Source organism: Motacilla alba, chromosome 2 (assembly GCF_015832195.1).
Source record: "Motacilla alba alba isolate MOTALB_02 chromosome 2, Motacilla_alba_V1.0_pri, whole genome shotgun sequence".
Lineage (NCBI taxonomy): Eukaryota > Metazoa > Chordata > Aves > Passeriformes > Motacillidae > Motacilla > Motacilla alba.
The window spans coordinates 100,410,400-100,482,488 of NC_052017.1; the positions used below are offsets into that span (position 1 = coordinate 100,410,400).

Sequence of the window (72,089 nt, forward strand, 5' to 3'; positions counted from 1 at the left end):
CGGCCTGTGCCATCAGAGGATGGAAGGTGGCAGAGGCAGCCAAAGTGCGTCAGCTCTGCAAACCCACTGCTTCCTGCTCCAGCAGCAAACCGAGCTGGATCCACACGTCACTGCTGGGGAGCCGGCTGCTTCCCAGAAGGAAAAATAGAAAACGTACTGTCTCATTGTGGGGCAGCTCCAGCACACTAAATAGAGCCATATACTATCACTCCATAAGCAAAACCTGCTGCTGAGGGGAAGGAAAGGTTATGTTTGTTTTTGAGGTTTTCAAGTTCTTTTTTTCCTTTTCTTTTTTTTCTCTTAACCCAAAGGGATCCAAACCAGAAGTTCCTTCCTGTCTGAAAGAGTGAGGCAGATGACATTTGTGGCCTGATTCTCTTCTCAAATCGAGTTAAGTCAGATATATCTCCAGTGAGCTGACAGAGCTACTTCAGAGTAAAGCCAGGGTGAGGGAGACAAGAATCTGTGCCACACTAATGAAGTCATAACAGCAGCAGCCATCCAGAGCAGACTCAGCATTTTAAAACCAAAATTATGTTGATCTTTCAGCTGGAACACACAAGATTTTGAAGCTCATACAAGTACTCTGCACCAAAATATTCAATTCCTTTCCAGCATTGTTTTGTTGCAGTTGATAATATGGGTCTGTAGCTTATTGAAAGAAAAAAGAAAAATGGTAATGACTTTACTCTCTTCTCTCAGCTTGCCAGTTTCTGACTCAGAGGAAAGAGAATACTAAGTAGAATAATCAACAGCAACAGGTAATGAGACCTTGTAGGTGCCACAAGGTGTGACAACCTCTAAAGCATCATGACACTTATTCACAAGAGGGACTGTGGTGATCATAGCCTATGGCACACAGACCACAGAAACCATTCAGAAATTCCTGCAGTCAGACTTGGGTGACTTGAAAGGTCTAGATTAGAAAGGTTTGGACCCTGGAAATTATTTTGGATATTTGCCTCAAACAAGAAGAAAGAACTACCATCACATGGTAGCTCTTTTTCTTTCAAAAGATAGTTATCTTCATAGAGTCTAGAAAAGGGAGAATCTCAGAGGATTCTGCCTGTGATAAATAAAACTCCTGTCTTTGAAGAAGGACCCCTCCAAGCTGGGTCCCTGTAAGTATCTGAGACACAGCACAAAATAAGAATTTCTGGTCCTAGTTAATCCAGTACAGGTAGACTCTGCTATGGGGTATATGTATGTTTTCAGCATGCAGTGTTCCTTGTCTGCTCAATCTTTGCTTTGGCCTTTGAACCTCACTTGTAATTCCCTACTTAGCTCTTGACCCCTCTTCTCAGAATTCTGCTTTGACCTTTGTTAATTTTCTTTCTCCTAATCCTGACCTGCTTGTCTGACATTGTTTAAACCTTATCTCATGTGCTATCCCAGAATCTGCTCTGCAGTTATAGTCCCTAATTTCGTGGTTAAGCCTCTACGGACCCTCTTGACCAGACTTTATGGTGAAATGCAGCATATTTCCCAGATTCTGAGTGCAGTACCTTCATCCCACCTCCAAACCTCATTCCAGTTTGACTCTCCCTGGGGAGTCTAATTATCCATACCCTTCTGTATGTGCCTTATCTGCCAGGGCAGAGCAACTTGGTAGATAACCTCTGGAGTCATCCATGAGGACTACCAATACCCAGCCAACATTCACTGCTAAGCCACCCCATCTCTTCTACATCAGAAATTCTCTCCCTTTTGAGCAGTTTTGTTTGGAGTTTCTTTTGCATTTTTTGCATTTCTTTTTACATTCCTGTACTTAAGCATGTGAATGCAGTGAAGGCCCTGACCTATCAGTAGATGTCCTGGGTCCACCTTGCATACTCCAAGAAAAAGATGTCTTTTCCTGTTTTATTACAGAAGGCAACAGAGAACATCCTCTGGCAGCAGACAGCATCAGCCCAAGGCAGTACTAACCATTCAAGCCTCACATTACCCTTCCAGTGTTGTCATATCTTCTGTGGTACTTTCCTGTGCTACCTCACCTCTCCTTCCCAATTCCATCCTGATCTTCATAGTCCAACGAGAGGATTCCTACAGGTCCCATCCTCTTATTGATCCCATCTTGCACAGCATATTGTCACTTGTCACACATCTGAATATACAGCAATATCACAGAGTGACTTCCAAGAAGTCATGACACCAAGAAGTCATGACACCAAGAAGTCATGAGGGCATTGCCCTTCCTTTTGTCTGCATCTCCTGAACTGAAAGTCCTTTTTCTCAGGTTGAACCACTTCCCTTTGAGCAAGAGAAGCCCAGCCCCACAAACAAATGTAGCTTCCCAGTCCACACCCTGGCTGGGTCTGCTGGCTCTTTCCAGTGGCATGGGGTGAAGAAGGCAAGACGCTTCCTGCCTGCATGCCCAAGCTCTTTGGAAGCATGCAAGATGTGGGTGCTACAACACTCCCAAAGAGCTGAAATTAGAGCTCATAATCTGGGTACAGGACTGCTAGAAAAGTATTGTCCTCTTCCTTACCACCACAATCTGAATCAGCTCAAAGCTACTAAAGCAAAATTGGCTATAGTTGCTGTTAGTTAAGTCATGACTTTTCTGAGTAATTTTCCCATAACAGGGTACTCAAAAACAGGTGGAAAATCAATCTGACTAATAATACTAAACCAAATAAGAACAAGGCAGATATTATTCATAGATTCTACTCCAGGCAGCACAAAGGCAGGTTTTCTCAAAGTCACAGGCAATTTTAATAAATTCTAGATTGTGTATTAGCTCCTTTCTTTAATCATCTCCTAAGATTTGTGAAGCAGTGTGATCCAGAAAGTTGTTGGCTTCTCTAGTAAAGGAAGGTGGGCTGGGTGGATGTTTATAAATCCAACAGCTAGAAATTATGATTTTACTCCTTACCTGCAAAACATACTCACAGACTGACTTTTTCTTTCCTTTCTGGAGAAATAATCCAATATGTATGCACAAGCATACTGATGATTTTTTACTTTTTCCCTCACTTTTCTTCTGATGGAGTGTCCAAGGAACTAAATAGGTGGAGATTTACTATTTTATTACCTCTATAGCTTTATTCTAATATGTTTATAAAGAAGGAAATCGACCTCTTCCTGGATACCAACAAACTGTCAGCTTCATCCAGCCAGCTTCTTTGTAACACATGAAAAGTCTTTCTCATAGGCAGGCTTACTGGCCTTGCTCCACTATAAAAGGAAAAGAAAGCAAATCAATTCCTCAAATCCTTCTCTTGAACTCCTCCTCATATTCACCAGAAACAGGTAGGAGCTCAGTATGTGGGGCACATCTCAGGCTATGTTCACTCTTCTCTGTTTTGGGAAGGATCTGAGCAAGGACAAGGCAAGCAGTGTGTCAGGGCTTCCACTGAAAGGAGGGGGCTTAAGCAGAACCCCTCCTGCACATTGAAGTACCCAGAATAAACTGTTCATTGTTCCCAAATATATAAACAAGAGATTCTTCAGCTTTCACCCAAGCCCTTACAATTTCAATTCTTTCCTTCACACGTGTATCTGGAAATGCTCTTTGCTAATATCTAAATGCCCCATTTCTCTGTCCCAGCAGGAAACCTGGGACGTCCATTAAGAGCATCACAGCTTGCCAATACCCTGAAACCCATAACACTGAGTAAAACACCTGGCCTGATGGCTCCTAGGTTAAGTTTTATGCTTTTTCTCTCTCTCACACACACACACCATAAACCTGCAGGCAACAACGTATTTTCCTCTGCAAGCGTCTGGAGGAGAGTTCTGTCCCCTCTACCTTAAGGGAGGGTTAGATTTCAATGGTTTTCCAAGCTGGGCTGGAATCACAAATCAGACTTAAACTACGAGCCCACCTCTCTCAAATTCTGGGAGGTAAATTAGTGAAATTCATGCACAATATCAAATGTCTGAGCCAGGTGGGGATTCGTGATGGCTGGGCCATTACCTTTAGCAGGATTAGGACAGCAAGCCCCTCATGACTTGGGCAAAGAAATAGGTATTGACAAAGAACAGTAAATACATATCTCCCATTATGTGATTTTGAGTCCTCATATATGGGAAACTGTCTGGGGAAAGCCCCTCCTGTACAGTCTGTGGGCTCAGTGACCAAAGTAGTGCATCGCAGGGGGGTAGTTAAAAGCCAGGATCAGTGCAGAAGGTAGGAGGTCAAAATGGATCACATCCCTGGGAGGCCTGAGCTCTTTCAGGACAAAAGTAGCTAAAGCTTCATAAAATAAAATAAAATTAAAAGATAATAGGAGATCAAAATAAGAACAGAAAACCAGCCCAAGGGCACAGTGAAAGGACCCAGGGAAAGAACCTGCTAAAGTTATATACAGTCCTGGTGGGTGGCAGTGGAGGGATTTTTGAGTTTTGATACTGAGAACAGAGGGGAGGCACTGCAGTAGGAAAGAAGCTGGGCCTCACCACACTGGGGGGAAGAAAGGGCTAATAGGGAAGCTCAGGGGGAAAGGGAGCTGTTGATCTGAGCTTAGGGCACCCGTCACAGCTCCAGAAAGCTGCCCTGCTGCAAGGGTGGTGAGTGCCAAAGGACTGAGAAGACAACATTTACTGAAGGGTCGAGGGCTGATGGTCTGAGATTGATTTGATGGCAGGATCCCATGTTAAGAAGCAGGAGAATTTAACAGTCTCTCACAGGTACAAGAGTATTTCAGTTCTCTGGTTTACAACATGCTTTTCCCAGGCATGAGCAGCCCAATGGCTCATCAGTTCATGCTATGAACAGAGAGAACATTTTGTTTGTAGTGCACCCTTGCCCTCCCAGCATCAATCCATAATTTTATTTCATTTTCAGCTTACAGAACTTACTGGTAAAAAGTCAGAGCTGCTGCAGCTCCCCTTACTTGGCAAGGGGAGGAGAGAAGGAAAGACAAAAAAGCCAGGGAACTGTACAACTGTCAGAAGCAGCCTTTCTGTAGCCAGAGGGAGACAACCATCAGTGAGAGGCATTTTGCCACTCCCTGTAGGGAAGCACAGCACATTTAAAATGCACATTTTTCCCTGGATTGCTCATCTACTTTGAGTTGTCCTTCTCTCATAATTTTGTTGTTCTATTCCAAAGCTTTAAGGGGATTAGTGTCTGCTCTGTGCTGAGTCTGGAATAATGCCAGGAAGGCTGAAGGAAGTTGAGAACAGCTGTGTCAGATACCCAAATTTCAGGACATTGCTGTGCCCCGAAGACTCTTTTCCAGTCCTAAAAAAGCAGGGTCAAAAAAAAAGGTGAACAGATCTGGACCCATCCACATAACCTCTCTGGCTTATCAACACAACAATCGGTTGCTACTTAAATTCTTTTAGTGCAAGGCACTAAACTCTAGGTAAACAAAATGCTGTTTACCCAGGAAAAAATCAGTACAAAGGTAGTATATATCATCTGGAGGGGCTTTCCCCAGCTGTGACATTTTGATGCAGTTCTGCAGTCTGTGGCTTTTCCTCCAGCCTCACCATTTCAAAATGCTTCTGTGCCCTCCCTTTCCAAGCACCTCGTGCAGAGTTGCTCCAAATATGTGACAGTCGCAGCATTGCTCATGAAACTAGAGCAAAAAACTGTTCTGCCAATCCATTGGCAAACAATCTTACTTAGAAAAAAAGAAAGACAAAAAAAAAAAAAAAAAAAGGAAAGCAAACTAAAATACTAGTGAATAGGTATTTCAGTTCAAGAAAGCTACTCCTCCAAGAGCATCAAGCATGGGTAGCTGAGAAAGCACAAGTCAGGCCCAAAACAGCTCCAGTGCCAGCCCAGTTCTCCCCAGCTTCCTCCATCCAGCCCATTCCTCTGCCTGCCCTCACTGAGGGTCTGACGCAGGAGTGCTCCAGGCACGGGCACAATGACAGGAGTGATGTGTGATTTTGTTCTGTGACAATTGCTGCCTGTTGGCATCAATACACATCGAGCTGCCTGTCAGCCAGAGGCAGGACCTAAGGAGGCAGGAGCTCTTCCCTGGCAGGCACACTGGCCTCGCACACGGGTGGCTTGGCTCCCCAGCATGGAGTCATGCCTGCCTGAAAGGCTCATCTCTGCCTTTGCCCTCACTCTCCCGTTGCCAGTGTTTCAGTCTTGCACTTGCATTTCCTGCAGTGAGCTCGCCCTGACCTTTGACAGGCTCATTTTTAGAGGGGTTTTCATTTTGACTATTCCCTTTCCCGCCACACTGCAGGATACAGCTCCTCAAAGAAAACAAATTCTGTCTTCAGCTGAAAGTCCAGAGGAGTTTTTTCATTGACCTAAATTAAATTCCAGATTTGCATTGACATCAGAATTTACTCCCAGGACTTTTAAGTCCTGCCAAATTCATAGAAATTGAGAGCAGCATAGTTAAATATCTGCTTCCACTCTTTAATTAAACAGTATTTATAGTACAATTGGACATACGTATGTGCATTTTGAGTGAATATTAACGTTTTAAATTATGCAATTAAATTAATCATGAAAATAAATTATATGCCTCCATTCAGGGAGTCAGCAAAAGCAGGGACAGAAAGGATTTCTCCTCTTTTACCTGCTTAAGAAAAGAGTTGAAATTCTATATGTTAATGTTAGAAGGTGGTTCATGAATTAAAATATCACAGGGCCCTCAAAAGATAATAAAAAGCTAGGTAAGAATGATTAATGTGCTTTTACACAAAGAATGATACATTTCATATATCTTTGACCTTCTAAGGTCAAAGGGATTATAGGACTGTTTGAAGTTCAGGAGGAGCTGAGCAAAGAAACAAGAGGGCTTTTCATGGGGTGATGAGAAGCTGCAGCTGACATTTCAAGAGCAAAAAGCCTATTTTTATTAACTCCTTCTTTCTCAGGTCAAAAATGTTTTTGACAGAAGAAACGAAAACAAGCATGCAAATGTGCAGAAAGTAATCCAATTTCCTCTGCAAGCACACAGACCTCATCTTGAAGCTGAGCAGATGCAGCAGCACCAGTGTGGCTGACCATGAGGAGGCAGAAAAGAAAGACCCATGGGAGGCAGGTCACTGAAGGCAGGACAGCATGGCATTACTGGAGCTTCAGTTAAGGCTGCTTACTGCACTTCTGGAAATTTATTAGGGCAGCTGTTCAAATTCTGCAGCAATCATAGCATATTTTTATCACAGATCTTACTGTTTAAACTTCTGAGGAGTGTGTTTTGTACGTTTCTGTGCACAGCTCAATGGGTAAGTGAACATCAGGACAGTTATTTGAGCATGCAAATAATGGCAAATAAAACATGCAAACTAGAGAAAGGTGCAGCATGAGGTCTCTAGGGTAGATTAGGTTATTTATCCTCAGTGAGTATTTTACATGCTGAAAAACACTTTTTCCAAGGGGGCAGAGGAAGGATAGATGAAATTTAATTAACAATTTTGACAGTGAAATCTTAGAAACATGAATGACAGGCCAAAGTGTTTCATTTTTATATTTCCAGTATTCTTTCCCTTTTTTGTTTTAAAATGGCATTTTTACTTTTAAATTATCCAATTACTTCAAAGTGGTTTAAAAAAAAGAGTTTAAAACCTTACAAAGGAAACTGAATATTTGACTTTCCATGAAATGAAAGTTTTTGATCAATCCTAAATTATTTTCAGTTTTATAGTATAATTGGAAATTACTTTTTGTGTGACTTTTAGCATAAATTTTCATATTTTGTACACCTAGGTACTACATAGAATATGAAGTAAATTATGTGTATCTATTTACTCAGCCACAGTGGTAAAATGTGGAGAAGACAATTTTCTCCTTTATCTGTTCTGAAATAAACTGAAATTTTGTATTTTAATGCCACAAGAAAGTCCTCATGTTGAGTCCTGGCAAAACAGGACAAGTACAAATACAAACAAGTATTGGTCACTGAGGTGTCACCAGTATAGAAAGAATCTGTTTCAGCATCCTCAATTCAGCTACCCAAGTGAAAATCCAGTGGAGACCTTGTATGGAACACTTGGGCCAGAGTTTGCTTCTCTGTTTTCATTTTTGTCTGTTTTTCCTGACATTTTATAGACAAAATGAAACTTTCTTACTTTTTCAAAATTACTTTTCATTTTTTAATTCTAGTAAAGAATTGGGAAGAAATAAAAATTCATTTTTCACTGTCTCCCTTTGCTTACCCTCAAGCTCTGAACACTAATGATTGACTGCTATTAATGCAGCTTGCTCAATTTAAATAGACTTTGTGAGAATAAGCTGAGGTTGCCAACAAAAGCTCTTCATCTGCATAAACAAAGTCACATACACTGGTACCATTTTCTACAAAAAATGCAGTAAATTGGAAAATTAATGCTGAATTGGAAGTAGACTGCGAGCTTCCACAATCTAAGGGATGAGTAACTTGATTCCATGCAGAGCAATTGGCTTGGTCTCAGACTTTTTCCTTGTCTGTATCAGGAAAACACAAGAAGGTTCCTTGTTCATGAATATGCTACCACAAAAATGTACAATTCTGGAAAACCTATTCAAGGCTAAACCTGGCCTCTCTCAGATCATCTTCACAGGTAAAGTATTTTGTTTCCTCTTATTCTTTAATATTCTCTCTACAGACACCCAAATGCTGCAGGCAACTTCAGCAAAAATTATTCAGTCAATGGCTTAGTCCAAGCATAAAACCATACCTAGAAGATACGGTATCTATCCCATAAAATCTACAATTCAAATTTCTTTGCTGCCTATAGACTACTCTGCTATAGCTCTATTTGTGTTGAGAGAAATGCCATGTATAATCTTGATTTCTAGAACTTTCTGAAAGGAAAGGTGAATTTCACCTTAAAGGCTTAATTCAGCCCACTGTTTATTCTGGACTTGTACTGTAAATTCACACATGTTTGAGGACATTTTTTATTTGGTGGGATACCTGCCATGTAATATATGTAGCAAAGGGCAGGCTGGTCCAATTCACCAAACCATTTTGGCTTGAAGAAAAGTTTAAAAAGGCAGACTTGGGAGAGTATTAGTTGTGGTATACTTTTAGCAAGTATTATACCAGTGGGAAAACACAGCTGGATGTGTGAAAACACTGGTTTTCCTCCTCTGCCAGAGGAGATGTAACCAATGGCCCTCACCTTCCAGAAGCTCACCCATGATACCAACTCTTCTCATGTTCGGGGCAGGGCATCTACCTCAGTCTGCCAGGCTCTCTTGTTTCACTAGCAATCAGTAACTTTAAAAAAGCCCCGAACTGCAGGTTTCTCACCTTCCAGCTGAGCATCCTACCCCTTGGAGTTAGGAGCCACATTCACTTCCTCTAGTTGTCTTAGCTCCTAAAAATCTGAAAAACAGAGTCGAAGAGCTTCAGCAGAAGTGACTGAGGGAGCACCACTAAAACCTGATGGTTTGGATGCTTGCTACAGAGATCTGAGTTAAAATTCACTGCTTTGTGCTCCAGGGGCTTGGTAGCACAGGAAAAGTGAGCTGTACATGTCAGGTGTGGTTAAATGTTATGCCATGCAAAGAAGGTGTGTGTGAACCCACCCTTTATCTTTATCACCGCTGTGCTTCAGGAATGGATGGGAGTGAAGATTCTGCCTTCTAGTCTACTTTTTGTTGAATATTTTTTTTAAATCTTCAAGGGAAATAGACACAGGTGGAGGTGTAGGTAGCCTACAAGTTGAAACAGTCCTCTGGGCTCATTTCTCTTTTCTAATAAATATTTATACAAAGTTGAAAAGTGACAGAACAGTTCTCTGCAACTAAGCTAAAACTGTCCAACTGTCCATTTCATATTCCAGTTTTGTGACTCTATCCCTTCATTTCCTTTGCTTTTCTTGCAATTCCTTGGGAAAACAAATGTTTCTTTTGGGATTGAACATGTTTCATTTGACATAAAATGTAATTTGGGGAGTTTTCATTCTTCTTTGGGGAGAAAAAAATGTTTAAAAGTTTAGATTTATTTTAATACAAACCAAAATCTTGATCATTTTTGTTTAGTTTTGGTTGGTTGGTTGGTTGGTTTGGCTTTTTCCCCCCATCACCAGAGGGAAACAAAATCCATTTTTCACATAGCCTTAATGATACGTTCAATCAATTCCAACTGTTAGGACTCATTTCCTTGGCCTCTGTAAGAAGTCCAGACTACAAAAGAAATTGCTGCAACTGGAAAAGGTGTACTAAGCATGTTTAAGGAGAAGACAATGTGATTATTGTAAGATAGGTGAAAAAGGAAAAAGAAAAAAGAGAGAAGAGAAGAGAAGAGAAGAGAAGAGAAGAGAAGAGAAGAGAAGAGAAGAGAAGAGAAGAGAAGAGAAGAGAAGAGAAGAGAAGAGAAGAGAAGAGAAGAGAAGAGAAGAGAAGAGAAGAGAAGAGAAGAGAAGAGAAGAGAAGAATTATCGGATACTGTTTGCAACAAGAGAAGTCCCAGTGACAGCTAGTTATTCTGACTTTGAGAAATGTGAAAAGCAAGCAGGCAATGGGAAATTTGCATCTGTTGTTTTGTAGCATTAATGAAAAGAATTAAAAAGTAAAACCAGTCCAAACTCCTACACTTCATGACTCCTCTGCATGCAAAACCAGGTGAGCCTACGCCAATTCTTTCCAGCGTGTGTGTTGAGACTTGGCTGATGATGCATTCCACAAATAATTCCTCTTCTCTGTGCCTGCAAGACATTTTGGTGTAGGAATTGGAACACAATCCAACATTTCAATTAAAATAATTATTCAAAACTAGCAAACCCTGAGATACTTCTATTGTTTCTTGCTTAAGAGGTGACATTTAAACTTTCAGAAATATGGAGAGAAATTTTGTTTACGGATCAATGAAGTTCTAAGGAAATCCTGCATCATGCTTGCTTCTCCTTAAAATTAGAAAACCTCCCTCTAAGGCCTCCTTGTAAGAGGACATTGTTAATATGTACACGTAAGGATCTTATTGCACATTCAGGAAAATGTTCCTAATAAAACATAAATTACAGTGCCACAAATATTGGGCAGCATAGCACATAAAATTATTCTATTGCTTGCACAGAACAATTTGTCATTTCCCTTTCTAATGCTTTAATATTTATTAAGCATGTCACTAGCCTTTTTACATGCTTAATTTTAGTTTTTCTATTATTATATAGGAAAACAAAGGAAAATATGAGATATTATTTTACTTTCTCTTTAATCACGGATAAAAAAGCAGGGTTCATGAGAACAGCACATATAAACAAATAGCCCTTTTTTAATTACAAATAGCTATTAAGTCTCATTTCTTTTGCAAGATCATTCTCAGAGAGAATCTGGCCTGGTGCTACGAGACTGTGATTTCTAAGCCCTGCTAGATGTTGTGTGTATATGCATCATATCTTTGCTGAGGCAAGTTCTATTCTTTGACTATAAATGTCTCCCCTGTGGCTCAACCCTTTCCTGTTGCTTTCATGAAAATGAGAAATAGTCCTTGATCACAGAGTTCCCAGGTTTTTCCTCACACTGACAAAGGAGATTGTTGTCAGCCTGCTGGCAAGTGTTTTGAACGATACCAAAGAAATGGGATCCAAGCGAATGTCCTCTTGCATCAGGAAGAGGGTTGTTAATCCTCACTAGAAGCATTATGGACACAGAGATGGGAACAAGAGGCCAAGGGCGGCAGTGCACTTAAACACAGATCTTTCTCAACTTCTCCCTCTCGTGACCTCACTTCCCAGTGCACTTCCAGGCTCATGACCCCACTTCTGATTGCCAGCCCTACTCCTGCAATCAACTTCCCATCAAGCCACCTCTTAAGTACCACGACCTCTTGTTTGTAACCCAGTGTTCTAAGAGGCTGGTAAAGAGGCAACTCCCTTGTGGCTCCCTCAGCACAGATGCTGCCAGCAAACCACAGAGATCTCAGGCTGCCTGCTCTGTATTTCCTCACACCGGGACTGGAGGCATTTACACCCAAGATTTTGTCTGGGAGAATAGTTGTCTTGCCATTATGCATGCCTGTCCTTTATACTATAGAAATAAGAAGTTTAAAGCCTCAAAATACAAGAAGGCCAAGATGTGTCACCCTGGCCAACCTGGGTGCCCAGCCTGTGATCTCTCAGGATCAAAGGCGCATTTCCATTGACCACCCAGACTTCCATGAATGAGTACAGCCACAAAGATCATGTGAAACCACACCTTGCCATGACTCTTTCACAGTCACTTCACCCACAATTTGCAGTTTTCTTTGTGTTACTAACAGAGGGAAGGGGAAACTAAGCCATTCTGGTAAACCTCCCTTCATTTTAATCCTTCCTCATCAAACAATGCCTCAGCTCCTGACTCTGTGTCCCTTCATCTCTGGCTTTCTCCCATTTTACCATTGAAGTCTGAGAGTTTTTAATAACATGAACTTTCTCTGAGATGGTCTTTAAAGGAGAATATGCATCACATCAGAAAAGAACTACAGACCCAGGTCATCATTTAGGACTGAAACTGATGCCTAAACAGCCTCACACATGCTTTCCTCTTCTTGGTATCTCCTCTTCTGAACTGCCCAGAATCCCACTATCTTTCATTTGTCAGACTGCAGATGTCACTGTAGATTGGTAGAATCCCACATTCAGTTCTCCATGGAAGATCTACACAGGCCAGCTTAAGGTACACGCATGCAGGTCCACTAAAGCAACAGAGGGGAAAATGTCTCCTACAAAATGTTTTTCTTTGATTAACGAATGTTTTCTTACAGTGCATTGGTACATATGCCCCACATTAAAAATGCCATCTCTGACTGCAGTAACCATACAGGGAATTTTGGATGCAACTGAAACTTTCTGATGCCTGCTAGTAGTAATGCCACATGACTCCCTCTCCCTGACCCTGTTTTTTCTGAACACGGGGAGATCCTCACGCCTATGCACAAAAGCACTGAAGTGTGGATTGATTTTCTTCTCCCCCCTTAATGAACATGCCTGCCAGAATGCGAGCCATGAAATCCCAGCTTCCATAGGCACTGCCGATGTGGGTGGTTCGAGGCCGGTGCACCCATCCCTCTGGGGGAACAGATGTTGCCACTGATTCACTTTGCAAGCATGTGAGTCAAAGTTTGCATCTGTGACAACTTACAGTAAAGAATTGTGAGCAGCTGCAGAGCAAAAAGTACAGAGTGAAAAGTCAATCAAGATGCAAGGCAAGATACTGCATCAACCCTGAAAGCTGACAAATGGAATCCATTTGATTCAAGCTGCAGCAAATCTACCTGAGCAGAAGAAAGAAACAAAAAGAAGAGACAGGCAGCAATTCACTGAGTGCCCCGTGTAGGAGCCACAGTGACTGCTCTCTGATGCCTTACATACCTCCTTTGGCATTAGCAAAAGCTTGAAGGAGTCTGTAAGATACCACAGGACTTCTGATCTGAGTGCTGCAATCCCTCCCTGACCAGTGAATCACTCAAAGGGTCTGGCTGAAGCACCTGGCCATTTGCAGCCACAGAAAGATCTAGGACATTCTTCATTGCAATGAAAATGTTGATTCAAGTCTGCTGGTCAAATCCCACTTTTGCAGTTTATTTCCTCTTTGATTCAATATTGGCACAGTATCAAAATTAGGGGAGGTGGCTTCTAATTGGTCTGCTCTGCCTACCTCACACCACAGGCCAGTGCAGTTCAGCTCACACCAATGTAATTGAAGTTTATGTGTTGCTTGCTGTCTGCAAAACAGGTTGAATTGTCTACATGAAAAGCACTGCCTACATAAAGAAAACTACTTCTGTGCCTGCACAGGAAAGTGAATACTGGGTAGAAGGAAAAAAAGTGTGCAAATATTTGATCAACCTCCTAAACAAATGTTTCCCAGCTGTTTTTTCCTCCTTTATGTTTGCTTTTTCTGGATATTTATGATACTGGGTTTTACTAGCTTAAATGCTTGTACAAGGCAGAAATGCACAAAGATGCATATTGAGGAAAAATAAATTTTAAATGGGCTTTATCCCCTAACTTGGCAATCAGCAGGATTATGTAACTACACAGGTCAGTCACAAAAGAGAAACAATTCCACGAGTCTTAAGTAAATTAAGGCTGTGATGTGAGAACTTTCTCAAACTTACAGGTAGCATTGGTAGACCAAAAGATAGTTATCTTTATAATCTTCAAACAACTTATAATGATAATTAACCTAATTTAGTCAAAGTCAGGGGTTCCACCAGTCAGAACACTTTTCTAGCTAGTTACCAGTACCATAATTATGCAAAGGGAAGCAACATCTTCAAAATTATGTTCTTTATGAATGTTTTGTCTTCCAAACCCATGTGGTTCATGGACTTCTTAAATTTAAAAGGAACGATTTGACTGCATGTATAGTTTTTATTTCTTCTTTGGGTAGGATTTTCCCTACTGCATATGCTACTTGTAGCAGCTTAGCAGCTACGTGCTGAGCAGATATTTTTCAATGTTTTCTTGAGTTGCTGTAACATAGGACTGCCTACAGCATACAGAGCACTTCCATACATTTGCACTGTATTTTTCCATTGTTTTTATAACTAATACTGCAGTTATAAATTGCATTTAGCCATACTGAACTTCATTTGCTATGAGTAGTTCATTTATCTAGATTTCTTAAGCTTCACCAATTTTTTTCCAGTTTTTGTCTTCCTATCTACATCTTTCATCTTGACTCGTCTAAATTATTTGGGGGCCATCTGCTGACTTTCTGCCTCTGGGCTCACCCTCCTTTCCAAGTTATTATTGTATACACGAAACATTGGCTGTAATACAGAAACTTGTCAGACCCTGCTCTTAGGATTTTGTAATAATGAAAACTGATCACCGATAGAAATTTATTCCTTCCTGCTTTCTCAGCAATAACAACAGCAGTGACTACTTAATTTTTTAATAGCTGCTATTAAAGGTCTTTCAAAGTCTAAATAAATTTTATTACCTCCTTTTAATTTATCCACTGACCACTTCATTGACATAGTCAAAGAAGTCCAAGGATCTGCTCAGCACAATCTCCACTGCAAACACTCATTGTAATCTTCTAGATTAATTTTATTTCAATAGTTCAAAGCCTTTTGCAAGGCTTGAATGAAAGGTTCCTGGCCTGAAACTTTCTGAATCATCTCTAAACCACTATAATATTTCTTTACAAAGTAAAGAAGACAAATAAAGAAAACTTTCAAATTAAACCTTTGAAAAAAAAGTGAAAGGAAAATTTTGGTGAATTTCCCTAGAAGAGTTTCTTTTCATTCTGGATTTAAAAAAAAATCATTCCATCTATCTTGAAAGAAACCTTTTTTTATTATTTTTAAATTGCTGTGCTTCAGCCAGGCTGATTTAGTCTAGCTCTCCAGACTGATTTAAATTATGATCTCTGAGACAATTATTCCTCTAGAGTACAGTCCTTTATGTGGATATTGTCACATAAATACAGGTTTTGTAGCAAGAAGCCATCAGTAAGGAAAATAAAACAGTGGGGTTTTTAAAGACTGAAAGTTGTTATTATGGGACTGCGTTATTTCTCATGTGACTGCACCTTGAATACCCTGCGCAGTTTTGTTCCTCTGAAGCCAAAAAGGATATATTTGAACTGGCAAAGGTTCAGGAAAAGGTCACAAGGATGATCAAAGGTGTGGATCAGCTTCCCCAGCAGGAATCACTAAAGAGAATAGACTGGAAATGAAATGACGAGTGGGGGTAGGACAGAGGTCCATAAATCACACACGTGAGTCAAGGGGAGCAGACTGGGCACAATGGGAGAACTGTACCCCCGGGGCAGGAACCGGGCACGGCCTGCAGAGAGGAGGCACCAGGTGGGAAACAAAGGAAAGGCAGAGGCTCTTCACACAACGTGTTATTAAACTCTGCAGCACTTTGCCTCAGGATGCTGCGGATACCAGTAGTTTCAGCAAACAGCCAGACAAATTCGCAGAACAAAGGTTCGCAGGGGACTGCTGTATTTTACAGATGCAACTTCCAGCTCTGGGGAGATTGAGCCCCAAATTGCTGGCTGGCAGGAGAACACACCAGTACCTACTGCATTTTACAGATGCAACTTCCAGCTCTGGGGAGATTGAGCCCCAGATTGCTGGCTGGCAGGAGAACACACCAGTACCTACTGCTCACTAAGCCCTGTTCTTATTTTTCCTGGCCATCCATGGTTCACCAACACTAGAGAGAGGACTCTAGGTTAGATGGGTGTCCGGTCTGACCAGCACTGCCATTCCTACACTGGTGTTTTCTATCTCTGATGCTGAAAACCACTTCTAGTGACAATTTTTTGTTAACTTCTAAACCATCTCATATCCAAATTACCTGCCAACCCTGTTTTCATGAGAACAACAGCTTGCTTTCAGCACCCTGCTCGCAACATTTCAGTCCTTCCTTTTTGCCACAGAAGAGGACCTTCCTGGGGATAAATCTTCTCTGGAGTCATCTGAGGAACATCCCAGCAACTGATAAGGAAACACAACTGTACCAATGTCAAGAAGAACTGCACAAGTTGCATGACAAACAGATTTTGGTGTTTACATTGCAAAGTATAGAAGGTGTAAAGAAAATGGATAAATTAATCCACAGAGTACCTGATGCCCCATGCTTTGGGCACTTAATCAGCACAACTTGTCAGACAAGAGAGACCAAGGGATAGGTTGGTCTGAACCCAACCTGTAAATTTAAAGCCAAAGAAAAACATTTCCATTTTAAAAACAAAAATAAAAACAAAAACCAAACGAATACCCAGATAAACACAGAAAACTGAAACAAGCAAACAAACAAACAAAACAACCCATAAAATAATCCTGCTTTACTGATAAATATTATAAATGCTTATATGATATTTCAATAGCTACATTGGATTATCTTGTCCCCAAGGTAAAGAAAAGCCATTAAAAATTCATTTCAGAGAAAGCTTGAGATATTATGGAGGAAACAGGTAAATATACTTGCTTGTCAAGATGAAGTATGGTATTTTCAAGCTTGTACAACTGTGATTAAAAATTCAGGGCTTGTGAACATTTTGTCTTGCCTAGTTACTGGCAAACATTCCACCATTTGTTCAAAAAAGATACCTTAAAATTTATTTATACACACTGAAAGCAAAAATACCAACACAGCAACAACAGAACATCCAACAAAAATCTTGTTGCTAAATTTGACAGGATCAAGCTAAAAATCCTCTGGGCTTACTTAATAAATATTCAGCCTTAAAAGGGTCAGTAACACTTATCCTGGACTCATTCCAAATGTCAGCTTTTCAGAAGGCTCTCAAAATAGGCCTTTCATGCTAGTGAGACATCCTGCACTAAAAATTAGCTCTGCTTGGAAAAGTATGGGACAACGTGACCTGCTTGACATGAAGAACTAAATTTTATGTGTTTCATTTCTGCAACTGTCACCAAAGCATTGTATAATTCAGTCAACATGATGGCAGGCATTTTTTCAATTAAATAGTGTTTTCTTCTATCAAAAAAATGTGATTTTTGTAAACACAGAGTTTTGATGTTTGTGTCTTTTAAACAATCCCAACTGATTCCTTTTTTTATTGCTTTTTAAAAGCTTTGACATTTGCTACTTCAAAAGCACAAGAAAAGTCCTGATCTTCTCTGTGTTATCTTTATTTATGTTTTTCTTCAAATTGAAAATAAAAAGGTGATAAAAAAAGATTAAAAATACCATCAATATTTTTACCTTTTGGTACTCAACTCTGGACAACTGACAAGACAACAAAGGTGTCAAACAAAAATCATTTAAAATGTAACTGACATGATGCACTGTAAGTCCATTTCAGCTAGAACTCCCTGCACCTCAGGACTCACGGTGCTTGGCATCCCTCCTCTTTCTTCCCAAGGAGTGTGTCCCTTGGGATCCCACCTAGTCCTTGGCCAGTCCTTCATACCACTACTCTGGTGTGGGCATTATCTCCTCATGCTAAAAAGTGGCTGGGCTGAGGAGTGCTTATTTTTTGGGCAAATCATTCCCTGGTCAGGATCACCAGGTAACCAGGGAGAAGCTTGCGCTGGCCAGAAGAGGTGACTGCTCTCCCAGATGGAAATAGGCATCCAAAACCAGAAAATCCACCTCAGTTGTCTCAGGGCCTGTTTGTTAAATAACAGACCCCATCTCCAGGAAGGCTGGACCGACCTTCCCAGCTCCCACCAGGAGGGCAGGGTACCCCTGGTCCCAGAGGCGCCAGCAGCCACAGAGGAGAAACAGGCAGCCCCAGGAGGGTGTCCTGAGGGGACAGCCTGTGTCCTACCAAGAGGCACAGGTCTGCCCCTTCCACATATGCTGGCCACTCCATAACCCAAAATCCCTATTAGCAAAAGCAAATCCATCTTTTCGTGAGAGCACGGCTGCTGCTGGCCTCGCGAAACACTACGTGTGCATGTGCGGCATGCCCAAGTACGTGCTGTGTCAGAAATGGTTATGAGAGAAATTGATGAAATTATGCACAATGTTAGGAGCTTCCAGGAGAGAAATAGCAATGTTTACAAATGCATAAGATGAGATTTCATCAGAAACAAACTATGTGGATATGGGATCTTGCTTCATTCCACATTAAAAGCACATGTGCCCCACTGTTGGATCCAATACACTTACAGGCAACAGACCTCACTCAAAATTAATTTAGCTGCCTGGCCTACAGAGTACGTGCATGAAAATTTATGGTGTGCCTCATCTTTTCCTGAACGTACATGATAAGGCTTACTTACTCCTTAAGGTTATTATGAGAACATTTTAATCTGATTGAATTTAATTCAGTGCTTTAGTGCCACTTACATACAGCTCTAACAGTGAAATGAATACATCATTTTATTCCAAGTAGCAGAGTTGTTCACACAGAACCACATCCTCCAGACACAGGTATAGACAATTCCCATAAATATTAGATTATTCAGGAACATAAGAACATGCAAGAATGGAGCCTAAACTTTGTCTGTGGTGCCTAGTCTGTAGATTAGTGTTTGTCGGACACTGATACTTATTATTCATGGGTTTTATTTTTTAGTTCTTATTCTTTAATAGCCTGATTTATTTTGCACAGTGGTCCACCATTTCATAGAATAATTTGTCTTTTCTGAAAGGGATCACGCGTTAAATTCTTTTTCTTTGTTTCTTTTCAGTATTGTACCACTATATTTTAAAATTTCAAATAAAAGCATGACTGGAATAAAAGACAGTTAAATTACATCTACATGGATACTAATAAGCAGCCTCTAAAGTCTTAGCCAGTTGCCTAACCAAAACACAAAGCATATGGGAAAGAAGGGGGCCTAAAACTGAAAAACAGCAATTCTGTGCTTTGATTGTTTAGTCTGTGTGGTTGAGGGAACACGAGAATAGGGATAGGAGGGCAAGCATTGGAAGCCTAGTGCAACTATTTGGATGCATAATGATGTTAAAGGACCCCCACCTGCATGTGTATACCAATGTGGTATGCATTTAGACCTCTGCTCTTCTAAAAGTTTCTGGTTTTGTTTTTTTCCTCTATATCTGTACATCTAAGAGGTCCAGGACCTGGTGCAACATAATTGCATCCACAGCCTTGTGTAGAAGACTGAACAGCCTTACTCCTAGAATCACAGGAGACCACTAAGAGCTCGGAGGTGCTTATAAATTATGATCTTCCCAAGGCCCCAAGGTAGGGTGCAACAAGCCATGCAAAAGGAGTCATACAAAGGAAGGAATGGCTGCAAGAGCCCCTCCACCCCACTGAGCCTGTTTGCAAAAGGGAAATGCACACAGCATTGATACCCAGCCTGCTCCATGCTGAAACACTCACACAACTGGATCACTCACGCTTCCCAGTTTGTGCATTTTACTGAGGGACAATTATAGCTGGAAAACTGTGACATTTTTCACAACTGCAATTTGCTATTTTTCTGCTTTCATTTCTACTCAAGCAGATAAAGTAAAAAAACTTTCCAGAGCCCGCATTTCTTTGCTCTGACACAGATTGTGGTATGTTGATGAAAAGACAACAGTTTTCTTTGTCCTTGCCCTGCTCCCAGAGCAAGCATTCAAAACTGAGTTATCTTATCTGAGGGGAATACAGAAAGGACTGAGAAATTATGGTGCAACATGAAGTGATCTGGTTTCCAGAAGAGAAGCAGGCATCCACCCGCTGTGCTGCTCCATTGCTGTTGAGCAGTACATCAGGCAGCCAATCTGTATCAACAGCAGTGAGAAAGCACGGCAATTACAATGTGTTTTTCCCTGGTAGATCATAAAGGGATTGTCCCAGACGGGTAAATATATCCTGTGCTCACCAGGAAACAGAACTGAACAGAAACTGGAATCATTTCAGTCTGAGAAGTAAGGATGTCTTGTAGACAAAACACTGCTGATCATCACCAGAAAGCTGGGTACCAAGACCTGATTGTAAGACCTGAGATAAAGAATGTAGATTATTTTTTAAATGCTCATTAATTTTAATTCCTCAAGATGGAGTAACATTTTTCTGTGTGCTAAATAAATATTTCTTAAAGATGCTTGGTTGTATAAGGGCTATGATCACCAGGTCCCCTGTTTTATCCCCAGGCCTCTTCACTAGGTTCACAGGCAGGATTTTGTGGTAAGGCAAAATTTTTCTCTTGCATTTCACAGATGTGGTGAAAAACTAATAATTTCTTGCTTAAATCATTGAAAAACATATTTCACCTTAAAGTAGGGAGCTGGCTAAAGCAGCTCAGAAAATTAGAAGCCAGTGAAAACAACTACCATAGAGAAAGCTACACAAACTTAACAACTGCAATTCAGGAGAAGCCTTTGCTTAAGTTCAACAGTACCTTTAGCTTCAGTTTCTGAATGTATATGATAAGATTATTTGAGTAGAAATAATTATAAAAACTTATGTGGGTTAATGTTTATTGACTGCAGATCCAGCCTGCAAAAAATTTCATACAATGCCAGGGCCTTTCCAAACAGATGTTTTATTTTAGTTTTACGAAACCAAGCTGTTTAATCTTGTGACACAATCTACAGTTCAGACATAAAAGGATTTGGCATAGATGCATATATATGTATGTGTGTGTTTGTATATATATATATATATATATATATATATATATATATATATATATATATATATATATATATGAGTAGACCTTAAGATACACCTTAAGTATTTTAACACTAATATTCACATGCAGCAGAGAAATAGTAACAGAATACAGTGCAGTTTGAATGATAAACTGTACCCCATTCTACCTAGCATTTCTTCAGCTGCAGCAATTTATGAAGTGTCCTTCACCAGCAGATAAATATTTCTTTACAAGCAGCTTATAAAACTCTCTTGTTAACAGATCTCTCTAAGTGTTAAATGCCACCATATCTCTGAGGTGCCACTCCCTCTATCATTATAACAAAATATTCTTTTGCCTGTGGATGTTCTGAATTGTCTTCCTGTGTCCAAGTGTCTGAGACTGTTTAGGCAAGTAATGGTTTTTTTAACTTCAGCAGCAAGTGATTGCACTATTAAATGAAGCCCTTCTGTAAAGCAAGAGGTCAGGTTAGACCACGGATCCCTTGGTGTTAACATCACAGAGAGAAAAAGGAGCCTGAGTACCTACAACATAAATTCAAGGTATGAAAAGAGAGGAGGTAGAGAAGCAAAGGACTCCACTCTTGAAGTCCATGTTGCACTGCTGCAATGCAGGCATATTTGCTTGACACTTAGACTATGGAAGTGTGCCCATTCCCACTCTCATTCATACCTTCTTGGAGGCAAGATGCAAAGCCTCCAAAATATTAAAACTTCAGACTTTGAAAGTGAACACTTAAAGCCACTTCAGACCCAAAACAGATCTGAGGCAGCATCAAGGAGGCATAAATGTGGGTTAAAGAAACCTAGTTGTTCATTTAACATAAAGGATTACAATGTTGGCATTGTTTTCTAAAACTAACATTTGCATAGAGAACTTTTCATTCCATGTCAAATGTGGCAAATTTTAAATGCAGCCCATAGCAACTCATGCTCAAGCCTGGACTGTTGCCACTACAGAAGTAATGCTTTTAACTTTCATATACACAGACAAGCACCAGTACAACAACAGAGAAAGCTGAGGACAGAGCCTCCTTTCTGTTGCAAACAAACACACCAAGAATATTTCTTTGCTATTCTACCATATTAGACACAACCAAAAATTTATACAACAGCCTCAGGGAACATCTCCTCCTTTCCTTTTTGTGGGAATGAATCTCCTTCTCTGCTTGCAAATTATTTTAGAAACATTTAATTTGTGGATATTTAAATTTTTCATGAGTACGCCTTTCAAAGCGAGATTCTGATAAGTTTTGCAAGAAATAAGTATGCCTATGAGATTTATGATTAAGGCAAGGCCCACAGAAATCAAATGAGATAACCAGCATAATGCTAGTTCATGGCTGAGCTAGTACTGGAACTTGAGAGTCCTGCTCCTGAGTTCTCTGATGTTAGGTTGTGTGGATTTGAAAAGATAGACATCTTGGACTCCCAGAGGAAAGTGCTCCAGACCAAATCAATCACTGTCAGAAGTGGGTGAGATTCCACTGAAGTCATGCCAAGGGTGAGTTGAGCAATTCGTCTTCAAAGAAGTTCATTGCATCTTATCTCCAGGAAGATATTAATGATATTAATGGCACATTTATGCAATGTAAGTTTCAACATGCAAATTATTAAGAGATTTCTTCTAGTTGTTTGCACTTGCTTTCAGGCTGAACTACAAAGAGTTTGTCACTGGCCCTACAACCTACCCCACTTCTGTTGAAATCAGAGGCGAAACTCCCACTGACTGCAGTAGAAAATTTCTGAACTGTATGAACTTGGACAAAACCTGGAACAACCTGGTACTTGGTGATAGTGTTTTGCTGAGAAATTGAAAAAAATAAGTAAAAGGATAAATATTGTCATCATCAAGAATCACAGAACCACAGAACTGGTATGGTTGGAAGGGAGCACAGTGGGTCATCTGTGTTGGCAAAATGTAGGCTAATTGCCATCCTTTGTTTAAGGACTGCCATGTATCTCTTTGTTCCCGGGATATCACACTAGGAACCATTCCCAGTGCTTACATCTATGGCATTTTGCCAGTGAATAAGGAATGCACAGCTCTTCAGAGCAAGCTTCTATACTGTTAACATGCCCAAAACCCAAGCACAAGCATGTCAAATAAGGCTTGAGATACTGATAAATAGCTACAGACTCATGTCAGACTGTAATGAAATGAGTAATAACAGTTTAGTAATGGCTGACCATGAAAGCAACCAAATCATGTAAGCAATCAAATTCACTTCTCCCAATTTCTTGGTTTCCCAATCTTAATGTTCAAGCCTGAGAGCAGTGGAGCACATTGCAGAGGGCCCTTTACATCCAACCATCTGTACTCCTCTTCCCCTCCTCCCATATTCCTTGAAGGTGTTAGCCCATAGGAATGTGGACCCTGTGGCATTGCCAAAAACCATTAGCCATGTTACTGTCTATATTCATAATATACAATTATAAAAATTGGCAGTAGCTAAAGAAAGACATTTTACATTTTTTAAGTGAAATGTCAGCTCCCATTCACTGCATGTGTCTCTCTGTGCCCCCTACGGAAGAATGAAAATCCACAAGACATGTATGGATATGAACTTCACCCCTTCCTCTTCCTTCCAAACAGTTTCATTCACCACAGGCAGCTTGCTCCCATGTCACACACAACAATGCTCAGAAGAAAATTCTACTCCCAGGACATGCATCAATGCAGACTGCTGCACACTTTGACCACATCAGGTTCCTCCAGATTTGGGAGAGACCAAAATGAAAGCAGCAGCAGCAACAGTCTGCCCTTTGATTCACAATGGAGGCAACCTCTGTAAAAGTCTCCTTTAAAAACATCTCAGGGAGTCTACCACACTTGCATGATGACCAGAAAACTCCTTGTGTAAATGCCTTCATGTCAGACAATTACTACCAAATGTACTTTTTCTTCCTGTAATGTGATGGGAAACAGTTTAACTAATTAAAGAGCAGGCTGAAGGGGATATTTTTAGTAACTTGATAGCTTTACAATCACTGAATTATCTGCCAGGAGTAAGTTGCACACACGCGTGGTTATAACTGGAGTACCTGTGATTATTCCAATGGGAAAAACAGTTCCACAGGTCACCTGCACATGGGGTGTTTATTTGTGCACACATGTGTCTGACAAGAGAAACAGCAGTGCAAGGGTCAGCACACCTTGGCTACCTACTCCATGGTCCACATCTCTGCTCTCTGTTTCCCTCCTGGAGCATCCCACACGAGCAGCCCCATACCACACGAGGCAATGCAGGTGTGAGTATGTCCCTTTTGCCAGGTGTGTTTTATAACTCTCCACAGGTCCATGATCCCTGTTGGTGCAAGGCCAAGAAGCAGTGCAAAGAGAAGGGGCTGAAAGGAGGGCTGGGAAAGGGGTGCTGGAGCTCCCAGGATCATAAACAGTGGATGGGATAGAGATAAAGGGCTTCTGTCCTGCTGTTATTCCTTCCATTGTGGGAAGAAAAAGTACCTCTGTGTGCTTTTTGCCACAAGATAATTGCAACTTTGTCCAAACATAAAAGGCAGGAGAGGAGGCAGGAGGTATGACCAGGGCAGTGATTGTCCCCCTGTACTCGGCACTGGTGAGGCCACACCTCAAGTCCTGTGTCTGGTTCCAGGCCCTTCAATACAAGAAAGACATTGAGGTGCTGGTGTACATCCAGAGAAGATGGTGAAGGGTCTGGAGAGCAAGTCCCACAACAAGCTGCAAGAGAGAGCTGGGGTTCTTGAGCCAGGAGAAGACAAGGCTCAGGGAAGACCACATCTTTCTCTACAGTTATCTGAAAGGAGGATGTAGCCAGGTGGGGATCAGCCTCCTCTCCCAGGCCACCAGCAATAGGATGAGAGGACATACACAACCTCATCCTGCACCAAGCTTCAGGTTGGACATCAGGAAGACCTTCCTCATGGAGAAGGTTGTTAAGCATTGGAATGGGGGGGTGGCAGAGTCATCGTCCCTGGAAGTACTTAAGGGACAACTGGACGTGGCATTCAGTGACATGGTCTAGTTGACAAGGCAGTGATGGGTCAAAAGTCAGACTCGATGATCTCAGAGGTCTTTTTCAACCTAATTGATCCTGTGATTCTCTGGACACAGAGACCATGCAAGTGCTTGGCACAGTTGCCTGTGAGAGGCAAAGACACAAAAGGGGACAGAGCAGGTCTCTGCTACTCTGAGCAGTTACTCATTCACTATTTTCTGGACCCTAAATAGCATCAGCCACAGAAAACACAGACCTGTCTTACAAAACCCTGCCTGTTATATTCCTACTTCTTTTACTAAGCACAGACATAGGAGAGGAAAGAAATCAGCTAGAATTCATCTGGTTGGTGCCTTTCCTTTCCTTCTTCTCCACTCCTTTTATTACCTAAAACTGTAATTCAGCCACTGCTCTGAGAAACTTGGAGATTCTCTCCAAGAAGATGCTGGTAACACTTTTTTAGTAGATAAAGCGTTTTTCTACAGCACCTGGCAGCTTTTTGGTAACCTATAGAACACCTTACAGCTGCAGACAGAATTGTCTGGGAAAGCTGCAGTTTAATTCAGGCAGTCAGCAAGCTGGCTGGCTGCATATGGACCTGAAGCATATATGCATGAATAATGCACTATCCAGATGTTTCAAAGACTTTATGCATATAGAAAATGGACATATTTTATACATATATACATACTGTATATGTACATACATCACCCATGTACATACATCACCCATACAAATATATTCATATAATGCAATTTTACATTAGTAAGTAGATGGAAATGATGGAAGGAATTCAGAACTTGCTGCAGTTGATTGCGAATACCCTGAGACAATGTATATACAGGCTGTCCTGTATAAGTTATGGAGTGTCCCACCTTGGAGATATTCAAAAGCCATCTGACCACGGTCTTGGGCAACTGGCTCTGGGTGTCCCTGCTTGAGCAGAGAAGCTGGACCAGATGAAGAGTAGAGGTCCTTTCCAACCTCAACCATTCTGTGATATTTCTTATTGAAAGCCATATTAATGTCATTCTATCTGCGTGTGAGCTCTCACCCTAAGTTACAGTTCTAACTGTACAATTATTCCTTTTAGTTCGTGACATTATTCACAGATTCCTTACTTTTTCCCACTATTAGGGAAATTGAGGCCCTGAGAAACCAAGTGGCTTGCACCGGCTTTGCACATCAAACCAGAGCAGAAGCTTGCCCCAGGCTTCTGTTCCACATCAGCTGCCAAGACTAGAAATCATCTCTCCAAGACTTCTTGTTGCTTACTTTTTTTCCTCCTCCTTACTTGCAAACTACTTGGGAAAACAAATGCTTTAACATTTCTTTGGAGTCAACTGTGCCCGTGGTGGCCATGCTGACGCCTTCAGTATGTCATTGCTAAAAGAGTTGGTTAGCCCCCTTTGGGAAGGAGCTTTGATAAAATGCACTGGTGCTTGAACACATGAGTGGTTTTGAGAGCCTGAATCTAAAATTCAGTGAATGCTTTGAACAAAAGTCAACTTTGTAATGAACAAAGAAAAATTGCCTGAAGCATGGGTATGTTTGAGATATCTGCAGAACACCAGGACTGTCAGACGTGTGATGCAAGATCAAAATAGAAAGTGGCTGCCACAACATAACACTGAGAAATAACCAACCTTAGCACAAGAATGAGACTGCATACAAGTCGACCAAAGGTCTGCTACAAAAACCCAGGGGCACTGTAAAACAGGGTCATACTTTCAATTTCTGTTTGGGCATTTGTGTATCTAAGGCACATTGCAAGCGACCCATCACCAAACACAAACACTGAACAAAACCATGAAAGAAAATTTTCCACCTGCTCCCTCAAGGCAACACTCAAGTCCTACCTAGTCCAGCTGGCCACTTGGCTCAGATGTGGTCAGAAGAGCAGGAGGGCTTCCTCCTCCCCTCGCTAGGAAACAGCTCTCTTTTTAAAAGTGCTGCCTGGAACAGGTTCAGTTTCCTACTCTTTGTCCATCCCCTGCTGCAAAAGTTTGCCAAGTGAAATGAAGACCATGGGCAGTGCTCTGTAAGGGATGAAAATCCCATTTCCCAAAGGATGTTATTAACCCGGAGAAGCATTGGACCCAAAAGAGCTACAAGAAGTATAAAAACTAGGAAAGTAGCTCTCAGGTGCATTAGATGCTACTTGAGACTTTTAAACACAAGTTTGTCAGATCACATTACTCAATTTTTCAGTTTGGAAATGAAATCTGCTTCTCTAGATTGTTTATACTTAATTGCCAAAATTTCCATTTTCTCAAAGAAATTAATCAAAATCAAAGTTCAATTTCAGTCTGACAAAATATAAGCAGTAATGAACATTCTACAGGCATTTAAATTTTTCCAGGAGTTTTCCTTTGCCTTCAACAATCAGAATCATTATTTCTCTGACCCGTTGCACAGCTCTTCAGAGCAACAAGATATAAGAAGGGCATTTTTTGTCCAGATTGCAACAGATTTTCAATCTGCTGGTTTAGCTGTTTGAGGTGGTTTTCTTTTCCTTAAGTCACAATATCACTAAGCCACTGTGCAAACAACAGGAGGTTTAAACAACATTTATGAAGACATTTTTACCACACCCATTTTCATGGTATTTGAGTGCCATGAATGGATGGCAGTGCTGGAGAGGGTTAGGATGGCTGCCTGTATGCTGGGTGAAGAAATACCTTTGGCCCCTGTTTGCTGTGCTTCCAGATGAATGTCACCAACATACAAGCACTGGTTGTTCAGGTTGGTGTTTCCAACAGCCTCACCCAAAGGCCTGATCCACCCCTTGCTCTGGTCAATGGCAAGACCCGAGCCAAGCTCACTGGGAGCTGGGCCTGGCTCTCAAGCTCTGCTTACATCAACAGCATCATGAAATTTGTGGTTGTAGTAAAGTAATTCTACACAGAGAAGTTCCTCTTTGCCTCTGAATCGTCAAATCAAAATCACATTTAAAAGCCATTGGCTGTATTTGAGCTTTTCATATCTTTCTTTGAATTTTTTCTGTCTGGGATGGCCCAAGCTCTGCAGGGTCTACTCTTACATCATTTTATACCTTTATTTCCATCTACTTCTTAAACCATTCTAGAAAAACTAAAAAAAAAACTTATTCAGATAACCAACCTCATTTTTGTGAAACCATCAGGTCTATTCTAGCAGATGGGCTCAGTGTTTCTATGTGCATACACATGTCTTTGTGTATCTGAAAAAAAAAACAGAAAAGAGCCTATTGACAATGGCCACAATAACTTCATTTTACTATGCTTGGTCTATACTTTCTATGTTTGTTTCCAGGTAACGGGACTTTAACATGGGCATTGTGTCTTGGATGACTAAAATAAATTCATTTCCAAAACACACTTATCAGACTAGTTATCTACCTAAACAAGGAAAAGCAATAAAGGATAGACCTCTGTGGTAATCTGCTCCACCTCAGAGCCTTAGTTTCCAGGACAGCCTTACCACAGGTACATGTTTGACAAAACTAAACCCAGATTCAGCATCCCTAAAAACAAACATAAAATCCCTAAAAACAAACATAAAATTCCACTGTCTTCAGTAGCTGCACCGAAAGAAAAAATCTCTGGTAGGCGAATGTCAAGCATTCTGCACAATCTGGGAGCCAAACATTTAGGAAATATTGCCAGAGGTTTTTTCAATATACTTCTTTAACAAAGAATAAAAAAAAAATCAGCAGCTTAAACACCTTATTCTAAATATTTAAAATCAAGAGAGGAACTAATGGATAAACCCTATTTCCGCTATACCCCATAAAGTATGGCATTTTCAGTTCAGATTGAAAGAAGAAACAAATCAATTACCATTTCTTTTAAATCATTAAACAGATTAACTTCTTCCTCAAGCAGCTGAAGCCAAAATAAGAAGCCAATAGTGAATATTTCTCTGTATCAAACAGTCTCCAGGCTCATCTTGTGGCTTCTAACTCAAGCTGGATGTGTAAAAAAACTTCTCTCTACTTATTTTGATTAATTTGCCATGGGCAACTCACAGAAATCTGACAGACGCTTGATTCTTTGTGAATTAGTCACTCCACTCCTTTTCAATAAATCTTCACGTCCCTTCTTTTTAAAAACATAATATAGCCATTAGTAAATCCTAGCTGTGCTACCCCATCCTATTCTTCTCAATAGCATAAAGTGTCCCACACACTCGCTGCCTCCATTCTTTCCCATCCTCTCCCTCTTTTAAGTATCTTTCACCACCAGATTGGCATTGGCCGCCAGCCAACCAGTCGGCACTTTACCTAGACAAGTGCTATGCTGATATGCCTAGATCTTTGAAGTGTCACACAACAAGTCCAACAAGTTAGTTTTCCTCCTATTTTAATACTTTTTGCAGAGGGCCTCAGCCACAAAGTACATTTCCCATCAGGTTTGGGGTTTGGCTTTTTTGTTTCAAAACAGCTCCTTTCTGTGCAAACTTCTGCTGACAACTTCCTTTTTGAAATGCCTTGACCTCTAAGGTATTTTTGAGAATATGCGTGAGAAATGGCTTTGTGAATGATATTACATTATACCTAAATTAGGTATACACCCCAGGAACTCCACTTCAGAAAGTCATGGTTGGATTGGTTAATGCCATTTTTAATGAGTACTGATGTGACATGCTGCCTAGATCAAAGTGCAGAGAGCTGTTATTTGTCACTGCTTCCCATTACAGCACATTTTGAAGAAGGACATGGCAATGAAACAAGTAGGACTGGATATATTTAAAGAAAAATAACATGCATCGGGCTGATAAAACACATAGCCTTAAAATGACAAAAAGTTAAGGGAAAAAAGAAGACAAGAAAAAAGGAAGTATAGTTTGTGCTGTCTTTTGTAAGTTCTCCCATATCTGAACTCACTGGGTATTGATTTCATTTGATTTCATTACCACATCTGAAGCTGCACTGATAGTAAATCACAAGCAGAGCCAAATTTACAAAGTTGTCCAGTGGAGCAGTGAAGGCATTGCCCTTTCCTCTTATGAAAAGCTGTTTGCTGCCATGGGGGGCTGTCACTTCCCAGGGGAGAAACCATGACCTTCTGGGATAGCTGCCTTTTGTAAGAAATAATTTTTTGCAGGCGATTCTCAGCCTCAACTTTTTGCAAATTATTATGTTGCTCGATCTGGGGATGGTAAAACAGATTGTGCCTATAAGAAGCCACACCTTTTAGATGTTGCTGCTTTTATGCAATTACATTCAAAACTCCTAATCCTTCATTATTGCTCACAGTGACACTGGCCTGCCTTTCATATTCAGGTAAATAGCAGAAGTTACAGTAGGAGACTTCCTACACGTCATATTACCCATGTGTGTGCCAAACACATGAGACTCTTCATATTGGCTTCTTCTACCAGGCAGGATCCCTTAGTTAATTACCTGTTCAACCAACAATCCACTTTCCCACACACATCACCTTTCCCTTCTCCTTCCAACACCCATTTGCACACCCAGCATTATGTTACTGATAACCCTGACAGTGACTTCTCTTAGGGGAAGCAACCAGCAGACATAGATGTGAATTACATCACAGGTCCTCAAGATTCAGAAATGCAGATGTTTGTGCTGTATTTTGAGTGGATATTGTTGTTTTCCTTGCTCATTGTATCTGACTCACTTACTGAACCTGCAGATAAAGAAAAATTACTTGGGTGTCTCTGCTATTGTAGGATTGTTACAAGTGGCAAAATCAGAATTTTTACCTGGATACACAACATTTTTCCCAATGCGCTGTGTCTACAGCATGAATCATCTCCCTTCACACGCTCGCCTGGCAAACACCTCTGTCGCAACTACAGGAGAAGACGATGAGCAACCATCATGGAGTAAAGGCATTTTTACAGCCTTACCCAGTGTTACTTGATCATGTTTATGGACACCTGTTTCTTGCAGGATGTTGCCTTTCTCTGTCCACATCTATCCAGGTCATTGAGAGGATATCTGATCACTACAGGCGTGCACAGACCACCACCAACTGCTCCGGAAACCACCCTTGCTGGCTGGAAAGACATTTGTGAAAAGGTGCAAGCGTAACCCTGGTAATCCAAGGCACCAGAGCACTGACTCTGACTCACCACTTACTTGCTCCTGTCCCAGTTTCTTCCCTATATAAGTGAGGAAGATTAAGTTTATTCTTTCCTCTCAAGGGACTTGGAAGGAATCAACATTGTTTGTGTTTCTTTTAAAGCACGCAGCGTGTAAACACTTTAGCCCAGTTAAGCTGTTCAAAACGTAGTTATGTTGATTTTCTCAACATTTCCTCCAATTTGTCACACATTCTTTGCCATGAGGCTCTACTGCTGAGCCCACAAGACCAAACACAAACTGGAAAATATGACATCCCTATCCAGAGGACATCACAAACGAAAAGTCCTGTGATTAAACTCAGGCATGAGTCACTCACAGGTAGATTAAGTCCTTGCGTGTTTGCATGACCAGGGCCTAAGGCTAGAGAAAAAAGCAAAACTAATCAACAAGAGACGTGGGGAAATTTGTGCGGGAGAGTGCAGCACCAAAAGCATCCCTGACATGCATTTTTAGTTTATAAAACGCCGGATTTACATGGAAAGCAGTAACTACACAGAGATATCCTTTCCAAGAGAGGACGCACACCAACTTTCTTTCTCTTCACTTTACGGTCGCGACGGCGAAGTCCCGCTTCGCACCCCCAGAGAACAGAGATTCTGGCCCCGAGAGCCGCAGCCCAGCCGGCACCTCCGTGCCCGCAGCCGCGGGAGGACGGAGCAGCAGCGCCCGCTCTCCCACGCCATGCCCAGCCCGCCACGTGCACATCCCATCCTCCTCCCGATGGCAAAGCCCCGGGATGCGCGGTGCCCACACAGCGCGGTGTCCGCTCCGTGCCGCCCCCGCCCCCGCGGAGCCCCCGGCAGGTCCCGAGCGCCCCTTCCCCCGCCGTGGGAGCACGCTCCGGCGCTGCCGCCAGCCCAGCGGCGGGGCCGCCCCCTTCCCGCCCCGGGAGGAGTCCCCACCTCCCGACCACTCCTCCTCCTCCTGCTGGAAGGGGAAATATGAAGCGGAGCCGTCGCCGCGCTGCGCGGAGACGAGCGGGGACGCGGCAGCGGCGGTGCGGGCATCCTCGGGCACCGAGCGGCGGCGGCCGAGCCGGAGCCCTGCCGGGTGGGCGGCGTGCGGGGCGGGAGCCCTGAGGATCGGCAGCGGCGGCGGCGGCGGCGGCGGCGGCCCCGGAGGGTGCCCGTGGCCCCCGGCCCGCCAGCCGCCTGCCCCCCAGCGCCGGGCCGTGGGCTGCCCGCGGCGGCGCTGAGGCGCGGGCGGCGCGGCGGGAGTGGCGGCGGCCGGAGCGCAGGAGCGGGCGTGGAGCGCTGCGAGCCGGGGAGATGTCCGCCCCGTACCTCATGCGGTACCTGTTCCCAGCCCTGCTGCTGCACGGTGAGTGCGGTGCCGGCGCGGCTGCCGGCGGGTCTCGGATCGCGGGGTGCCCCGGAAAGCGGCTGGGGTGAGAGGGGGTCCCAGAGCCGCTCTGGAGGGGCAGAGGGGCGCGAGTGGGTGCGCTCCCCCGTCGTGGCCGCGGACGCTGGGTCCCGCCTGCCCGGGGCAGAGGATGGGAAGCCCCCGCTGGCTCTGCCTGACCCCCGCGTTCGCGGCACCCCTGCGCAGCTCGCGTGGGAGCGGCAGCCGCCGGCGTGGGTAAAACCACGCCGAAAGCGCCCCGCTGCCGAGTGCGTGTCGGCGGATTGTGTTGCACCCTGGGATTCCTTGGATGGAGCAGTTGGTCCGGGCACCTCACACAAAGTTTCTTTACTCACCTCCGGCAAGAGCTGGCGCTGCCGAACTCCGGCGCGTTTGGCCGAGACACCCTGCGGGGCCCGCGTTCTTCCTCTTATCGGGAAGCGGTTTTTGGCGTGGAGATGTTACCTGGGAAGCCTTCGGTAGCAAAGTGTGCCAGCTCCGGATCTTGTGCGCGACTAAAATTTTTTTGCTGCTGAGCACAAAAATTCTGGGTGTTATTACACACAGTCGTGCTTTGACAGCCTCACAGTTTAACCCTGGACTGACAGTTCTCTGAAACTGCACAGTAGGCAAAATTTTAGTGAGAAAAGTCAGCGTATTTAAACTGAAAATTTAGCTTCCAAATTCATTTTTAGGCCTTTAAACGGATAACTCATATTTTCAGAAAGCCAGCGTTCTTCAAGAGAAACTTCTGAAAAGGAGGCAGTTTAATGAGCTGCTTAGGTATGTCTAACATTTGGCAGCCAGATTTGAAAAATCTGGGTATGATAGCCTTCTGAAAATGCGACTCAAGCTACTCGGTTACAGCATCATTTTGGGGAGTGTTCCCAGTTCTGAAGTCCTTTGTAGCATCCAGAGTCCGTCAATTAAATTTCTGAGGACCTCAAGCTTAGTTGTAAAAAGAGGAATTTTTTTAACTTTTAAAATGCAAGTGACCTACATGGATTCAGTGGGAGATCTGTGAGCTGGGGTTAAGGATTTCAAAGCTATTCCTGGGGTTGATTTTGTGAAGCAGGGATTGTCTGTCTCTGTGTTTGTACAAGTGCTAAGCACACACTATGGTATTTAATAAATAATAAAGAGCATGGGCTTCTGATGGTATATTTTGTTTAGAGAAAGAAAGAGTAGGAGGCTCTGATCCCCAGGAGGGGGTTTATACTCTTCTCATAGCTCAGCTATGAGATCCGGAGAGCGTAGAAACATGTTTAGCTGAGCCAGACCTGACAGGACGCCAGAGGTGTTCTTTAAACTCTGTGATCTGAGATGTAAAAGTTGAAATGGGAGACTTGAAGTTAGAGGGTAAAGAGAGGAGGTGTAATTGCAGGCTTGGACTCCCTGGCTCATCTGCTTGGAATTACAGAGCAGAGCTGAATGCTGGCTGGAGCAGGAAACGAATCAGGGCCAGTGATCAGATCAAAACAGCAGCTGCCAAAAGAGGATGATGAAGGAATGTCATCCATTTCTTCCATCTGCAGTTATATTTCACCAAATAACATAAACCTAAGTTCTGGTAGAAAGATACAACTCGCTGCCTTGTATGTGAAGACAAGTACCTTGGTAATGTAGCAGTTCACAGTTTGGATCAGAGTTTCAAGAGTTTGGAAACTACTGCCCTCTTACAAACTTGAAAATTTTATCAGTGGCACTGAAATGTAGCCCATGGAAATGTGTTTACCCTGTTGGCTTTAACTTGGTCTAGAGCTTTTCTGTCCATGCCATAAAGTCAGGAGAAGCATCCTTCAATCCACAGCTATCCCAAATTGCTAATGTGTAAGAATAACCAGCAATCCCAGGGGACTGCAGTGTTAAGCCTCTTTGCAGCATGCAGTGTTTTCTTTCTGGATTTCTATTGCATATGGCAATTCGAGGGTTAAAAGTGAGTGAGTGTGGGTGGGTGGTTGAGGCTTTTTAGGGCTTAAAGCTTTGTGACACAAGTTAAAATGTCCTGTAAGGCTAAAGCTTCTGCTTTCAATACATTAAGAAATGCCTACTTTAACGCCACTGAGTTGAAATTTGGAAAAACTAGTCTTCATTAATCAAAATAAAACCTGTACATGTACAGTGTCACCAAAAAAAAAAAAAAAAAAAAGGTTTGCAGCTGGAAGTTGTCCATTATCACTGTTTTCTTTGCTTACACAAAAAGCCACAGAAGTTTCAGATGTCAAACACTAAGATCATTCAAGTCCAAAAAAACTGAATAATAAGAGCTACGTTCAAGTGGGTTCAAAACAAATTTGGCTAATTTATTTTGTAAACATAACCTTTTCTTTATAGGAATACAGATGGTCAAAAAAAGCTTTAATGTATTTCTAATTATGCTACTGTTAGAGTAATGAGTTAGAAACTTTAAAACAATTAGTCGATAACATCATGGAAATGGTACTAATAAAGATGATGAAAACAAGACTGATAGGCTTTTCAGAGCAGAACTGTTCATGCTTTTATTAGTTCTCTGATGGTGTGGCTTAAATTAGTTATATAGTAGTGTTTTATTTCAAAACTTTTTCAGGAAAATAATAAGTAAATGCATCAGGAGATATAAATACCCATAGCCATAGAATGAACATATATTGTGCTCTGTGCTAGAGACATATGTGATCTGTTTCCTCAGTTAAATAATTCATTTCAAAATCTGCAAGACAATAAAAAGATGAGAAGACACACTGCTTAGTGTAGGACTTGGAGAATTTGCAGGGAGAGTTAGAAGATGGACTAAATTTTATTCACGATTTTGTCAGCGTAAATTCCATTTCACTTATTTTTGTAGCTTGACTGTGGGCTAACACAGTGGTAAGATGTTGATGTCATCAACAGAGAGGGCAGCTTTTTTGTGCTCTGTGGGGTGTCTGTAGAAAGTAGGCTGGCACACAATGGGGCCCAAAAGTTGTCTCAGCCACACTAGAGGCAAATACCTTCAGCTATTCAAGGCAAGGGTAGTATTTCATTAGTGAGGTGATTATTTAGGGCTGATAGAGGGCAGGATTATATGTAGTGAGCTTGTTTGGTGCTGTCTTCACCTGGACACAAGTCCCAGGGAAGTTGGAGGCAGTTCTGCATGAATAAACCCCAGTGCCAAGGTGTGGGTACAGGACGGAGCAGATGCTCTGACAGAGAGCAGATGTTTCTTGCAAAGAGGGCAAGACCAAAGTACCGTTGATACTGAACTACACAGACATCTCAGCACTGCACCCATTCCTGTCAGGGGCAGAGTTCCCACTGCCCTGAAGGAAGATGGGCTTTAACCCTTCAGGGCTTCATAAAGAAACTCTCACTCTGGGCAGTGCCATTTCACCTTGCACACATAGCAGCAGCCATCCCAATTAAGAACTTCAGCTAAGCGGAGGTTATGGGCTGTGTAACTGCTTGGCTCTTGGTTCTCTGACCTCTTCCAAGAGAGGGCATTGAATGAGGACCAAGCTATAGGGTAACAGGGGACCTCCATGTGGGCCTGTCAGCTTTGAGGGGGTTACTTTTTAGCTGTCCCATGTAGACATACTTTGGATCCCTCCTCAGGATCCTCCATGCTCTGAAGTGTTCATTTTGCCTCTTTTCAAAAGCTGCACTTGGAAACTGTGTTCACAAGAGAGGCAACAGATACATGTGAAAGGAAGTCATTGTCCTGTCTGCTTCCCTGGCCATAAAACCCAGCTTTCCTTTCCCAACCCTTTTGTTTGTAGTAGCTAATTTGGGCCCCAGTCTTGCGAGGACTCTTTGAAGTTTCAAGTGCAGGGAAAACACTGGTAAACACAGCTCGTGGCTTGGTAACAGGACATTATATTCTCCATGGCAATTATGTAAGCCTGCACTGGAGCTAAAAGCCTGTCATAAGCATTATCTGACACTATCCCACATCAAGAAAGAGCATAATCCAAATGTCTATTTATTTAATTGTGCGGGGCAACTGCCCAGATAAGGAGAGCTATAAAGTTAATCCAGCCAATTATTCTTTATCTGTTGTAAGGTTTTTCCAGTTTCAGACAAGTTCTAACTTGAAAAGAGATTGCTGCAGGAGTAAAGCATGAATGTTAAAATGTTTCTGTCAGAGATGAAGCCATTGCTTATTTTGAACTTATGCTATCACTCGAGGTTGTTTTACTTCATAATAAAATTTTGTTCTTCTGTATTTACATCACTAGGAATTAGGGAAAAAAAAAAGTTAAGTGGTTCCTGCTGAGCAATCCCAGTCTAAAGCCAGGTTTGAGTCCTACTCTGAGGTAACATCTCTTCAATGATCTAGCAAAGGATGAACCTGCTGAACACCTGGTAGCTTTGAGACTGGTTTAAAGCACTACACTTGGACATGTTCGAAGCCGTGGTTTAGATTCTGGTAGAGACGTTCATTAAACTGATAAAATCTAAACAGTTTATTTGCCTTGTGCTTTAGCAGTCTGGCGTAGCTCTGAACAGAATTTGGCCTGGGTGTTGAGGCACAAATTAAATTAAAACTATCTGTGTTCAAGCACAACTCCACGTATTATCTTTGTTGCAATTGTACAGTATTTGCATGCTATTTTTCAGAAAACCAAAACATTCATTCTAGCAGCTTGCAGTTTTTTTCAGAAATGTTGGCAGAGAGCTTTGTTATAACCATTTTTGAAACACGTTTGGGTAATGGGCTGCCAACAGATTGCCCTTTTAAGATCTGTATTTTACTTGCAGCTGTGTGCAGAAATCTTTGAAGAACTTGAAAGTAACCTATCTTCCCTTAACAATTATTTTTATCTTGAATGGTTGTTTCCACATCAGATACAGGTTTATAGGTCAACATGAGAGCCTGAAGCCCTCTGTCTGGTGTGGTGCATGCTCCTATCCACGTCTTACTGGCATGGCAGCTGTCCAGGCTCCACTTTCCCACTCAGACGGATGTTGGATCCTGTAAAGTGTGATCTGAGATCACAGGCCCTCCAAGATCTGTGTGATCTCTGAGGGTCTGGACGGGGATCCCGAGTGAGCTGTAGCACCTCTCATGCTAAAGCTGTGTCACTGCTAGGGCTTGATTTTGAAAGGGAAGCTGGATATCAGCTCATCATAACATGCTTTTGTTTTGCCACCTGGTATTTCAAGTGGATTCTGGAATTTTCCTTTTCCTTTTGGACTAGCTCCTTTGTGAAAACAAATGCTATGGGGTGGGGGATACAATCATACCAATCTAAAGCGAGAGCCAACCAGAGGCTTCACAAAATTATTGTTATTGGTCTCATGCAATTTTACAAAATAAACATTTTGTTTGTTTATTTGAATTCTGTCACACTTTTGAGTAGTAACATAGTGGGTGGATTTTGGGTTTCTATTTTTCAACAAGTGGGTAATATTCCTTTATAACACACAAAAATTCAGTCAGTCAGTCAGAGGGAGTCTGAAATATTCTCAGTTGAGTCTGAGATACTCAGTCATGGAGATACTGAAGCCTACCATCTGTCAGTGCTATAGAGAATAGCAGACTTGGATCTCTCTGAATGAAAGTAATGGCTCCAACTATGTTGCAACTGCATCTACTATCCAAAGTGGGCTTCTAAAGACTCATTAAATTCTTTTTCCAGTTTTGTGAATGCATGTTTTAACCTTGAGCCTTTCCAGCAATGTCTCATTTAACATGGTCAAATGGATCTTTTAAAATAAGTGAATCATCCCTGCAGTTCCTCGTTTTGCAGAACACCTCGTGTGCACTGCCAGGATGGAGCAGGAGGGCCCTGCACTGCCTCTGAGCACCTGCTGAGGGGAAAAACACAGGAGATGGTGCTTGATTTACTGCTCTGTGTGGGAAGCATATAACTGGTCTCAGTGTTTGACCTGCAGATGGTACAAGGGGAAGTTACATCTCCTTTGTGTGGTAGTTGTATCTACAGGCATATGTCAGTAACTACAAAAGTGTTGAAATTACTTCTTCGTAAGGAAGAAGTTTGCACTAAATTAAGTATTTCCTTGCTCCAGCAAGGCAAACATAGGTATAGGTCCCAATGTTGTCTCTTAATTTCATTCTGTATTTCATATTCTGATATTCTGGTCCTGTGATGGTGTTTAGCATTACTGAGAGCAGCCCCAAGGACAAAGACTTGGAGGTGTTGGTTGATGAGAAGCTCAGTATGTGCACTCGGAGCCCAGAGAGCCAAACAACCCAGGCTGCATCCAAAGCAGAGTGGGCAGCAGGGCAAGCACGGGATTCTGTCCCTCTGCTCTGCTCTGGTGAGATCCCACTTCAAGTTCTGGGTTCCCCAGCATAAGAAGCACGTGGATATGCTGGAGCAAGTCCAAAGGAGGCCACAAAGATACTCAGAGGGCTGGAAACCTCTCCTGTGGCAACAGGCTGATAGAACTGCAGTTGTTCAGCCTGCAGAAGAGAAGGCTCTGGGGAAACCTTAGAGCACCTTCCAGTACCTAAAAAAATCCTGCAATAGAGCTGGAGAGGGACTTTTTACAAAGACATGTGATAGGACAAGGGGAACTGCTTTAAACTGAAAGAGGGCAGGTTTTGGATTGGATCTAAATCTAATCCTTTCTTTCTTTAGGAAGAAAGTCTTTACTGGGAGGGTCATGAGGCAGTGAAACAAGTTGCGTAGGAAAGTTGTGGATGCCTCATCCCTGGAAGTGTTCAAGGCCAGACTGGATGGGGCCTTGACCAATGTGGTCCTGTGGAAGATGTCCCTGCCCAGGGTGAGGGGAAAGTGGAACTTGATAATTTTTAATGTCTCTTCCAACTCAAACCATATGTGTGTGTTTCCTACATCTCTCCCTGTGTCTCTGCAGCCTTCATAATGTTCTCATGCCTCTCTTGATTACCTGAATTTGTTCTTACCTTCATTTGTCACAGTTGGTGGATGGATAGAGTCCCAAACAAATACTCTCTTTCCTCTAGGCCTGTCGATGCAAATCTCCCTGCTATTCCCTAGCTGCAGTTTATCATTTACAAATTGCAGGCAGAACTACATTCATGTGACATGGAGAGCTGAGACACAATTGCTTCTGAGCTGTATCAAAGAAGACACTGTATAATACCACATAAAATTTGACTCCTTTTCAAAAACTTCTTCTTTTCATTATTTCCTTCAGGGAATAATTGGGAATGTCTGATGTGGTTACTGCATTTTTTTCTTTGATATGTGCACATACATGATGGTGTCCTCCCAAAGAAGGATTCTTGCTTGAAGAAATTAAATCCCCAAGTATGTCTAAATGAATAAATCATTTTTAAATGCATCTGTATTAATGAGTCATATGACATGAACTAGGCAAAATACAACTGCATAAAAGCAAGTGGTCCAATAAATATGTGTTGAAAATAACCAGCTGAACAATTTCAGACCCTTCTTCTGATGGCAAAATTCAAATGTTTAACAACTTCAAAAGGAAATGTGAGGTTTCAAAGTCTTTTTTCAGTGTGAGATAATTTGTCAGCAGGAGACACCATGTTGAAAGATAGCACTGGTGGCTACAACCTCTGCCATGTACCTTGCATGGACATGAAGCGCTGACCCAACCTAGTCAATCCTGCCTCTCCAAAGATGTAGTCAGTTCAAGCAGAGCATCACCCTGTCATGGCTATACCATTTCTGGCTGCAGAGTGGGAGTTGTTTGGTGCTAGCATGAGTGACTCTGCTCAGCAATGTAGAAACACCTGAGAACTCTCTGACTTCCAGAAAGGGAGAAATACTGAACCCCTGAAAATCAGGCTTCTGTAAGGCCATCTCAGGCAGTGTGCTCAAATATCAAAGCATCCCTAGTATTTATTACCCTATAGAAAGCTAGGCCATAAATTCTCGTTCACATTGAAGAATTGTTTGTAACCTACAACATAATGAAGCTATCAGATTTTCCAGAAAAGATTTTGTGAGGTTGTAGTCATTAATCTCATTAAATCCTGGTGTTGTTCAATGGTGAGCGCTGTTCAGGTTAAGGTATTTACTGTATTCTTTCTGATCATTTTTTACCCTGTTTCCTGGACAAGTCTTTGCTTCTGTTTAGCTGAGGAATTGCTGGTTTTAAATGGTTGACATGTATTTATAAATTTGGCAATGCCATTTTCCCAGGTGTTACCCAAGTTTCTTCCAGAAGATATAAGACCTAGCCAACATAATGAATCACTTTTTTTCCCCTTTTTTTTTCTTTTTCTTTTATTTTTTTCTCCTTTTTTTTTTTTCTTTTTAATAGGAAGTGGGAAAGGCTTAAGCAAATGTCTACCTAACACTAGGCATGTGCCCAAATGTCAGATGGGGCCTGGGGCATAAAGCATAGGATCCTGTACTGGGTGGTTCCCACTGGTGATCCCCAACAGCCCCATTTCTTATCCAGGTCAGCTGAGAAGGCAGCAGAAAATATGGAGACGAATCCCAGACCCTGCCCCTGGAAGCATCTTACAGTGAGACGTCCCTTTCCTGCGATGGCTGCCCCGACTACCCAGGCACTCAAACAGCCCCTTCACTCCACTCCTTATCCATTTTGTAGCCCTCTGGTGCTCAAATTCCTTCTGGCAATGTAATACAGTTTCCAACACGTTATGTAAGGTTCATGTTTGTCACCTTTTAACCCCTAGATGTGGGGTTTTCTTTTGATCCGTGTTTTCCAATGTATCTAGGAGCAGACTGTGTCTAAAAGAGTAAAGGCACATTCCTTTTGAAGCTATGTATTCATTTTGTTCAATTAATACTGTGTAGAGAGCATGCTGGTAGATTTTGTATGTATACATTACTAGAAACCAAAATTACTGTGTGCTGGGGATAAAGTTAGCTTTTGAAATTCCTTTTCCCCTTTAAAATAAAAATAGAAGGATCTGCCTTTAATTGACCACCTCAGTCATCACAGAGGCTTCCTGTGTGCAGAGGCTTTGCTTTTAATATCTGTTTTCCCTTGACTTTAAAGAGTAGTCTTTATTTGCAAGTTTATTATAGAAGCGTTCAAATTAGAGGTGGGCTGAAACCGCAAAGTTTGTGTCCGGATCTGGACGCAACTTTCTGAAAGTTTGAAAGTCTAGGTTTTTGATTGTCCTGACCAGAGATTACAGAGGTGTCTATAAAATTCCGTTTCAGAGCCACATCTCCTGGGTGTGGAAACACGACATTTCACTTTGCGCTCTTTTCCCCTGTTTATTTCATAAATTTATATAGTGGATTATGAGTGGTGTGACAGAAAGGAAGAGCTTCCCATAATTTTTTTTGTTTGTTTTCAGATGAGAAAATAAATGTCAACAGTATTTGCCCAGACACATAACAATATGAACAAGTGTCATTCAACACAAGATGGTCTCAATGTCCTTTATCACACTGAAGCCCTACTCAGCAAGGTCTCATGATGTAATTTACACTTTCTGTCACAGGGCTGGGAGAAGGTTCTGCTCTTCTGCACCCAGACAGCAGCACCCATCCTCGGTCCTTGGAGAAGAGTGCCTGGAGAGCTTTCAAGGAGTCACAGTGCCATCATATGCTGAAACACCTTCACAATGGAGCCCGGATCACCGTACAGATGCCTCCCAATATTGAGGGCCACTGGGTCTCTACTGGGTAAGGAAAGATAAAACAAGATGCTTGGGATGGGGAAGAGAAGATGGTAAAAAAGCAGAGAGGGAAGGATGAATATCCCCACTTTCAACAAGAGAAATATTTTTTTCAATATGGTGATGCTCTAAATTCCAGATGCTCTCAATACGTTTATGCATAAAAGGAGAAGAAGCAGCATTATGTACATTAAAATAGCGTGCCATAAAGCTGTCTTGATGAATCAATTTATTGTCTGGATTTTAAACAGCATGCTGTGAAATCTCTCTTAATAGGAAGGAGCCTACCAAGCTGCCAAAATGGATGCTCATTCAAACATAACATTGTACTATATTTGTCTCCATGCATTAGATCCATTGAACGGGTTCTTGTTTTCAGAGCATGGGTCTAACACAAGTTTCATTAGCAAAACAAATTAAGAAGCTGTATTTCACTAGTTCTGCTACTCTTTATACCTGGTAACTTGTATTTCAGAGAGCTGTTTTGCTTTCTGTGTCTCAGCAGGCAATATTCACATGCTCATTGGAAGTGACTTGTAGTAGGAAAGACTGGGGTTTTTTAACACAAAGGAGTGCATTTCAGGATGAGAGGAAATGGTCTCAAGTTACACCAGGGGAGGTTTAAATTAGATATTAAGAAAAATTTCTTCACTGTAAGAGTGGTCAGGCATTGGAATAGGCTGCCCAAGGAAGTGGTAGAGTTGACATCTCTGGAAGTGTTCAAAAGATGTGTGGATGTGGCACTTGGGATGGGGCTTTGTGGTGAACATTGTGGTGCTGGGTTAGTGGCTGGACTCAATGGTCTTAGAGGTCTTTTCCAACCTTAGCAATTCTACAGTTCTGTTTATATTAAGGAGTGTAGAGGCGACAAGGGGAAGAAGTTTGAAGGCACAGAAGGGCTTCCTACAAGAAGTGGAATTTAACTACCATTTACACTTCCAGGAAAAAAAAAAGGCGGGGGGGGGGGGGGGCGGGGTCATTGGGAAGAAAGAGAAAGAACTGACAGAACCTGAATATTGCATGGTCCAAATTCAAGCCAAGTAGAAGTTTTGCATTAACAATCAGAAGTTTGCATTAACTGCCCCCGCTGTTGAATTTTTGAGTGGAAAAGCTCAGGATATGATCCTGCATATCCATAGCTGACCAGAGATCATGGAGTTACGCAGAGAAGCTTCTAGAGCAGCTTATAAGCCAGTTCTTTTTGCTGTTCCCTGGACATATGACATTTCACTTTCTGATGTTATCAGTCATTCTGCTAAATCTACCGTGCAAAAGAAAGCAATAGATGTTAATAAGCTGCTACTATTTTCAACAAAGAATTGAGTCACATGGTGGTCCCTAGACAAAAGGCAAAAGCAAAACACGATTCAAAGTATTTAAGCCTACAAGATAAAGCCTTTAGATATGATCACCATGAAGCAGTGTATTAATAGCAGCAGGGGGAATTGTTGGATAATTGGCAGGCCATGGATGCCTAGTTCCTATTTACTCCTACTTCTGCTGGAGGGATTTAAGCACCCAGGTGTCTCTGTGGACCCATGTGGGTGATGTTGCCCATAGTGTACATGATGTGCCACCTTGCTAAAATTTTGTTTCCACGCCTTCTTTCCTCCCACAGCTGCGAAGTTAGAGCAGGCCCAGAGTTCATCACAAGATCTTACAGGTTCTACCACAACAACACGTTCAAGGCCTATCAGTTCTACTATGGTGGCAATCGCTGCACGAACCCCATCTACACCTTAGTCATACGTGGCAAAATTCGTCTCCGCCAGGCGTCCTGGATCATCCGGGGCGGCACCGAGGCCGACTATCAGCTCCGCAACATACAGATCATATGCCACAACGAAGCAGTAGCCAAAAAATTAAGTGAGTTGGTGAACCAGACGTGTCCTGGATTTATCCCAGAAGATAGTCCCTGGGAGCAGGATGTGAGCTATGATTTGCTGAGAGAAGAGAACGGCTGTGAATGCACCAAAGCTCTGAATTTTGCCATGCACGAGCTCCAGCTGATCCGTGTGGAGAAGCAGTACCTGCACAATTTAGACCACGTTGTGGAGGAGCTATTCCTCGGAGACATTCACACTGATGCTACTCAGAGGAGATACTATCGGCCCTCTAGTTACCAGCCTCCTCTTCAAAATGCCAAGGTACATGTGTGGGGGTGTGCGTGTGTCCTCTTTTTAAGACATTGCTGACAAAGCCCAAATCACTGAGTTCTTCTGAGTAAGTGCACTGATGTAACCTAAAATCTACATGCACTTCAAATACAGGGGGTTGATTACAGCCTTAATTAACAGACGATAACAGAACTTACTTTGTGAGGACAGTAACTTTACTGCGGTTTATGTGATTGCACATATGCAAAAAAAGTAATCTCATGCAGTAAACTCAACAAAGGCCACTCTGAAGATGGAATCAAAGACTTGTAGGCAGAAGTGGGAGTGGTTGGCTGGGACCATGGCTGTAGGCTAGCAGCTGAGAGGAAGGTTTCATATAGAACTGAGATAGCAGAAGAGGAACAGGCATCAGTGGATACTTCTATAGCTGTGAGGGGAACCAGGGAGAGAGGAAATCAAATATGAATATCAGCATATGGAAGTTGGATGATCCATAACCTAAAGAGGAGACAAGGAAATTGGAAGGTAAACACATGGAAGGGGCAGCATGAAGGGAAAAAAACTGATGGACTGCACAGATCATGGATCCAGACATAGGCACACACATTAATGAAATGAAAAACAGGTGAATTTTGAATGGGGCTTTAATTCCATTTGATAATTCAGTTTTCAAAGGGGCCTCAAAGTGCCCTCAGCTTCATCGGGAATTGATCAACCCATAGTAAGCTAAATAAAACTCAAACAGGAAGCACAGACACTGATGGCCTGTAGCAGGAAGGCTGTTATAGATCTTTCCTGGTGACATTTCAAAGGCAGGCAGCAATTGGAACCACATTGCCCGGTGCTGCTGCCATCAGTGTGCTCCAACTGGGCATTGCCACAGCACCACTTCCACCTAATGGGTTACCACCATTTTTAATCATCTCATCACAAATGGTTCAAAAATCAGTTACAGCTAATCAGCAATAGCAGGAAGCACAGCATGATGTGAACTGCCTTTAATTGCTTTGTAGCCTGGCCTAGTGATCATTTTAATCCACAGTCAACTGTTTTGCTTTATGAAAAACATTATGAAAACTGTTGTAACTTCTGTCATACCTTCCCAAAATAGAGAGTTTCAGCAGCAGAAGATGTACCACAGCACAATCCTCTGCAAAATTTTGGTTTTCTGTAATTAACCACATCAACTTTCACTTTACTGACTTGGGTGTGAGGGTTCTTTGCTAGAGCTCTTCCTTGCAGGTATCTGTAGATAGAAATTATCAGACATCAGTTATATTGTATGTGTTCTAGAAAACATTGTAGATCTTTTTCCAACTGCTTGAAACAGAGACAAAATCTTGATTTAAATCACTGTAGCTGAGTATTTTTTCTGGTCTAATCTAGATGTCTTATTCTGGGCTGATATATAAGATAGTAAATGCCTACACTTCCACCTTGTAGTAATTTCATTACAGTCAGAGCAGTCAGATCTACTTTCAGACAGCTTTAGAAAATTAAGATTGTTGTCCAGGCCTGCTCTAATTTTAGTTAATGATTTTCCTACCTGCGTGTTCTGCTATCATAGCATCCCTATTTCTCTCTAAAATATAGTGGCTCTAAAATACAATGCTCAAATTTAAGGGACCAAATTCTGCATAAGTGAGGTGTGTTTCTTGAGACAGGTTAGCTAAGAGAAGCTGGGCCTGCTGGTACTAGGCTTTCAGCATGATATAAATAGCAATACCATAAAAAATGAACCTTTGCTTCAGCTGCCATGAAAGATTCCAGGATGTGGGTTTGTTGGTTTGCACCTAAGCATGAAGATCCTTATACCAACAGGTTCTCAACAGGCATTCTGGCCCACTGTTTGCCAAATGCAGGAAGAATAGTAACAGAAGTGCTTTTTTTCCTTTTTTTCTTAAGTCCAGGCAAACATACCGTTGAAAGGTTATAACCCTTCCTTTTTGAACTCTTTTCCTTTTTTAATTGTTGCTCCACTGGGACCCAGCTGAAAATGAGTTTAAATGCTAAATTGAGTTTAAAACTACAAGTCACAGACTCCTCTGGAAACTGGACACCATGAATAAATAGAAACGTTAAATCAACTTGTTTTTTTAAGGTTTCTACAGTCATACCAAGAGGTTGGGGAGGCCAGGAAATTGCTTCTGAAGTGAATCAGGTGTATTGTGTGGAATCTTTCATTTAAGGCTTTTTTCATTTCCTTTTTATTTATTTATATTTTAGACTCATAAAGGCCTGCCTAAAATAAGTTAAGAGGATTCACATTTTGAGTTAAATTTATAGTTAAGCCTCTATATAGAAGAAAGTTCCACCCAACCCAAGAGTTTACACAGCCTGCAAGTTGGATGTGGTAGCCACATTCATTACTTATGTGGTTGAAATGAATGGTAATTAAAAACAAATGATTGCTGGATATGCTAGGAATGCCAAAGCCACACGATCAGGACTTTAAACAAATAGAATTGGACCTTTTCCAAATTCCTGCAGCGATTTCACCACGGGATGGTAAATCAAAAGGGCTGTCCAAAAACCAGACAGCTTTATGCTGAGCTACAAATCTGAATAAATTCACAGATTACCGTATCTCAAGTGCTCATATAGAATCAGGGAGCTTATAAAAACATATAATATGTCATCTCTTAAGGCTTTACGAATTCTCTTAGATAAGAACATACCTTAAACAAATTCCTCTGGTAAAATATATGGAAGTTCTTGAGTGCAGATGATGAATAGGTCACTATATATATTTATCTTGGCTGTTTTCTAACCTGGCTCAAGATACTAGTTAGGACTGGCTGATGAATGGAGATTAACATCTTTGATGTCTCTTGACATTGCAAGTTTATCGTGTGATTCAAGCTGTCACACATGGAGCTTCTTCAGTTAGCATGAGAGAGCACAGGGGTGGGAAGTGCAGGATGGGGGAACTGCTTGGCCATCATCACATCACATATATTACACAAAATGTTCCCAGTTAGGACAACACCAAGGAGGCTGCCTGATCTGTTGTAATATCATGAAAGTATATAAGGACTTGCAGCATGAACGAAGGCTTGAATGCAGTATTCGTCCTCTGTGCAGTACAGAAAATGTCTTCAGAAATGTCTGCTCTAAACTATAGAAAATGTGTATAATAGCAGTACTGGGAGACTTATTTCACATGTAATTGCATCAGCAATATTGCTTTGTAAACAAAGAACTCCTTGTGCTATTTTATCATGTGACAGAGTAACTGGAAATATCAGAGCAGGACTGTGATGACCGGTCATTCTGGTTAGATCATTACTTAGGAATAAGGCTGACATGGTCTGGAGCATCACAATAAACCTATAAAGTGCTAGGATAACCTTCACTCTTTGTCGTGCTCAATCAGTTGCTGGACACATTCTTTCAGTAAGATGTTTTCCCTTTAAAATGTGACTAATGAATCAATTCTCTATTACAACTTTATTTACCTCTGGGACCTGACTTCCAGCAGCACCTGGAATTTGCAGCTGGTACAGATTCAATGTACGGAGAGAGGCTGGTGCTTGGGCTTTCCTTTAGCCAAGAAAAAGCAAAGTGTGCAATTTTCAAAAATTTGAGTCTTCATCTCTTTGAAACACAGTGACTTCATCTCTAGGGGAATGCTAAGTACTTGTGAAGCTCCCAGGGAAATGCAATCATAAGTTAATAAATAGATGTGAAGCATCTCAGAGAAATATGCAAAACTCAACCAAAAAGTACAGTTTCAGCTGACAAAACTCCTTTGTTTGCCTGCGTAGTGCCACTAGACTTCTAGATTAAGGCAACACTTGAAGGGTGCCTTTTGTCCATTATTACTTGAAAAGGGCTCTTGGTTAGAAAAATTATGAGGGGAAGTAAGGTAGGAATATTCAGAAGAATGCTCAAGTGGGTTAATTCCAGGTTTATGAACAATAACAGTGTGTGTGGTGCCCTACAGAGATGAGGAAGTAAGCAGCTTTTAGCTGAGGTTGGCCCTTGCCGTGCTCAGCAGCACTGTCGGCTGTGGCCCCGCGCCTTTGAAGGTGCCACGTCTGCAGTTAGCACTGTCTGCTCTGCAGCTGCAGTAAAAGCCTGCCACAACTCAAATGCAGCACCAGGCATCAAAATTTACTATTTAGCCTAGCCCAGGCCTTCAGGTCAACTCAGCATATGGATCTAAACTACTGACACCTTCCTTTGGCATCTTAGCACAGTGGCCTCATCTTTTGTAAAAGAGCTGGGAAGACTCAGTGGTAATAGTGCATTGTTTAGAGGGCTATATAGGATGCTTTTTAAGGACATAATAAATACGTAGGGCAGCTTTATTTAGGAATACTTTATTCTTGAAAATTGTCATTCAAGCTGTCCCTCCGGGTTTTCCAGGAATTTTTTTTTTTGTTAATACTTCATAAAACATTAATGTCACCATAATTTAGTATCATTTCAATGGGACAGATGACATGCAAGCACATTCATCTGAAAAGTCCGGTTTTCTCTTTGTTCTTGTCTTTTGCCCACACTAAAGTCATTTATACCAGAAAAGAGCAACCAGAAGACTTTTGCATTTCATATTGGTTTTGTTTATTTCAGTTTTATGCAGGGTTGTGCAACAGAATCAACATCATAGATCAGACAGTTGTGTAATGGTAGTGCCTTGAGATTCCTTCACTATCTTTCCCTTCATAAGAGTAGTTAATAAAAACCATTCCTCAATATCTTAGAATATATGGTACGCATTTGCAGATAAATCTGAACATATCTCCACCCTCCTTCCTGCTTGCAGCTTCTCTGTTCCCTACCAAAAGAAATATCCATCTGACAACTCTGCAAAGGAGTTTCCTCTCTCTCCAGCATTTTACTTGCCTCAAGATTTTTAATTAAAATTCTAAATCTTCGTTTTTCCTCATTCCATTTGGCAGGCTGAGTTATAACTATGTCAGCCGTGCTTGTCAACTCCCCAGAGCCAGGCTAATGCACATTAGTCAACTCAGCTTCATATGAGGTCATGCAAAGCCTGCAAATTATCACTTTTGTACTGGAGAGAATTTGTGGTCGTTTTTTAAAGTGTTGTCTTGGTCTGCAGTTATCTACAGTGGTGGAGGAGAGAGCCTGATACTATCCTGAGCAATTCATAAACGCGTCCTTCCTGTGGACTTGGATCCTTGGCAATGTGAAGCAAAGGCATCCAACTTTTTTTGTTGAGCTGGAAGCATTTCCTTGAATTGATGTTCTCCCAAGAATTTCCATTTATACTCATCCTGGGAGCACTAGTTACTAACACTAACACTTGGTACTGTGTCTCCTTGGGTGGTGAGGTTTAAAGCACCTTGACCAGGCATGACTCATTCTAGTCCTGCCCCTGATGCATGGTATTCAAGAGGTGTGAAGGCCATAGCTGAGTGTGGCTTTTCTTCCCCCTCTTTTTCAGCACTTCCCCTCATGATAATATGTGCATTCACATGGCAGGGGTTTCTTACCCCAGCTTTTGTGGCTGTTGGCCCCTACAACATCCCAGGGTTCTGGTTAGATCTGTACTTCACGCACAGTTCAAGCCTGAGCCCGTGCTTGAGGAAATCCGATGCCTGGTCTCTCATCTCATGTCTCCTTGCAACAAGGATATGCTGGGTACAACATGACAGACCAAGTCACATGCTATGTGGCATAGCCAATGTCAGATAATTAGTCTTAGGCAGCCATAGAATTCCACAGAACTTAAGAGAAAATTAAATTGTGCTGGGAGGGTTTATGTTTCTGACTATCCATAGCAATTGGGAAAAAGATGAAGGAACCTCATCTTTGTTTGCTTTTTTTAAATTAGAATCCCCTTTGCTTGGCTTCCAGAGCTCTCTGGTCTTATTACCACTTCAGCTGAGACAGCAGGACAGGGTGATAAGAAAAAATGTTGGTGGGAATTTTTAGATCCTAAGCTTTTTTCTCTCCAGCTACAAGAACTGAGTTTTCAGCCAGAAATTCAGGCTTGTTTTGGCACACATGGCTTTGTGGATTAGTTCAGGAATTGGCTTTAAAGAAACACCTGGAAGGATGAGGAATATTGTCACTATGGCTTTGGCACTGCAGAGCTGCAAGGAGCCACCCATCATGAGAAGGAATCTTCCAGCTATTTTAGGGCCCAGTCCTTCTAGCAAGGCCCCACTATTAAAAATACTGCACTGTGCACCTAAGAGAATCAAAATATAGAACCGATGTTCATCCTGTTCTCTGCTCGTTTTATTGCATTTTACTTTATGTCATGCCCCAATGAGCTTTTTATTAGAGAGTTCTTAATCCTGTTTGGACTCGAACGTCCTCTGTCTCTGTTCCCTATTTTCTTTGAATGCCTGTTTTTAGAAAATAATCTCTCCCTGAAACACATGGAAAGGGAGTGATTTGCAAAGCCTCAGATAGTGTAATTAAGATCCAAGAGCAGCTGACCTAAAAAAGCAAGAGCAAAATATAGTCAATTGTTAAACATAAATTACTCCATAATTAAGTCAAATTGCCTCATAACAGAACTACTTTTTCTCTTGCGCATTACTCGGGCAAAAAATCACACTGAGGGAGTTTATACGTGGCATATTCTTCCACTAAGAAGTTTATAATGTTGTGAAAGATAGTATCACAGCAAAAAAGGTTTATGTGGGCTTCGATTCAAATGCTGGTCTCAAGAAAGCAATGGATTCAGAGTACATCCAGTGAGGGGCTGGAGCCAGCTGGTGTCTCACAGCTGTGAAAGGGATGTTTCTGCTTCCTCCCTCTTCACCCCAACCTCTCCCTGCTGCACTCACAGTTCGATGCAAAAAGTTTCTGATTACCTCAGCCCCTTCATTTGGGCACGCTGTCAGTGACTAGAAGGCTGTCAGTTTGGACATTACTTAGCAGCCCAGCTGGCCAGACCCTCACAGCTGATGCAAAGTCTTCAGAATTAGAAGGGCTGCACAGAGCTACAGTAGTTCAGGACCACAGTGGTCAAAGAGTAGGTGAACTACAGGCAAGTAACAGAGAGTTAACAGGGACCTTCCTGGAGTTTGCCAAAGAAGTCACCTCTGCTCACAGTGTAATGGTGGCCAGTGGTGACCAAAAAAGAAAACGCTTGGTTTTCTTCAGATTTTGAACAAGAGCAACAGAAATCATTGGTTCCCAGGTTAAATTGCCTTGGCTCACAAACTGTTTGTGGAGGATGGACTCCTGGGAGGAAAATGTGAATATAAACCAAACAAATATACTGCTCTGCCAGGGTCTCCTCTGGGAGATGATAGAAGCTTTCAAATTCACCTCAGGAGAGAAGAGACTGTAGCAGAAATTCTCTCCTACTATTGATGGATTCAACTTATATAAGCTATTTTTAGTTTTGTAGCACTGTCTTTTTTTTGCTTTCTGGCTTCACTTCATGTAAGTGGGGCAATCACAGCCATTAAGTTACTGTCATCAGTGCCCATAATGTGTCAGGGAACAGTGCAGCCAGTCTGCCCCATTGCAGGACAGAAACGTGTGGTTAAAAGGCATTGGCATCTTCATCTCCAGAAAAAAACATTATTTCTATCACAATTGAAAAATACTTTTTGTGGATGTATCTGCACTAACTTCACCAGTTGCAGTTAAATTACTCAATTAAATGTTCTTTGTATTTCACTAAGGTACTGACCGACCTCAACCTGCTTGCAGAATTTAGCTGAAAAAAACATATCCTTGCAGAATTTAGCTGAAAAAAACATATCTTAAAATTTGGTAACAAGCTCCACAGTGGGAAAGGACTACATCCACTTTAAGAGCATGTCAGCACATGTGGTCTCCAGAAGACCATGTGTTTAGGGGTGGAAAGACCTCGAGAGGTCACCAAGTGCAACCTCCTTCCTCCTCAGAGCAGAGCTGTTGGCCAGCAGTGGTTCAGATCAACCAACACAGATCCTGTGCTTTCATTTCTCAAGGATTCTCCTCAATCCTTCCTGGAGAGTGGTAGATGCACTGGCAGGTTACTCACATCCACCACATCCAAGCTGTGAGGTGTTTTCCTGAGGTGCACTGAGTAAAGAGCTAAAGCTCAACATGCAGCCATCTGGGAGATTTACAGAAATACTTTTTCTACGTATACCTTTCCAGCCCTCTTTTCTGAGGCCTCTCTGAGCACCCTCTGTAACATAAATGCTCATATTCACTGCTCTTACTTTAAAGTCCACATGAGCTGCTATGAGGTCAGCATTTCTCCACTCACTGCCTGCAGCTCCGGCTCACTTTAGAGGTAACGTTCACACACTCTTCATTAGTGCCCTGAATTCCTCCAATAAAATGACTGTAGGTAGCTTCAGAGAATCAACTTACAGCACCCACAATATATTTCTTTTACACATATTCTGTATTTCTTTTGCACATATTAAACAGGGTTTATATTTGCCCTGTCCCAAAGTCTTTTCAGCAATAGTGAAATCAATGAAATTGCTGCTGTTCTGTGTCCCTAGGATGTAGAATAATGGTCTATGCAAAGTAGTTATAACTGGTGTTGCTCAGGAGGTGGAAGCCTCAGCTTGAAATTTCTCTACTCCTGCCACAGACTTGGAGCTTACAGTCCCCTCCTAAGACACCCCAGGTACTCACATTTGGGGCCAGGAGTACTTGGCTGCTTGAGGCTGCTGCGTGGCCCACGGTGGTGAGCCACCCTGGAGCTCGGCATGTACCACGGACCCTGTTCCAGCTGGAGAGGGCCATAAAGCTTTCACCATGTCCAGCAGCAACCAGCCATTTCACACACTTCCCAAACTCGTGTTAGTGTTTCAGCAAAGCTGAAAGAGTTTAAAAATCACTGGTTACTATTCTCCCAAGGTGCCATCCAAAAAGAAAGAAGTCCTTATAACACCCATATTTATCGTCAGTACTTAAAGTTAACAACTAAAAGAGAGATAAATAAGAGTTCAGCAAATGTATTGATTTCTGACCCTAGCATTGCAAAATCCCTATCATAGTAAATTACCATCTGCTAGCTTCTTTTATGATTTGAAGGATAAAGTCAGCCTTTTCTAGATCCTGAACTAAAATGTTAATTTCAGATGAATGCAGACAAGAGAATTCATTTCTTTCATGCCCGTCTGCTGTGCAGTCTTACAAATACAAAACCAAATAGTACCACTAACAAGATCAGAAATGACAATGCATTCCTTAAAACGTGGAGCTGGTATGGCATGAAGACGCTGGCCTGATGCATTGCCCTGTATCCCAGGTGATGCCTGCTGAGGGTTCCTCTCTGCTTTGTTTCAGAACCACGATCGCATGTGCATCGCCTGCAGGATCATCTACCGCTCAGATGAGCACCACCCACCCATCCTGCCCCCCAAGGCGGACCTGACCATCGGGCTGCACGGAGAGTGGGTGAGCCAGCGCTGTGAGGTGCGGCCGGAGGTGCTCTTCCTGACTCGGCACTTCATCTTCCACGACAACAACAACACCTGGGAAGGCCACTACTACCACTACTCTGACCCCATCTGCAAGCACCCCACCTTCACCATCTATGCCAAGGGACGCTACAGCCGGGGAGTCCACTCGTCCAAAGTCATGGGTGGCACGGAGTTCGTGTTCAAAGGTAGAGTAGCTTGATACAATGGGGAGGGATATAGTTATAGACCAGAGCAGTTTGCTCATAATGACTTGGTTGCTGATGATTTCATTCTGGGATTTTTCAGGAGTTCATTATTTCTTGGGAAGTTTGCAGGCATTGTGTGAATGCCCAGCCAAATTATACAGCTGCATGGCATTTCACACCACTGAAGCAATACTCATTTGAGGCAGAGGTCTTTAAGTACACACAGGAAAATAAGACTCCACATTACTTAGCGATCTTGAAGTCCAGTGGCCAGACGTCAAGCCTCTAAGAGAAGTGGTTAGATCTGTGTCCTAGGGCTCCTTCAGTAGAGAGAAAAAAAGCATCTTCAGAAGGCATTTCAGATCTGAAGCAGTATAAATAATTTTCTGTGGAAGACAGATGCAGCAGCAGCATGCATCTTTTCATGTGCTCCCAAGGGGCCCTCAAGCAAATAAGGGCGTCCCTAAAGACAGCTCTGATTAAAGATGCCAGAGCAAAGACAAAACGTATCCAACCCAAACCCATCGGGTACTTCGGAAAGCAGCTCTTGGTGCTGACGCCACCCATGGCTGAAAAGCTTTCTTGTGCAAACAGCCCCATAGAACCCTGCTTAGAAAGAGCTCAGGGGCCTGAGCCACTCACACAAACAAACATCTCCAAAACACAACATCCCACCACGGCACCAGCCACAGCGGAGCCTCTGATAGCCTCAAGCCCTCTGTAGGCTCTTCTCCTTTAATTCAGCTACCACATTATAAGCGTAAAGCATCTTGCATGGGACTAATTTAGAAAAGCCTCCAACTAGAAGAAATAATTTATTTATCTGAGATTTTTTTTGTAGGAGGTGGGAGATACCCTTGCCTGTCAGAACTTTGGCTCTCTAGAGCTGCATGTGCAGCATGTCCCAGTTCGGCTCCTAGCATGAAATCCAGTTTTTATTTCTGGTTTATGTTGTGCCAACGTACCTTACAGATCAAGGTCACTAATTTGGCTTAGGTAAAACTTTCAGGTTCAATTTCTATAAATTACCTTTTACTCCAGCTAGAGTAAATAATGTGAATTGTAGAGCCATTGAGTCAAATGGCTGCTTATAAAAGCTCAGGAAAAGCTCACAACAAATCTTACTATAAAATGATCTGCAAGAGAATTTGGGATTTTGGTATGCTGGGAAGCATGAGGGATAGTAATTTGCTTCTGTTTTGGTCAGCACCAATCCATTCAGATCCCTTTTTCTTGATATACAATGTCAAGCACACACCAGGAAAAATTTCTATTCAGCTTCTGCAGGCTCATTCATTTTGGCTTTTCTCAACTTCTTTAACTTGGCTGGAAAATGAAACTTTATATGCCTTAAACTCCTTTGAAATACAAGCAGATTAGAACTAAAGAAACTGCAGCAGTTTTACATTTGATACTGCAAGCTGCAGCCAATGTTGAGAGATGAGAAAAAACATCTTTCTGTAGGTCATCTATATTTTATAATTCATGCAAAAAAGGACAGGTAATAAAGGATGATAGTGCAACTGTGTTGTTTTACAGATTTCCCAGTGGGAACTAATTATTTTGTTAGGTTTACAGGGTAGCTAGCAAATATTAAGACATGATGAAAAGTATGTTATAAATGCGCCACTTACGAATTAATACAGACAGTAATAAAACATGAGTAAAGGTTTATTGTTTCCTCTTTTCCTTATCTCCTAGAATAACCAACCAGGCTTTATCTGTGAAGGATTGTCTGGAATTTATGAAAAGCTCTGTTTAATCTCTGGCTGAGATACGTGGCCATCAGGTTTTCTTCAACTGAGTTGGAGGGCAGTTGTTCTTTGCAAAAAGCAATTTTTGCACAGACAGAGATATAAAACTATGCTCCTAGATTTGCTGGTGAAAAACTAATTTAAGAAGGAACAAGGGGAGACAATTTTGATTTAACAGGTGTGCCCCCAACTGCATGATGGCTTTGCTTTTTTGTTTTTGTCCCTCGGCTAACAGCTCCCCTCTTCCTCTCTCACAGTGAATCACATGAAGGTCACTCCCATGGATATATCCACAGCCTCGCTGCTCAATGTCTTCAACGGGAATGAGTGTGGAGCACAGGGATCCTGGCAGGTTGGGGTTCAGCAGGACGTCACCCACACGAACGGTTGCATCGCGCTCGGCATCCGCCTACCTCACACCGAGTATGAAATCTTCAAGATGGAGCAGGATGTCTGGGGCAGGTACCTGCTGTACAATGGCCAGAGACCGAGCGACGGCTCCAGCCCCGATCGACCCGAGAAAAGAGCCACTTCCTACCAGACGCCTTTAATTCAGTGCGCTTCATCAGTACCCAGATCTGAAGAGTCACCTGAGGAGAATAAAATCAGGCTGTATAGCAGCAGGGCTCAGGAAAAATATCCCAGCACCCCAGCTCTTGCTTTGTTGTTTATTTGTACTGTGTCATATTGGGACATTCTCAGCTAGAAGCGAGGAAAACTTACTTTTCATTACTACAAAGCAAGGATTCCACCAGACTGGGGGTTGTTTTTCTTCAGACAGAAAAGGACATTTATTTTCTTGATGCACTTGAATGCCTGAGAACTGTTGTTCTTTTCCTTACTTCCCTCTTCCTCCTCGAATCCCGAACGGCACTCGTTTGATGTTTGTGCTTTGAACTTCATCCAGTCTGATCCCTGGCCTGACACGACTGCACAAAAGTAATTGCACTTTAGGACTGCAGACTTCTGGGGGGAGGGAAGGGGTCTCCTTTTATTTTTTTTTCTTTTTAACTGCTGGGATGAACTCTATGATCCTGCTTCAGTCATCTCTGCCCTCTTACTGTTGTGGTACTCTTATCCCCAAAGCCTGATTTCTCATCAGAATTTAGCTCTGGGGAAGGGCTCGGTGTTGTGCCAGTACTGTGATAGCAGCTTCCCCCTCTGACTTCACAGCTCTGATGTAGATATGTATATAAGGAGGAAACCCACAAAGATTTATCTTGCCATTATCTCACAGCTCATAATACAGAAAGAATCAGCAAATCAACAGCCCTCTGTTCAAAAAGTGCTAAATGGTTGATACCCCTAATTAGAAAAAATACTCTTAAGTAATTTAAGCTATTTTTACAATCATTATGCTGTAAAAATAACCAGTGGTTCAGTATTTTCTCATTCAATTAACTTAGCTGTGTAATTGCTTCGAGGCCTCCCTTTGTATCTAGAGAGCAGTTACGATAAAGCCCCCTCAAAGCCAGCCAGCAGCAGCAATTTTCCTGTTGGATGCACAGAGTGCAGGTAAGCTGCCAATACAAGGCTGCAGGAAAGGCTTCTCTTTCCATATTCCTGAGGCCTTACATACTCCATGGGCAGTACTTGGGTCAGCTGGGTGGGCAGAGTAAAGCAAATGGGATCTAATGTGCTCTGCAGCCCTATTTAGCAGCATTTTTTTAGTCATGTGACCTCGTGTAAGAACAGGGAAAAGGGTTACAGCAACAAGCACACTCTGGTTCCTGGTAGAACAAGAAAGCAGCTGGAAATACACCCTCAGATGGAGGAACACCAGCCCAGTCTTAGAGAGGGAGGAGCAAGAGATGCACTAATGCAACCACATCCTTCCTTTTCTCCTTGCTGAAGTGTCCCAACACATGCCACGGTTTCATAGAGCTTAAATCAGCATTGGTATGGGGAGACGCTGCTGGGAAGGTGGAGGCACAGCCTTCCGAGAGCATTTGTCAACTAGAGCCTGCCCTGGAAACTCTCAGGTTTCCCTCAGTGGTGAATACATCCTTTTGTGCACTGATGCAAATCAGAGCCGACTCTGGAAGCAGTAGGGGAGATGTTTAAGGCCAGCAAGGAGTTAGAAGTGCATGGGTGAACCACGCTCCCCTGCTTCAATGGGGAGTGAACTGAGGGCATAGCTTAATCTTGTGTTTGGGCTGTGGCTTTTACTGATGCACACATTTTGGCTCACAGGAAGGGCAGGAACATCTGTAAAAAACATAAGGAGAAAGTTGTAGTGTTTCTTCACAGCATAAGCAGTGCTAGCTGCCCAGCCCAGTACTGTGTCGGAAAAGAACCTCTAATGTATTATTGTCAGTATCCTAGGAAAAGTATGTTTTGAATGAAAGTCTTTCAACTTTACACAGTGAGTCTTCATACCGATTACTATAGCAAAAGCATTCCTTGAAAACATGGATGTGAATTTCCTCAGAGCTGGAACAGAATCTGTTCACCTAGTTTTGAGACAGCAGGAAGACAGAGGGAAGGAGCAGTATCATAGATATATGCGCTGCTGAGTCAGAGCACATCTTTCTTATTTTTTCCTCAGACAAATGAAAATTCACAGAAAGCTGTTAAGAGTCAGGAGTGGAGCTCTGGTTGGCTCAGTAACCACCAGAGAAAATGTTTATCCTTCCATTTGATGTCAGATCCTCCTTCAGCCTGTTGGAAGGATCTGAAAGCCAACTCACCGTGGTGAATTGAGCCCTATGAACAACAGCTGTTCTGATCAGCATTTCTTGATGTATTTTTTGTTCCATGCAGTCAAACCTACTTGAAGAGCCAGCTCTGAATCACTTGCTGGTGGGGGCCACAGTTTTAACTAAAGGGTCAAGAAGGAGACAGGATGCCTCTGACAGAGTAGTTACAAACCAGCATGGAGTTTGGTTTTCTCTAGACTGAGTTTTGTAGTCAGCAGAGTGATACCAGCATATCTCTAACTGGGTTACTGAGCTGTTAGAGTCAAACAAGTCCCCTAAATACCTGCTTAATTTCTGATTTCTCTTTGAGATCTAGTGGCAGGAGTGAATTCACACTAGTTTTTATTTAAAAGGATGGGTACTGTGTGGCATTCCTTAGATCACACAAGACAAACTGCTTTTAGCACCACCAACCATTCCCATGTGGTCCTATCTTTGAAAACATATCCATGGTTAGAAGTTGTCAGACTATGTCACTTGCCTGTGCAAGTGCCACACACACTCAATCCCAGCTGAAATCTGCACATGCTTGTGTTGCAGGATGAAAGCAAAGACCAAAGGAGCTGTTCCACAGCACGATTTTCTATACTTATCGGGGCAATCATCTACAGTTTGTTAGTGCCTTGTGGTTCCTCTGTAAATTGTTTAATGTCAAAAATGTTGCAACAGTTTCAAAAGAAAGATCTGTCTAGTTATACCCTCTAAAAGCACATTCACGTCTCAGTTGTTTTGAATCACAGACTTGCAAAGGTTTAGGTTTTAAAAGGTTTATGATTAGACTACATGAAAATGTAGCTCTCTGTACAAATTGTACAATATATGCTCTTTTTTCCCCTGTTATTTAAAGACACTTAAAAAGGAATTATTTTTAAAAGGTCTTCACAATGCATTACATGAAATCTGACTGGGGACTTCTGTAGCTTATTTGTAGTGCTGACCAGAAACATAATTTTATGATCTGGGTTCTTAGTATTTGCTGCACCAGCTTACCTCCACGTGCCTGTATATTTTTAATTTTTCTTTTAGCCAATACAAGTCAAGTTGGACAAAGCTGGAAGTCTTCAGAGTGCATAGTTTATGTGCTAGTCTGTATTTTCTGTGAGGCTTCTCCTTGCTTGCAGGCATAGAACAAGGAGCTAAGCTTACCCCCTCTTTTGGTTTCATCACTCACTAAATTAACTGCTGCACAGCCCCACATACATATGTGACACAATATATTCCATTCATTTTATTTCTCCAACCTGACCTCATGTGCTGGCAGTCCTGGCTGCTGAAGAAGTTAAGCTGCAAGTGGTTTAGCAGTGGAAGACTGAGTGATTTGTCCCTTGCTGAAAATGCAAAAGGTTTTTTAAAAAAATTAATCCATTAATGTTGGTATCTTCAGCTGCTACCAATGTTGCCAAGACAGGTGAAAGCTTTTTCCTCAGTAATATCCTACTCCAAGACCCACCTTGACAGAAGAAACGGCAACCTAAAGAAATTCTGAGGCAAATTGTTTTAAGAGGCTCTATTCAAGAAATAGGACAAAAGGGATCAGAAAAGTCAAAACAAGTGTTCTTGCTCTGTTTCTATACCATTTACATATTGTGCCTGCTGTCCTGGGGTAGAATGTCATTTCTATGAACAGAAGTCTGTATTTTAGGATATAATGTCAGTCTTGCTTGAGTCGGAGCATGCTTGCCTAAAGTGCAGGATTTTAAAAGAAAAAAAAATCTTTTTATTTTTGTAAAGTTATAGAAGATATTTTTCTTCTCAACTATGTTCCAGATTAAACTGCTGGGGAAGTTTAAGCACTTGTTAAACTATTGATTGAAATAAAAAAAGCCTAACTGTAAAATTAAGGATTCTTCGCCTCCTCTACATGTTAGTTTCCTGTTCTGTTGACTCTCTAAGTGTAAAAAAAATGTTAGGTGTCTTGGAAAGAAACAGCCAAAAACCTGACTAAGTTGAGTAACTTGTGCACAGAAAAGCTCATTTGTTACTACATACACATTTTTTGTTTCAGAACATGTCTGTCACCAGGAACAGTTCTGATGGATATATGTATGGGATTTGGGGTTCACAGCACATCTTCAGGTTTTCTGAATAAAATTGTGGCTGGAGGTGCCCAGTGAGTAATGAGAGAGTTGGGTGAGAACAGCTGTGTCAGGACAAAGGGTATGGTTCAACAGAAACCCAGTATTTTTCATAAGTGAGATGTTAACAAACAAATCACTATTGCTGCTCTGCTATTGCATCCCAGTTCCTTTAAGGGCTACAGCCTGGGACAAGGAGTAGGGAGGGGAAAGACACTTCTTAAAAAGAAAGAAAAACCTGAAACAAACCACGAAAGGAAAGCAAGACACAGGATAACAGAAGTATCTTTGCTCAGTGCTCTGCAGTTTCACTCCTGCCTCATGCACAGAAAGAGGTGAAATGCAGTTTTTGAGTCTTCCACCACCACGATCAAAAGCTTTGGAGTTTACCAGTTACTGAGTTTTTCAAAGTGACTCAGGAGATCCCTGAAAGATGAGTTCTATTTTCAGGAAAAATGCCCGAAATTACAAGGTACTCCAAGTGCAGTAGCCACAGCCTCGGAAGTGGCCTCCCTTCCTCACAAAGCAGAGAATATGGATAAATTCAGGCAATTTATTGCAAAATCATGCAAGATTCTACTTGGCATAATTTACTCAGTCCTGACAGAACAGGGAAGGACAGGTAACAAAAACCAGCACCACTCATTCTGGTTCATGCTGTTTCACTAATTTTCCATAATTTTTACTCTTTCTAAAAGTATTTTTATCCTTTTAGTCTTCTCCAGTGCAATCACTATGGATTTTTTTCATTGCCATTTTCTACCAGCAATAAACAATAATAGGACACTCCACTTCTGAATCAGGCCGAGACAAACACAGTTTTGAGGAATCATACCATGGGTACCTTAACAGCCAAGGCAGAAGTGCTGTCAGCCTGAGCAATCATCTACTTCACAAGTCTGTTCCAGGGTATAGGACCACTCAATGGGATGGATTCTAAGTCACTACCAACCCCTGAGGACAGTAATTAATTCCTGCAAGTTGTCCAATAATGGGAACTGCCCATGATGACCACCTTAAAGCAGGATGACATCCTTGGAAAAGGATGGAAACCCCAGTGCTCCTTGTCTGCTCCATTTCCAAGATGGTCTGTTGGAAAATGAGAAAGCAAACTGCACAGAGTAGTGCTGTCTTCAAATAAATAAATGAAAAATGCTGGGAGAAAAAAGTTTATACTTGGGAATGTTGGGAATTATACCTCCTAGATTAACATAGAGTAAAAATAACAGACATATGTACTTTCATTCAAAGGACAGATGCTCGCTGGACAGACACATACATTATTAATTTATATAAATAACTGCCTAACTACTGAATTCCTTTGCTCTTAGAGCCAACCAAAGACCAAAAAAATAATCTAAATTAGGTATGGGCATCAGCTTTATTAACTGCTCAATATAAGAACCCACCTGCGTCTGGAGTGCTGCATCCAGCACCAGAGTTCTCAGCACAAGAAAGACCTGTTGGAGCAGGTCCAGGCAAGCACCATGAAGATGATCAGGGCTGGAGCACTTCTCTTGTGAGGAAAGGCTGAGAGATTTGGCACCGTTCACTTCAGAGAAGACTCCAGGGACACTTTATTACTGCGTTTCAATTCCTAAAAGAGGTCTATCAGAAAGACAGGTGCACACAGCAAGGCCTGCAGCAAGAGGGAAAGGGCCAAAGGCTTTCAAGTGAAGGAGGGCCGATTTCGATTGGATGTTAGGAAGAAATTCTTTACTGTGAGAGTGGTGAGGCGCCTGTTGCACTCAGGCAACAGGTTGCCCGAGAACCTGAGGATGCCCCATTCCTTGAAGTGTTCGAGGCCAGGTTGAATGGGGTTTTGAGCAATCTGGAGGAAGATGATCTTTGAGGTCCCCTCCAACCCAAGTCATCCTAGGATTCTCTAAGGCATTTCTGGAAACAATCGCATCTTCCAAAACACTACAAACAATAGTTTCAACACTACTAACAAGAGACACCCAAGCCCCCAGGCACTCCGCCGTTTTCTGGGAGAGCGGGAGCGGGGTGAGGAGCAGTGCCCGGGCCGGGCTGGCGGGAGGCGGGAGCGGGCCCTGGATCCGCCCGGGAGCGGCGCGGGCCGGGGGCACAGCGCCATCTGGCGGCGGGAGCCTGCGGAACACCGGCTCCCCTGCCAGCGTCCTCCCGCCAAAATCCAGCGGAAGCACGGCGAGGGAGAGGGGAGGGGGACACAAACCCTGCCACGCCGTCAGGCTCTGTCCGCTTTATCGAGCACAAGCACTAAAAAAAGAAAAAAAGAAGCCAGAAAACTTTAATGAGTAACAAAACCAGTTTCTCTACGGCGACCGTGGTTTTAGCGTACAGAAAATAAAGCATCCATCTTTGAAAGCCAGTTCACAAGTTTCCCCTGAGGATCAGACTAACACTACAATTTCATTCCACATGATGCATGATGCTGTCTTCTTACCAGAGGGGCGCACCATCCGTGGCAGCAGTAGTGATAAAAGAAATCAGGAATTACACTCAGAAAAATGCGAAGATACACTTTCAAAAGCTAGGAAATGCTAAAATGAAGCTTTGCCTCTGCAGCCTTCATTGAAATCCTCCTTGCACGCCCAGTGCCATATGATCAGGGCAAAACTTGCTGAACCTATGCACTAAACAACCCCCTTCTCTACACTCTGCAAGGAAATACAGGGGAAATTATTACATGCTCTAAGCTGTACCAATCAGTTCTGCATTTATGTGTTTTACATAGAAGGAAAATACTGTTACTAAATGTGGGAACCCAGGACATCCCTCTGGGTGCCCTGGATGGCCTGAGCCACTGGCAGGGGGCTCTGAGACCCTGGCATTCAGCCAAAGACACACGTGGGGTTTTGATCTTAGCCCGTGGAGCAAATTACTAACTCTGTATGAAGAATTACAAGCCACACACACACAAGTTTAGGTATTGTAGTAGAAGTAGTCACGAAGTGAAAGGAAGGATTTTTGAGTGCTGTACAGGGGGGTTTTAAGCCTTGTACGCAGGGGTCCAAGTTTTGTACATGGGGGTAAGGAGTTCTAAAATGGAGGGATTTGGGTGTGCCCTGTCCTCTTCCTTTCTCCTTCCTAGCCTCCATGTCTTTGGTGATGTTGGCACTCACAGATTGGTCTAGAGTAGAAAGTCACCATTCAATATAGATAGCAGGCATTGGGGAAAAGGTATAAACATGTAGTACGTAATATATGATATAAAAGATAGCACCAGCCCCTTGGGAGGGCAGTGTGCCTTTGTCTGAGCTGCTGAACGGGCCACAGCAGTTCAGGAGAAGAATCTTTTAGATAAACAACAATAAACAACCTTGAGAACAGACAACAGAAGACTACTGAGTCTTTCTTTGAAGGCACGGGTTGGAGCAGAGACTTTTCCATCTTTTGGGGTCACCCCAATCCGGGGCACGAGACCCCACAAACTGGCAGCCTTGCATTGCCTCAACATATGACCATCTGTCCATATTCGAAACCTGTCCAGAAATGTATATATAGGTACCAAAGGAAAATTGTAATGATACAAACACAGCGCATGTGAAAGTACTTTATCCAGGGAATTACTGCAATTTTTAATGAGAAGTATCACATACTCAACTAAAAGTAAGAGCTACATAAACTCTCAAATACACTAAATGGGGGGGGGGGGGGATTACAGAATTCTGACAGATACACTATAATTTTAAATCTTACATTATTATTGTCTCACCCTGTTATAAAAGCAAGTGGTTTAGTTTCCATGATTAGGAGATAACTATCCATGTATAGTGACACAGAAGGGAGCATACAGGACTCAGGAGCCACTAGGCATGACATCAGGAAGGATTTCCTGTAAAAAAATCTATAAATTACTTAAATATAAAATTGCTTTTGCATTTATATCAGAGGCCTGTCTACTACACAAAAGCAGTAGCAATTGCTCCTGGATATTGGAAATTCACCTTCTCCTGCTTAAGCCTCACGTTTCTCTTTGAAGACCTCAACACTTGCAGAGGTTCCAAGTGCACTTCAAAGGGGTTTCAGATGAGATGGCTCCAATTTGGCACGAAGGAAGGAAGTGTGTTTGCATGCAGCCACCCTCAAAATCAGCAGTATTAAAATAACTCAAAAATTAGGAGCAGTTGAAGGAAAAAAATTATTAGAGGCAACTGAAGCAATTACAAATGTGTGATACAATGCTCTAGAAAGCCAGTCTGCTGCAACCACCATCCCACATACAGAAAGATAGGTGTTCATGACTCGGATGTAAATATGAACATACACAGACACAAAAAATGGTTTTGCATAAGCCCCTTGTCATGCCTGCCCACAGGGCAGCTAATGCTGGTGTGGTTCACATAATGTGCTGCGTTGTGAGCACCAGAGGACTCTGGCCACACACTGCTGTTCCCTGCTGCTCTCCCCGGGCAGTACCCAAGGAAATCAGGAGGTCCTTTCCATATGCTGCTGGTTTACTTTTGATTAGCTGCTTCATTTCTAAACCTCTGCTTCCACAAATGCAACCTTTACACACCTCACAAAGTGGATTTAGAAACACACCATTTATAAAAAAGCTCTGATCTACAAGAAGCTTTGAGCTCAGTTTTGGCTACTTGAACAGCAGACTCCTCTGATCTGTTTGCAATCATTGAACCATTAGTGTTTCTGAAGTGCTTAAGCAGAGCAGTGAGGATGTATAACATGCAGGATTATACTTTCTTCCAATTTATAGCATGTTTTAGTTTCTTCGCAGGTTTCTTGAATCACCCATTCCCACTCCCTAGTAGATCAAGCAGTCTCACCTCCACACCCTCTCCATGAGCTTAGTCTGGTGATAGCTCTTGCCCCCACTGCTCCTGCCAGCCTCCTCCCTTGTAGCCCACTCATCCCTCACCCCATTGCTGACAAGAGCGGGGCCACCGCCAGCAGCTGCCAGGGTGTTTGACCTGTGCCCATGCTCACAGCTTGGCAAGGATGCCAAGAGCAGCAAGAAGAACAGGTATCTTTCCAGCCTGCCATGCAGGCTTGCCCAGGCTGGGAGACTCAATTTAAATGTCTTTCATCCGAGCTCTAATCTTCCTTTAATTGGAGGTAATTGGCATCTGTGAAACATACACCTCTCTATCAAATGTGGCTTGAACTAGATTTCAAATTCACACAGGGAGCAGCAGCATTAAAATGCTGCAATCACATAAATCTTGTCTCTTTGTCTCTTTTAAGTCAGGTTTTTCCACAAATACGCTGACCTTCCTTTGCCATTGTAACCTGGTTCCTGTGGAGGCAGGATGAAGAGATTATTTCACCTAATCAGGAAGGCAGTCTGTTCTCATTTTCTTGAAGCTGGGATGTGAAATGAGAGGCCCAAGGGCTAAAGTATTTCAAGGTATTCAGTGCAGTCAGAAAGCACTGCCATGAAGCTGAAGGCTGCACTGGAAATCTGAGGTTAGAAAATCCTGGGCATGAATAAAATGAGAATCCTTCTCCTGGCATTCTCCAGTTTACAGGGGCAACCACCATGGGCTTTACACCCTAAAACTGGAGAGAAATCCCCATGCCTGGAGAAGGCACGGCAGTTTCCAGCGTATGTCTGGAGAGAAGGCAGCACATACAGACCTTTCTAACAGTCCAGGCGTCCTGGGACTACAAAGCCATCACAAAGCCACTTCTGAAGCAGTCCACCTCACTTTTGTCATGGCCATCTCTTCCTACCATACTCTCATTTTCTTCACTTGACACCAACCATTCCTGAAGTGTGGGATACATATCTCATATTTATCACTTCAACATTTTAAACTACCCAAAGGAGATAAAGGCAAGCAGTGAAAAACAGCCACTACATAAGCTTCTTCTTCTTTGAAGAACCACTCACTTCATTATCAAAGCTGCACTCTTGGTACTTCTGATTGCAGTTCCAGAGGGTTGGACCCGAGGTTCAGGTTTTGTTTTCTGTAGACTTTCTTCCTAAGACTTTCCATAACATGGTTCCATAAACTACACAAAGATTTAAAGTAATGTCTCTCAACCATTAAGAAACAGAGATAATTACTCTATTCTCATTACTAATATTCCTCAGAGCAACCTTCATACCAGTGCAGAAGTCTACTGCAGTCTGAAAAACAGTACTAGCAACATTTACTAATTTTGAGTGAAAACACATCAGTGGGCTTAACCTCTGAGTCAGATGGATTCTGGAGCATCTTTGCTTGTAAGAGTCAAACATTTAGTTTTTTTTAAAAAGAAGTGCTTTTTTAAAAAAAAGAAGTGCTGAAGTATCTGAAGTAGCTGTCTGTGTCATCTGTGTTTGGGCTATCAAAGCAGCAAAAGAAAAATACTTCTCCTCTTCCATGGGCAATTGTGGTGAGTTGACCATGGCTGGATGTCAGATGCTGACCAAAGCTGCACTATCACTCCCCTCAGAGAGAAAATACAATGAAAGGCTCATGGGTTAAGATAAAGATAGGTAGAGGTCACTCACCAATTACCATCATGGGCAAAACAGACTATTTGGGCAGACTACTTTATTGCCAACCACATCTGTGTAGGATAATGAAAAAGAAAACCAAATTTTAGAACACCTTCCCTCCACCCCTCTCTTCTTCTCGGGCTTGACTGTATTCCTGATTTCCTCTCCCTCCAAACAGTGCAGGGGGATGGGGAATGGAGGTTGAGATCAGTTCATCACACATTGTCTCTGCCACTCTTTCTTCAAGGAAGGACTCACACACTCTTTCCCTGTTCCAGCATGGGGTCCCTCCCATGAGACAGTCCTTCAGAAACTTCTCTAACGTAAGTCCTTTCCATGGGCTGCAGTTCTTCACAAACTGCTCCAACATGGGTCCCTTCCACAAGGTGTAGTCCTCCAGCAGCAGACTGCTCCAGCATGGTCACAAGTGCTGCCAGAAAACCTTCAGCATTAGCTCCTCTCTCCATGGGTCCATAGGTCCTGCCAGGAGCCTGCTCCACTGCAGGTTTCCCACAAGGTCACAGCCTTTTCAAGCATCCACCTGGCTCCAGCATGGGGTCCTCCATGGGCTGCAGGTGGAATTGTGTCCCTGTGAAGCCCCATGGGCTGCAGGGGCACAGCTGCTTCACTGTGGACTGCCCCACGGGCTGCAGGGAAGTCTCAGCACTGGTGCCTGGAGCAGCTCCTCCCTCTCCTTCTTCACTGTCCTGGTGTCTGCAGGGCTCTTTCTCACACATATTCTCCACTCTGGCTGCAATCTGCTCTTGTGCAGTACCTTTTTCCCCTTCATAGCCATGTTACCCCAGAGTCACTACCACCATCACTGATAGACTCACCAGTGTTAAGTCCGTCTTGGAGCCAGCTGGCATTGGCTCTGTAGGACACCAGGGAAGCTACTGGCAGCATCTCACAGAAACCACTGCTGCAGCCCCCCCACTACCAAAGCCTTGCCATGGAAAGGCAATGCAACAATACATACCCCCACTAACAGGGCAGCTGTACACATTTAGGACAGTTTGCTTTCTTTTACTTGTTAAGTGCAAACAGCACTGGCTCCACAGAGGTTTTTTTGCAACACAGACTGACTTTTATGTTTCAGGACTACAAACACAACACACCCAAATGCTTAGCATATTTTTTCCTTTTTTCCCCCCTCGACTATCTTTGGCTGAGGTCAGGTATTATAATCCCAGTGAGCACATTCCACTTCTAAACACCTAATAGTTACATTTTCTGTCTGTTTAACACTTGGCTTCAGGCACACACAAAGCAACAGCTAAGTCTTTAGGAAGCTGCTTCAAAAGACTATTACAGATGTCTAAGCAACACGAAGCAGCATTTTTGAAATCCAACCAAAAAAAAAAAAAATAGACTTGGACATCACTCAAAGAATACTTGAGGAGAAACAGGACAGAATGTATGCTAGAGAATAAGGGCTGTGCTTAAACTACCTAGTCATTTGCCTCAACACTCATGCCTCAGTTTCCCTACCTCAGAAGCCAGGATAACCCATCCTTGACAAGGCAGACCAAGACATTCACAAAGACTGCTATTTAACTACCACCCACCGTGAGAAATGCCGAGATACTGATCCCCAATAACAGTTTGTCTAAATTCATCTTTGCATGTGAGCCTGCACCAATATTAGTAAAAACTTTCCACAATACCCTGAAACAATTACTGCTATGGCAATTTGTTGGTTGGTTGATCGTTAAGAGTTTTATTCCCTTGCAGAACTTGGATGATCAGCAGCCTAACTTAAAAAAAAAAAAAAACCACACAAAAACAACAAAAACAACAAAACAAACAAACAAACAAAAAACCCAAAAAAAACCCAGAACAAACCACCACAACTAAACAAAACAACTTTCAATGATTTTTTTCTTATCAACCAATTCAAAAGGTAACAATAACTATTCCAGCTACCCTTCAATTACTGTTTCACTTATTTCAAGTGCTTGAGCTCAGACTGCTTCACTGTAATTATGGCAGTCTGTCTCACAATTCTGTGCCTGGTTACCACAAACATCCTTTTAAGTCTTTCCTAAGGAAGAGAGAGGACATCAGCCTTCCACCACTGCCATCAAGAGAGTAGCTGCAGTACAAATAGGGATTCATTACCCTGTCGGCAGTGTTACCAACATGACATACACTGGTACCAAGTTTTAAATAAAATGGCGCTGCATTGTGGCATTGCATGCTTATACCAGGATTCGGTTAAAACATAATTTGTAGTGGATGAAACAGTAATTTCATCCAAAGCAGTTTCCAGATCTAGTTCCCCACGCAAACACATCAACTCTTCTCCCAGCAAATGAGGCACAGGCACTGACCTGACCATCCCCTGGCAGTAATGACAATGCCAGATTAAAGCTAAGAATCAACCATTTTCTCTTTGCACAAGGCCTCTGTTCTACATGATCATTTGTCACACACAGGACAAATAAATAATAGGTGACAACACCAGCACTACCTCTGCTTATGCAGCCCTGTCAGAATCAGCAATTCCTCAACATACCTAACACACTTTGAAACAAAAACACAACAGACCAACTTCAATCAGACACTTGGTTACACTATTTAAATGTGTGTGTCTGGGAAACACATTTGGACAAGAAATAACCTACTTCATTTTATCATCATTAGTTTCAGTACTTCCCACAGGACGGAGCTCAAACCCTTGTGAAAACTGACTCCTGCATTTAGCTCCCCCTCTTGTCCAACATTCCAATGTGCCACCACTCTAAAGCTACCACAGAAGCTCAGGATCAGCCAAGACAGAGGCTCGCTAGCAGCAGTGGTGAGTGCTACACACAGATGGGCCTTCCAGGACACCCCCCACAAAGCCATTCCACAGGAACCAGAGTAGCAGGCAGGGCAGTGAACTATGACCTTCACAGCAATGTGGCTAAAAAGACAGGCTACAGAATTTCAATCCCACCTGCACACTTGGAGAGGAGGGCATTGCAGTGTTCTAGCCAATATTTATTAGGGTTGCTCTGTAACTGCGTAGCTCTCATTCCATCTTTTGTTACAGATTGAAACAAGTGTTTGCTCCAGCAAGTCAATTCACACATAAAACCCAGTGGACTCCCAAAAGGAAAAAAAAATTGTCGAGATGATTCTTGTAAATCTGACAGACCCATCAGCATCCCCAGTGCTGCCCGGATCACAGCACCTGTTCTTCACTCCAACACTGACTCTTCATAAAAAATCACCTCTTGCCATTTACCAGCAGAACCTAAAGCAGGGTAGTAACACCGCCCATGGGACCAGATACACCTCTTCTCTAGCAGCAGTCCACAGAATGGAGTCCGGGAGAAGTTCCAAAATAAAAAGGACACCGCTACATTTTTAATCATTTATTAACACTTCAACCTTTAATAACTTTGAAGAAGGCCTGAAAGTTTTGCTTATTGACTTTGTCTTTTCCCCTTTGGCAAAATGTCACCTTTCAACTCCTCCCTCCACCCTCACTCCTCCCAGGAGGATAATGAAGTTCCAAGCTAATGTTTGGTTTCTTCTTTTAAGTAAGTTGGCTTCAAACATAGCAGCAGAAACATGCAAGCCTGGGCAATAGTGGTCTGTCAACAGCTTTTAGAGAATGAGTAGAAACACACAAATAACTTGTGCATTGATACAAATAACTTTTTCTTAAATGAACTTTATATATATATATTTATTTTTTAAAGTGGGTTAAATTTGGTGCCCAGAATTACTACAGAAGCTTATCTTCTAGTCAGCTATGTTTATTTTTCCCCCTGAACCATACTACTCTTTTTTAAAGTGCTATATTCATAAAAAATTTTAAATAACTACTTTGATGTAGTATACTTGTATCATCTTGCCCCTTTCAGAAATCAGAAGAGCAACCTGCAACGTGTATTTAACTGAAATTAGACATTTACCCTGACACGACTTTATGGGCATCACTGTCTGCTAATTGCACCAGGAGCAGGTGGAGAAACTGTATTTCCCTGTGCTTACATACACGAGTAAGCAGGCAGACAAAGCAAGAAGTTCTAACCATTTCAGGAACAAAGACAAACAATTTAATCCATATTACATAATTCACTGAATACAGCTGATCTCATCCAAAGTGACTCCTGAGAGCAAAATAGTTTTAGCATTACATTTTATATACAGCTATGAAGGGATTACGGGAAACCAAGACAGTCTCCTTAGAGCATTTCTGAGAACTTCGGTTACAAGAGCGCTGTACACTTGAAAACATCACTTAAACCACAACCAAAGTTTTACCATCAGCTTTTTTCTTATTTATGAAAAAAAGTCATTTCAGTCTGATTTTATCATTACTTTTACCATATTTCTGCTGCCAGATATCAAAACCTGAGTCAGCTGCATTGAGCAATGACTTTTTTTTCTGGTTTAAAGTCCTCTAAGTGCTAGCACCTTTGAAAACCTCCGCACACCACGCTGTAAACATTTTAAGATCTTCCAGAGGGTTTTGTGTGGTTTTTCTCCCTTCAACACAGGAATGACTGCTCTATCTGAAGCAAACTACATCCTGCACAATATTGCTTTCGTTATTTTCCACGTAATCAGTTTGGAACAGGCTATGAAAGTTTGATGTGGAAATGTTCTGTTAGAGGAAAAAAAAATCAGAAGAAATACACCACTCTGAACCAGCGGAACCAAAATAATCAAAACCTTAACACAGTTTTTCCCAGTCACTGGGATGGAAGGAGACTTGAATGCAGACACTGGAACAACTAATTGGAAACATCAGTGCTTTCATGCTTAAGTGAAAAGATAAGCAGTATTTGCATTTTCTCCATCTTCTTCCTTGTACATGTGCAAGATTTTATAAAAAAGTTTATCACAGAAAGCTATGACAGAACATGATGTAATTAAAAAAAAAAAAGAAAAAAAAAAGCAGTAGAAATCAAAGGCAACCAAGATAACATACATCTTTCCCAGAACATTTTCTCAGCTACGTAAGGTGTGCATATACCAAGGTCTAACACACTTAGCTGCACCACATCAAGTCAAGCTGTCCAAGAGCATACACAATTTTGCTTACAGGAGTATATGTCTTCCACAATTTTTCAAGTTTACAAGTAATTCCTTGTATTGGATTATGCTTACTCAGAAGTACAGATAATATTTTGTTTCAATACTACTGTTTGTTTTTATGACATATTCAGAGATGAGGCAAGACATAAGATTAAGTGCAGGGAAGCATTTCAGACCCCAAAAATGCATTTTTTAAAACTTAGCTATACATGGTTAAAACAGGTAGATCTGCCAAGAGTTGCATAAAATGATTTTTATTTCCCAAAGGTGAGCAACTGAGCCAAAGGTGAGCAACTCAGCAAATATCAACTCTTCTGCATCATGGAATTCACTACGGGTGTCTGAATGATTCAACTTGCATTTTTTAGTATCTGCTAAGACAGAATTATAAACTGAGTAAGTTAATACATGTGAATTAAGTACCCTTAAGAAATCAAAGAATAATGTTGACTCCTGGAAGACACCCAGAAGATCCAAAGATGGAACAGAAGGTTGATTATTACACTCCTGCACAATCCAAGCAAATTGTTAATATACTGAAAACATTCATGTCTGGCATTTGCACCTGCTGGATATCCAAA

At 42.2% G+C, this 72,089-nt stretch overlaps 1 protein-coding gene across 1 annotated transcript; it reads left to right on the plus strand.

Annotated features, from left to right (window-relative positions):
• Positions 1–31,892: 31,892 nt before the first annotated feature.
• Positions 31,893–56,601, plus strand: APCDD1 (APC down-regulated 1). Its single transcript, XM_038128623.1, has 5 exons — positions 31,893–32,272; positions 41,661–41,844; positions 43,456–43,984; positions 53,189–53,510; positions 55,522–56,601. Exons 1-5 carry the CDS (start codon positions 32,221–32,223, stop codon positions 55,968–55,970), a joined length of 1,536 nt encoding a protein of 511 aa, XP_037984551.1. The 5' UTR covers positions 31,893–32,220; the 3' UTR covers positions 55,971–56,601.
• Positions 56,602–72,089: the final 15,488 nt, after the last annotated feature.

Bases quoted from the DNA above. Each gene is read 5' to 3' on its own strand.
- APCDD1 (XM_038128623.1), top strand. From the start codon at position 32,221: ATGTCCGCCCCGTACCTCATGCGGTACCTGTTCCCAGCCCTGCTGCTG. The intron at 32,273-41,660 runs GTGAGTGCGGTG...TTTCTGTCACAG, and splicing joins CCCAGCCCTGCTGCTGCACG to GGCTGGGAGAAGGTTCTGCT. The intron at 53,511-55,521 runs GTAGAGTAGCTT...CCTCTCTCACAG, and splicing joins CACGGAGTTCGTGTTCAAAG to TGAATCACATGAAGGTCACT.